General features: G+C 45.8%; 4 protein-coding genes; 2 read left to right on the forward strand and 2 right to left on the reverse strand.

Moving 5' to 3' along the window:
* Window positions 1–14512: 14512 nt before the first annotated feature.
* GSTUM_00010450001 (uncharacterized protein) lies at window positions 14513–17110 on the forward strand. XM_002841298.2 has 10 exons: window positions 14513–14627; window positions 14730–15077; window positions 15145–15639; window positions 15733–15785; window positions 15875–15895; window positions 16042–16065; window positions 16117–16234; window positions 16290–16401; window positions 16477–16686; window positions 16757–17110. Exons 3-10 carry the CDS (start codon window positions 15329–15331, stop codon window positions 16931–16933), a joined length of 1026 nt encoding a protein of 341 aa, XP_002841344.1. The 5' UTR covers window positions 14513–14627; window positions 14730–15077; window positions 15145–15328; the 3' UTR covers window positions 16934–17110.
* Window positions 17111–28102: 10992 nt separating this feature from the next.
* On the reverse strand, window positions 28103–28706 carry GSTUM_00010451001 (uncharacterized protein; the record flags this gene model as incomplete). XM_002841299.2 has 1 exon in its annotated part: window positions 28103–28706. The coding sequence occupies one exon, from the start codon at window positions 28704–28706 to the stop codon at window positions 28440–28442; it is 267 nt and encodes an 88-aa protein (XP_002841345.1). The 3' UTR covers window positions 28103–28439.
* Window positions 28707–28751: 45 nt separating this feature from the next.
* On the reverse strand, window positions 28752–31437 carry GSTUM_00010452001 (uncharacterized protein). XM_002841300.2 has 4 exons: window positions 30875–31437; window positions 30772–30798; window positions 30167–30672; window positions 28752–30106 (listed from the first exon to the last, which is right to left on the reverse strand). Exons 1-4 carry the CDS (start codon window positions 30928–30930, stop codon window positions 29229–29231), a joined length of 1467 nt encoding a protein of 488 aa, XP_002841346.1. The 5' UTR covers window positions 30931–31437; the 3' UTR covers window positions 28752–29228.
* A 2441-nt stretch (window positions 31438–33878) lies between these two features.
* GSTUM_00010453001 (uncharacterized protein) lies at window positions 33879–35713 on the forward strand. XM_052355826.1 has 2 exons: window positions 33879–34153; window positions 34225–35713. The coding sequence occupies exon 2, from the start codon at window positions 34265–34267 to the stop codon at window positions 34553–34555; it is 291 nt and encodes a 96-aa protein (XP_052211791.1). The 5' UTR covers window positions 33879–34153; window positions 34225–34264; the 3' UTR covers window positions 34556–35713.
* Window positions 35714–71782: the final 36069 nt, after the last annotated feature.

Genomic DNA, 71782 nt, shown 5'->3' on the forward strand with positions numbered 1-71782 from the left:
CGAGGATAAACGAGATGTTAGATCAACCACAGAAGAATTAACCTCCTCTTTCCGAAGCCAAATGATAGCAGGATATCGCCATGACCCGATTTACTTCAAAGCCATGGATAGCTCCAGGCATGAAAATCTTGCTCCCTACAACATATCAAACGGAATGGTCTATACCAGCACCCGTTATGGTGAACATTGCCTATACATACCAAAGGGCCACATGTTCAATGGAATGACTATTAGAGAATATGTCATATCCGAGATTCACAACAAAGGACACCACAGTACGGACCGCAACCTCCAATATGCCTCAGAATATGTTTACTGGCCTGAAATACGAAAGGACTTCCATGATTTTGTCAGGCAATGCGAACTCTGTCAGGCAAATAAGGAGCGAACACAACTTTCTGAAGGGAAAGCTCAGACCCTCCAACTACCATGTGAAATATTTGAATCCTATGCCATCGATTTCGCAGGACCATTCAACAAGTGACACCGCCGAATATGACACCATCCTGGTAGCTGTGGATCGATTCTCTGGATACACCTGGTTAATACCAATGAAGATTACCGAATCCTCCAAAGACACCTGGAATAACCTACAACGATACTTGTTTACCCCCCACGGGTACCCCTTATCTATTGTCAGTGATGCTGATCCCCGCTTTACCGCCAGATTCTGGAAGCAAACCTTGACCTCTCTCGGAATAAACCACATCATGGCTGCCCCTGGACATCATGAGACGAATAGCCAAGCAGAGAGAAAGATTCTCGAAGTTAAGACCGGAATTAGGAATATGATCAATGAACGACAAACCAATTGGGAACCAGCTCTTGTTGAGCTCGCTGCATATATCAATGCCGGATTTTCAGATACCTTGGGGATGTCACCATACAAGGCAGTTTTTGGCCGCCAATACCCTCTCCTACCTACAACTCTATTCAAGAACTCCTCAGTCCCTGCCTCTGATGACCATCTAAACCGCCACCAAGCAATTCGGAACGATGCCTTCCAAGCTGTTAAGGCTGCCCGATTCTGAAGCACCACTACTGCCCAGAAACGACGACGCAAACATGTTCCCATCTCACCAGGAGACATGCTCATAGTACACGGTAACATGTTCATTACCAATGTCGGACGCAGCAAGAAACTACAACCCCGATGGCGAGGACCCTTCAAAGTCATATCCTTTGACGAGCATACAGAAAACTACACTGTCCAGATGGATGGACGTATGTACCGCCACAATACTGCAGTCTTTCATGCATCAGCTGTCAAGCGATTCCATCCAAATGACGACTCCAAGTTTCCTGAAAGGACCCACTCTCGACCTGCACCTACCATCATCGACAAGAAGGATGAATGGGAAGTTGAAGAAATCAGAGACCACCGCCTATAGCATGGAAATGATCAGTTCCTAGTCAAATGGAAAGGATATCCGACGAGCGAAAATAGTTGAGAACCACTGGAAGGACTTGAGCACGCTATGGATATGGTGAACGGATGGTGGAAAGACAACATGCCAAACGAATCCCTCCCCCCAACAATCAATTATATCATTATGTGTTGGACACCTACAGTGCCAGAAACTGAGCGATGACACGCAGAACTCGAAGCTAGAGATGGATTTTGGGCACCATACTTTGAGTCGGAGTTCGAAAGCAGCGATGAGGAGAATCAGGCTATGGAGCAGGCTCTCGACAACTTTATCTAGTCGCCAATCACCATCTGAATACCATAACGATGTCAAACTATATGGAACTCAATGTGAGGCAGCAACAACAGATTGTTGGACTGTTGTTGAACCGCGATGTTATCCAACTTGAAGACTACTTCGAAATCCTCTGGATAGACTACTGTCCTGATTGCGACCATGCTTGGGTTGATGTACAGCGCGAATCTGGTATTCGTGACTACTGTGATTTAGACTTCTTCGAGTCTAAGTGTTTCCTTAGAGTTTCCTCTTGTTCCTGGGGTGACACTTATGATGAACAGGAGATGGCAGAGTTTGAAGCCTTTGACTCTTTAGCCGATGTTTTTGATGATTATTAGGTTTGTTTGTTTTAAACAGTTGTTTTGTTTTGGGGAATGTAACCGGTACGGGTACTCGGTTATTGGTTTGGTTTTATGTTTTGTTTTAAGTATCGCTTTGATACTTGTTTTGTTTTAAGTATCGCTTTGATACTTGGTTTGTTTTATGTTTTGTTTTAAGTATCGCTTTGATACTTAAGGAGTTTTACCAAAGAGTATCAGTTGATACCTTTAATTAGTTTCGTTCATGCTAGACATGAACGGATTTGTGTATTTAAAGACCGCCTGTTTCTACGATAGAAAAGGCAGACTTCGACAGACAGTATTTCAATATACTTGGTTGAACGGTTACTTCTTTGTTCCTCAGTACACCCTCGAAGCCTCATTTAGTTCTCAGCTCTCGCCTCCTCTCTGGAAGAGCAGGCTACCTGCCAACTATCGTATCATTACTGATAACGTGATTAGCACCTTGCGAACACGTTACAACATCCACATTAAATTCAATCTTTGGTTTTGTATTTCCAAAAGCAGCCTTGATAGATTGTTGCTGCTTTTGTGCAATAGGGATTAGTTGACCTTCGGGGCCAATTTGATGGTATCGCCGGAGGTGATTGATAGCATTTCTGGTCGAGGATACCGCAAATGTAGTCGGAGTTGAGCGGTTTGTACAGCGGTTACACTGCCATCGAGGCTTTCCATTCACCATAATTGTTTCTCCATTTTCTTTTTCATAGATATGACTTTTCCGAACTTTATACTTGAGTTGTAGGAAGGAATTCATCAATGGTGGGTTTTAAGTTATACTGGCTACTCCACCCAAGCTGCCTTCAAGTTCCTCTGAACCTGCATTAACTTCTTCTAAATGTTTAGTTTATTATTTACAAAAGTAGATGCCTTGATAGCTTGGAAATCAAACAGGTTCTGGAGGACTCAGACAGATAATTGTAATTCAATAGAGAATATACCTGAAGGAAAGCAGCTACCAGTTGTAAGGTCACTGCGGCCAACATTGGAGATGGAATCTTCTGGTTGAGGATCTTGAAAGTCATCGTCAGAGAGGGAGGGGAAGCTGAAATCATTGTCTCCTGTGTTCTCTAGGTCATTTTTGTCTCCTAATGTTGACATTTCATTTATGAGGTTTGCTGGTCGCAAGGTAGATATTGCTGAAGGCCGAGGAAGATAGAAATCTCCTGGATCTACAACTGGTGCCTTTCTTGGATTTAAGTTGCTCATGGTACGGCTTGAGAGACTCAGAACATGAGGAGCTTGTGAAGGATGAAAATGTATGGTTGCTTGGGTGGGAAGGCCTGAGTATGTAAAGAATAGTGGAGGAGACTGATGGTACTGAATTGAAAGTTTTGAAGGAGAAGTTGGGGAAAGAGAAAAAGAAAAAAGGGGAGGGGCCTGGGGGGTGGGGGTAGCAGCCCAGCAAAAAAATAAAAAATAAAAAAAAGGTAAAAAGCCCATGGGCCCCGTGGGCCAAGGCAAAGCCCATGGGCTTTTCAGAACCAAGGCCCATACAGGCCCAGCCCACGGGCCATTAAAAGCCCACGGGCCGGCCCGGCCCATGGCAAGCACTGGTATAGAGTATCTGCACAGCTGATTGCTGAATACTGAGAATGCAGAGGAGCTTTACTGAAAGCGAGAACCAGAGAGAGAATTAGAGATCAAACAAGAGTTGTATTAAGACCGATGTTGTTCTTGTTCAGATGTTGAGAAGAGAGAAGAGAACTGGAAACGAAACAAAAGGAAAGAGTACGAGGAGAACAAGCGAGCTGCTTAACCACCGACATCCGGGTAATCCTCATGACCGAGCTTCCACAAACAATTCATAATATCCAACAGTGCTCTTCCCACAACTCCCACATCGAGTGACACTCAGTGACTACTCGCGTCACCCTCCTATCCGAGGCCTATCTCTAGGTATCGCCTCATTTCCTCTCTTCTTCCCCCCTTCGAACCGACCAAATCCCCCATCTCAATCCTACACCTCCTCATTCATCCTATCCTCCCGCAAAACTCGTTCAACGGGTGCGATCACCGGGTATGATTCGGTTCTGTTGTGTTTTTTTTTTTTTTGTTGTATTGGCAAACCAGCACGATGGTATGAACTGTCACACGCTATCAAGCACTGCTGGAACGTCCTAGTCTTGAACCCCCCCTTTTTTTCCTCCCTTCGTTTCCTTTTCTCGACCATCTTCCTCAACGCGCCGGGCCGGGAAGCGGATCGGACGGGGAAGTGAAGTAGCAATGATAGAAATCTGAAAATCTTATTTGACGTGCAACACTGGGAAGGCGAGATACAGGAGTGTAGGAGGTGTATCTCTGGCAGTACGTTATGTTATATTTACCCCCCCCCCTTTTTTTTTGGACCCGAATTCTGAGATTTAGTTGTCGAAATTTCTGCTGGGAGGATTTATGCAAAAAATTCGCATGCAAAGCGATCCACTTCTGCGCCTTACCCCACTTCCTGGCCCAATACGTTAATCCCCAAAACGATCGCTTTCACTCTTTGCCGTTGGCTTTGCTACCTTTCGCTCGAAACTGCGTAAATCGTACATGCTGCACAATTACTCTCATTTCTATAGTCATCACGCCACTGGGAAGAAAAAAACCTTTGGTCCTATCATTTCCTCCATTTTCAGCATTCTTGATTGGCTGGGTGTTGCGCACTACTTATAACCCGGCTGTTTCTCATGGGCTGTTGGCGCCCTGATGCGTTGAGGGCCACGGGTAGTTTGTCAATGTAGGGGAAGGGAGGGAAGAGTAATGGGGACTAGCATGAGATCAACTTTTTTTTCTTCCTTTTTTTCCTTTTTGAAATCACACAAGTTTCCGCGATCTCTCCATCATCCTATATATCGTACCGTATCTGTGCTAGAGTGTCTGTATAGCATTCATAAATTACAACTGCTCTCATATGGATGAATCGGGGGAGGGTGAGAGAAAAAAACTCCGCCGAGCGCGGACCTCTACCCCATTCACTCGGGGCAAGGTCTAGCTAGAGTCGGATTCAACCACCTTCCTCCCAGTTCCCATAGGGCGTCAGGAGTGGACCATTCTCCTGCCCTACTTGACGGAGAGTCCAATAAATACTCGTTCCTGAGCAACGATTGAACTCCTGGGCTCCCGCTAAGTGCACAGGAGTTAGACATACTAACCACTGCGCCAGCTAGGCATTTCATACAATACTACCATTGGAACAAATACTTATCCTGCTAGTGGTATCGTACCCATGATACCCGTTAACTCGCCCACGCCAGTACCAGTCTCCGCAATGTTATGCTATAAGGTACTGCCAGGTGTGTCGTAAGACACATAACGGCATGCGGGGAACTTGATAGTCTTGATGCGTTGTTTTACTCATCAATAGCACGTGCACATTATCGTGAGAAGGGTGTTCAGAAAGTGTTAAACGGAATCGCAGGGGTAGAGACTGAACGAGCAGATGTAGGATTGAGATTGAAGGGTTTATTGTGCTGAATAAAGATAATTCAGAAAAGGAGAGAGAGTGACGCAAGGAATCACTAAATGTCACTCGAGGTCTGGAGTTTTGTGGGAGCAAAAAGTCAATTTCCAACAGAAAGAGCAACGAAGAATAGTCACGACCGGGTGCTGTTGTGTGTCCGCGAATCCTATTCTTTTCTCCGCCTTTCTCTTCTCTTCATCCGTCTACCTTTTCGTGCCCGCCATGGGATAGATTCTTTATAACCTAAAGCCCAACATACTGCTGGCCCATTAGGAAGCAACAGCATTACCCTTTCCCCGAGCGGGAAAGCGTAAAGTGGCTCAAATTTGCACATTGTCACGAACAGTCCATATCATAGTTTGAACAGTTTTTAATTGGGGTTGTTTACGCCCAAGAGATGTTTATATTACAGGGGTCATTTCCCACTTGCGTACTTTTTTTTTACTTTGCCCACACACCCACATATCAATTCATTCATCCATCTATTCGCACAAGCTGTGAGAAAGTGAATAGTATTGGAGTATCGAATGGTGAATGTTGGATGCGTTGAGCAAAAAAATATTTGTAGTGGTGGGATTGGATACTTCCTTTGCCCGCAGCCATTTGAGTTCTGAAGTTGGCGATGGCTCGCTTTGCACAGGTTCAGTTGTGTATTGTCCCTAGCGCAAAATCTCAAGAGAAAAAATCCTGAGCCCCCACCGACCCTACTTTGTTTAAAATCAATTAAGCACGGTTCAATAGCGAACCGACTTTAGCGAAATCCCCTTATTGCCGTCACTTGGACAAGTCAAGTCCAGGTATGATAGACTCGCCCTCAGGGGAAAAATTCTTTCGCCCCCTCATCGGTAGAATAAGAGACAGCTATCGCGACACCCTTTTGAGCAACAATTCCCCCTTCGTGCTGTACAGTACAAGTATCCCCGGAGAGGCGCCCAACCGGATTAGACATTAGGAGAAATAGTGGGCCACTTCAAGTAGCATAGCGGTGAGTCTGGTTTACTCGAGTACAGTACTCGTACGCAGTTCGGACCGCCGGGCGCTAATACTCGGGTAGGGCGCAGGTGCGTTGAAATGAGAAGTGACAAATTGACAACGATTTCGTCAGGACCAAAACCTCGGATGCTTCAGTCTTCGCCATAAAGAGTTAGGCATGCGTCCTTCCCATCGCGAATTCGGGACAAGGCAAAGGGTAAAAAATTCTTATTTGAACGTACGGGTACTAGCGTCCGACGTTTCTGACTAGATTACTGTACTTGTGCTAGTACAGTACAGTTCTGGTATGCTACACCAATCCCCCTTCCCTTCCTCTCCTAATCCGGAAGCACAGTGAGGGTTACAGCACTGCACTGTACGTGTACTCGTACAGTACTGTACTCGTACCACGGTGCCCGAAAAGAAATAGCCAAGCACGGCCAACCCGCCCCTAATATTCTTCAGCTCGAAACACCGAATCAATAACTCAATCAATCACCGCTAGAGAGCGAGCCGCTGCCTAACCTACCTGACCCACCTAGCCCACTCTGCCTGAAAAACAAAGAGTCTCGTTCATGCCGTGACGGCGGCGCCTAGCCTAAACCATCCAGCAGGGCATTCCTAACCAGTGACCGATAGGAGCTCCGAGGTCCCTTACGCTCACGATATCACGGTGATCATACTCCAATCTCCTGGAAGGATTTGGGCTGCACGCGTGCTCATGTTAGATTGACCCGCAGCGCAGTTACTTGTATCTACCTACTGCGTTACACACAGACTGGCTGGCTGAGGTTTTATTAACCCGGGGGATGAGGTGAGGAGGTTCACAGGTTGTTTGAGGAGGAAGGACCTTACTTGGCTTCTGGTTCGCCGTATGGCGGGATAGGGATGTTTCGCCGGGGAATTTACCTTCCGGCGGGAGGCTGGAAGGTGCGAGGGGGGGGGGTTGAAGGGAAGTTGGAAGTTGGAAATGCGTGTAAAGCAGGGGGGCGCTCACGGTTTTACTCTCGTACTTGTGCAGGTGCATGTTGTACTGTACTTGACTGCGGTGCGGTACTGTACTGGTACAGTACTTGTACTCGAATACTCGGGTATGGCTGGGGGGTTGGTGATTGGGTGGCTGGTTGTTCTAGGTCTCACGGTTACTAGAAGTGTCACCTCGAAAATTTTGTCCTATGATATGATAACCGGCTGGGAACACCAATGAATGCCCTTGGCAATCCGCGAGAATTTCAGAGCACACCGCGGATCCCGCGGGCAAGCAATGAAAGGCACCACACTGAGACTTCCATTATCTTCAGGTATTCGGGAGACCAGATTCCTTGGAAGTAAAAGGGGGACGGAAAATATGGAAGAGGCTCGGTACGAGTACAGTACAGTGGAAGGGAAGGGGTGCAAAGGGAAGAACTGCCTCTTTGATCAACATGATGGAGAATCACTCATTTTTATATTTTTTTATAATAAGAACCTGTGACAGGGGCGGGAAGGAAGGAAAGGTTGAAATATGATATGCTTGTATAATTGATTTCTACTTTTCCCTTCAGGCAATATATCTCTCACCCGTCCTCCGAGGGAGAGAAGTATCATGACAAACGTCGGAGTTTAGAAAACACCTACGGTACTGTACAGTACAACCAAGAAAAGAACCAATAGATAAAATCCTAGAAGCTTGGAAGAGGGCAATAATAAGAATGATAATAATTTCATGCAGCAGAGCAAAACCCGTCTTCCCTCCCCACAAGGCAAGGTGGATGGATGGATAGAAGGAGATTATTGGGGAGTTTCCCGGGCTTACGAGTTTTCCATGCGAGATGTCTTTCGTACGTACACGGGTGTAAGGGTATTTTGCGCGCAGTAGTACAAGGACTCATCTCGGGTCTCAGCCATCCCCTTGGCAATAACACCCCCTTTTTAATATCTGTAGGAGGATACTATAACCACAATGAATACACCTCATCTCACCATATCTCTATCGTGAAGGTGCTGAACTGTGGAAAAAAAAAAGAAAAAAAAATTGAAAATGAAAATGAATCAAACCGGAGTTTGTGAGCAAAACCTACAAGGCATTCAACACCATGAAACTACTCAAGATGAGTGCATCATGGTCATTACAGTTCGTAATGAGGCTGGATGGGGATGGATGAAGATTGGCCAGCACTTAAACATTGACTGAAGAACCTGCCAAAAGGTAAGTATTAGCACTATAAACTTAAGAATAGGAAACTTAATAACTTCAAGATATATCAATGGACAAAAGCAAATGGTACACTCTCAAACAGCCATCATATTGGCCGCTGTTCAATCTTTGATAATGCAGAGAAGTAAAGATTGGAGGCCTTCATCACACATGATGCAAGAACAAGATGACTCAGCTGGAATGAGATATGCTTAGAGATGGGATATGTGTGCAGTCCACAGACTGTTGAAAATGTTATGGAATTGCTAGGCTACCACAGACAAGTACCGCAGCTGAAATTTGCAATTCGTCCTGCAAATAAACCAATACGTGTCGCTTGGTGTAGGAAACGGTTGAACTGGCCCTATGAGGATTGGCTTCGGGTGCTGTAGACTGATAAGTCTACATTTTCCATGGCTGGCTTTAGCAATAGGCCATAGGTAATATGGAAAGCAGATGAGGAATACCATGCCAATTGCATCGATGAAACTTTTGAGTCTGGTCGTCAAATGAAGATAATTTGAGGGGGTTTCTGTGGTATGATGAAGTCAAGGTTAGTCTTTATTCCTTGTAAAGCTAAAGTTGACTCTGCCTTATATGTGAGGACCATTATACATCCTCACCTTGTTCTATTCTAGTATTGTTGTTGTGAGGCCTATGGGTAGGTAACTGTAGTTGAGGATGGTACACCTGACCTCAACCTAATTGAAGCGCTGTGGTTAGATATAGAAAATGAATTGGGGGAAAATTGGGGAAGAATTGGAGATATTGCAACTTTGGAAAGGGCATTGAATACTATTAGGGATGCTATCCCAAATGAGTGTCTGGAGAGCCTAATTAGAGGCATGCCACAGCGGCTTTAGGCTGTTATTGATTCTGAAGAAGGAGTAACACAATATTGAAAATTTTTTTTTTTTGTATTTAGAAATGACATATAAACACCATCATTGATTATCACACATCCTATTCCAATAGTTTTAGTTGCTGTAAAAGTGCCTCATCCATATTCAGAAGTGCTCCCAACTTTTTGCCAACACCAAATTGCACTCACCAGATATCACTCAAACTTCCTTATCTGGTTTAGTCCACATATAAATGCCACATCTCTATTTGGAAGTGCACCCGATCTGTGTCAACCCCCTAGTACAGTACAGTACAAGATAGGGGGGGGGGGTACAGTACTCGACCAGTAAATTATCTATCCCACGAAACGTTCCCGCCTGGCACTAGAGCTAAACAACTGGTGTTTCATTACATCATACTTGTACTATACTATACATAGCACAGTACTAGTATCTAACCACTCCCTTTTTCTATGGTAATATCATACGTGGGCAGTTCGTTTTGGAAATTAATAAATAAGGTCACCGTTTGGCACGCTAGGTGTGATAAATGTTGATTTTTTGTGGCATTTTTTCCCTCCGTAAAGATTAAATTCGAGCTGTGTTTTGCATGCATAATTAGAATTAAAAATTTAATGTCAAATTTTTTTTTTTTTTTTGTTGAGTCTAGGCCATCCTCGCCCATACAGCAACAATACCTGCTATTTTTTCTTTCAAGAGCTTGGGGTCTAATCGCTGTTTCTGACGAAATTTGGTTGTCCAAGTATGATAAATGGGGGAGAGAAAAAAACCGTTCGAGTTTGGCATCACAATCACACCATACAGTACTTGTACTTTTTTTGTTTCTTTAATTATTTTTTGCGCGCTAGCATGTGGATCTACTACGGGGCACGGTTATGGACATCCTATCATTACCAACACGCCGAGACTCGCTGGAGGGAAGAGGACCTAGTCTAGACTCTGGAGCGAGAGCACATCACTCAACAACCTTCGTTTTTTAGAATATTTACAAAGCCAGGGCGCAGATCTCTTACGAAAAACCCTTCACGAAACGGCAAAGTTTCCGGGGGCTGGTCGGTCGATCATATTTCATACCGGTATGCGAAACGGGAACCGCATACGTGTGATTGTATATGGGAACTCGGATACCCGTAATCGGACCCTGCGCTGACCCGGGGGGGCGTCGGGGTTGCCTCTCCTGGTGATTTTGATTAGTTTTTTGGTTGTTTTTTTTTCTCGCCCCCCTTCCCGGTTGGGTAGATATTCCGGGCCATCCGTACTTGTATGATAGCGAGCGCGTGGTCAGTTACTTATCCAGGTTCTCATGGCACGACATGGTCCAGCATCAGGACGTGCCCCCGGGTGCATAGGTCGAGCGGGCACGCATAGGAGTACCGGTACGGCATTTGGACGCAGTAGAAACGTCGATTGATTAAACCCGAAATCGCGCGTGGTGGCTGGGTGGTGGCAAACTCCAGCGAATATCTGAAAGAACCGAGTGAGTACTGTACCGGTACGAGTATGACACTGTACAGTACCCATGACAACGATCCTCTAGAGTTTGTGGGATCCGTGTTAAAATTTCCTCCACCTTATGGGGGTACAGTACAGTACTCGAGTGCGGTGGTCGAGGATGGTCTACGGGTCAGGGAGACTTGAGGTTGAGATTAAGACTGTTCGACGCCACATAGTGGCAGACTCGCCTTTTTCACCACTCTTGTCCTGGGCGCATTCGCCCGATTTCCCGGTTTAATCAAATTAACATGCTGCACTCCACAGAAATGCGGATATTAGTCCGTGGGCTTTTTTTCATCCCCACACTGATCGCACAACTACTTGTATGATATTGGTATGGATAATTGCCAGGCCAAAAGTGCAAAAGTAATCCGAATGTCTTAGGGTAGCTTGGTAGAGTACTCCAGTATGGATCGATGGAACGTGAAACAGGTAGGTGAAATTGCTCGAGTATTGCGTGGGTGCGGGTGAGCTAATCAATCGGTTCCCTCGCGTGATGGGATAAGTTATGCATGCATCGAAGGGGGGGGAAGGCGACCGTGCGATTATCATACTTGATCGCGATATTGTACGAGTAAATGGATGGTGGGGAGGGAGGGAAGGAGGGGAGCTTTTTGTATCGATCTTCAACATGGAGAGACGATGCAAAAGGGGAGAGGAAGAAGACATCGAGGATTTGCCGAGGGCCCGGTAGTGGGCTCTCTCCCCTCTGTGATATGATAAGTTACCGTTGTCGCATTATCGTCTGGCAGTACAGTACGGTAGCCATCACGCGCCAGCGCGTCAAAGGAGCGGCCGAGTTGAAACTTAACGGTTGCGTCAAAATCACACAGCTCTGAAGGGTTCAGTCCTGGCTATAAGGGGTTAGGTAGGATGTGGCCCTTGATTGCGATTCCGAGCTAGAGTAGGGACAAAAATCCTATCTGAACCTACTAGCACCCGATGGTTATGGCCAAATTATGCGGCGCTGATAACTGTACTAGTACGGTACGAGTACTCGTACAGCAGGATGGGGAAAGAACTGTCTAGTACGGGTACGAGTACCGGTATCGCATCATAAACCACCACATCGTATCGTACGTAAAATTTTATCCTCTTGGCTGTGAGATACGGCGGAGCATCAGCATCTGCAGTGGTGCCACAGGTACAACAGTGGGTGGTGCGCTCCGCCCGATGTGGAAAAATGAAATGGAGCAGATACCAAATACCGGGTATGATACTGTACGAGTACCATACCGGTAATCTCCACTGGGGGCACCAAGAAAACCGGGCGGATGACTGACAGTGGGTACAGTGCTCGTCCCTGTGGATGAATTGGCAAAAGCAGGGTAACAGGAAATTGTTTTCCACTGATAGCTGTCAGCACCCGCCGAGTTCCGTCGGACCCCCCCCGGGTTGAGGGCCCCCCGGCTTACCCGAATATCTATCGTTTTTGTGCCATAGCGACATCGCATTATGGGGGTAAGTAGGATGGGAAAAGCAAGAAAGGAAGAAGAAGAAGAAGAAAAAAAGAAGAGGTTTGTTTTTGAAACAGCCTTCCTGTACCGGTTCGGTATATGCTTCCAGAAGCGCGCGTGGCTGTCTGGAACATCTTCGATCTTTGGAGGATGTGAGGGATTACTAGTTATGGTCAGCGGTTGATCGCGGTAACCTTCTTGAATTGATATGACACTTTATGAAACCGTATCATAAGTTACTTATGGATGGATGGAGGGAATTACGGTAGGACACTGTGCTTTAAGGTGGCTGCGGATGCGAACACGGTATCATACCTGGCCCTCGAGGCACAAGTAACGTTGCAGCAGCGGGGGGGGGGGGGAAGTGAGCGCAGTACTCGAGTACCGTACCTTTACCAGTATGAGGGCTGAGATAAGACAGAGGATACCGTTAATAATATTATATCATATTATACCTGTGATACTGGTAATCCGCTCAGGGCAGGGGGCAACCCAGGTAGCACTTGTAAGAGGAAAGTGTCTGCCGTCAGTAATCACCCCGAGATGCTCGTTTTTCATTTTGTTCTTTATGATTGCGCTATGCGAGGGTAGGGCCTTTGGTATTAAGTTAAGGTGTGGAGTGCCGGTATTAAATCATGGACATATGGTACCGGCATTCTACCGGTGCTATGGCTAGCTGCTTGTAAAGTTGCTGCGGAGAGCGCTCCGTGGATCCGAGAACTGAGACCCAGGTCAGCGGAGACCGGTTGCATACGATGGGTGATTGATATGGATGGGGATGGGTCGGCAAAGTGCCGGTGCCGTGAGAACTGGAATAATTGAGAATCTTGAGAGGACGTTGGAGTTGCCTCTCCTAGTAAGGTCTGTCCCAACCAAGTGCTGAAAGGGAAGGTACTGTACTCGGATACTGTACTCTACAAGTACTCGAGCACCGGTATGAGTATGATGCTTTCGTCATGTTTCTCCCCTTAATCCAGAGTGGGAAGTTCTGGACATCATAGCGTGATTCTCAATTACAGTACGTTATTCCAATTTTGGCGGCAAAGCAAGTGGATGAGGATTTGTGACTAGTAGTTATTATGTTCCAACTCAAAAATTTCACAATGCGGCATGTGTCCTATGTCTGCCTGTCCTGCGCCCCGGGCGATCTTGAGCGGAGGGGACCGTAAATTGATAACGAATGAGGGTGCGTGTTGTGCGGGGGAGGAATGCCGCACCGTAAATTTAGGGTAAATGCTGGTATTACCTGCATAGTATCATAGTTACAATACGGTAGTTACACTAAAGGCTCATCAAACTGATAGAGCCTTGTTGGATATGGTTCTCGGAGGCTTGTCGGCGCCATCTCGCTTCTCGAAGGTGATTCGGTTCGCATGGGTGATGGAGGGGATTGCCCTCTACAGTACCTGTCCTCGAGGACGGCCGGACTAGAGGTGGTCCACAGCTTCGACGAGGTCCATCTCTCGGAACAGTTCGAGGGAATGTTGTAGAATTGCTAGATTGTTCCCTTCCACGACGCTGATAATCCCACCCTTCAAGACCCCTCACCCCCCATCCTTCCATTTGTCCCGCAATGTCAGGATTTTGCACTCGTGTGTCCCGTACCACCGCCGCCGCCTTCTCCCAGCCCAGCGCTAGTCCCCCCCTCCCCCCTTCCATGAAGGATGAATCCGGCAGAGGAATTCAGCTGCGGGCTTGAGAAACCTTCAAGTTATGCGAGTTTTTCAAGTTGAAGGGCTTTGGTGTGGTGTGACGCCTTATTTGCATACAAATCCGGCGGATCTAATTGAAATTTGGCTCTCGGTGAAGACCTTTCTAACTCTAGGCCTGAATGCCTCGGTTAAAGAATGGCACCCTTGCTTTTCTGCAGCTGTTTTATACTCCAGTTGACTAAATTTACCCACCTTGGCATCGGTGCCCGGAGCTTTGTACAGTACTAGAGGAGGGGGAAAGAGCGCAAGGGTGGATGTCATTTCCAGCCACACCTGGTTATATTACCCCAGCACCCCCTCCCTCCCCCACATGGAAAACGTGTCTTGCTCTACCATTCCTGGGCGTGCCATGCTTCACCACTACAAGTAGCGCACCCGCCTCTCTAGACCAAACCCACACCAACCAAACTCCCCAAGGATCCGGCCATGTATTGGAAGGAGAGAGGGTGATAATAGAAATGGTACAAGTCCTCGCTCTTCCTTCGTATCTCTGCCTATTGAACTACCGGTACACTTTCTAAAGAAGACCTGCTTGGACACTACTACTAATACTTGGGGAAAAGCTTGTCCTCAACCACCACCATATCCTCCCCCCCCCCTTGGGTAAATCAGGACACCCCCCCATGCCTTCGGGCTACGACGTTTGGCAGAATATATCACGAGTGGTAACTCTGACACTGGCTTGCTAGCTCTTATCTTGTTTTTTGCTTCCTTTCTTCAAACTTGACTTTCCTCCCTTCCTTCTTCGACACAGTGTAGCCCGGGCTCGGCTTCTTTTTTTTTCTTACGCACACATCCACCACTTCCTTTTCCATTCCATTCGGGGCTTGACTGAATATAATTAAATACTTGCGCTTGGAGAGCATTCGATAGACTCTCTATCTGGAAGAGGGAGAACGGGAGCAATGCGAGTGAGCAGCCTCATATTCCGCTGCTGCCATCTGTACCGGATTTCGCAGCTGACGTCTGAGTTCTCAGTATCTGCCGCCTACCTGCCTGATCTTACGATAGACTTAAAGGTGTAAATCTCACCCGCCAAACTCCCAAAAATCTCCCTCCGTGTCCAATTCGACTTGTGAATTGTCACTCTGTATATGGGTGTCGACTGCGGCCTACCGGCATTGGAAGACAGACAACTCTCTTCGAGAGAAAAAGCTACAAGATGCAGGAGCTGGATACGAACACGCTTGTGGCAACATATGTATGCACCATTCTGGCATTGATTCTGATATTCGTGCGGCTTGGGCTTCGATGTCGTCGAAAGGAGGGAATGCGCGTGGACGATGTATGGATGGGCATCTCGTTGGTTCCTCTGATCGTCCGATTGGGGGTTATTCACGTTGTGCTGGCCTATGGAACGAACAATTTCTCTAGGAAGGCACATCCTATTGAGGATATAAGCGAGGTGGAAATAAGGCAGAGATCTATGGGGAGCAAGATGGTTCTTGCTGGGAGGGTATTTTACGCTGGATTGTGGGTTTTTGCTTTCTCTCTGTTTTTGTCGGCCCAAATGTTGAATGAGGAGGACGAGATGGAATGGGATTGATTTGTTGACGGAGAGAGTAGTGTTTGGTGCATGAAGGTTTGTGTGTTGGGTTTCTATGAACGGTTGACCGCGCGTTCGAAGCCGTATGGACTTTTGATCGATATTACATACGTTACTCTTTTCTTGACCTATGTGGCGGTCGTTTTCGTCACGTTTCTTGAGTGCCGGCCGTTCCCAGTGTGAGTCTTAACCTTTTTATGCCATTATTCAAGATCTTGCTAACATCGACACAGATATTGTAGGAAGATACCTAGTTCCTGGAATCCGTTTGAAATTAGCCTCATAATATCGATGACCAAGTGCTAACATAACTCTTTCGACATGCTCAGGGCAGATGATACCCGACCCAGGACGTGAGTCTTTCCTGACCCGATTGTGGGGAATTATGCTGATTGAGTATCCAGGTTGCGTACAGGCAGTTGCGCAGCTAGTGACAATGGGTTCCCTCAATATTTTGACCGATGCAGCCCTTATCCTTATTCCTTTACCCTTGGTCTTTAGAGCTCGTCTCCCGCTCATCAGGTACGGTTCTCTAGAGATATCACCCGGTGATAGAGGAGATACTGACAAACAACAGAAAGATCCAATTGTTCCTCCTCTTCGGCGTTGGTATGTTCGTCGTCAGCATAACAATGATCCGCATGCCCGTGATTATAAACGACAAATCTGCACAAAAAGCTCGGACGCTGGTTCGTGACAGCCCCCCACACCTCCTTCCGGGGCCCTGCCAAGTCGCATATTAACTCACCTTTCACTTAAAACAGTGGGCATCAATAGAGTGCCTAGCAGCCTGCGTAGTCGCCAACGCACCGGTCCTGAACTCGCTCCTCCGACGGAAGGTGAAAAAGCCCAGGTGCGACGAGTACAACATCTCGGCGAATTCGCGGCGACGGAGGATGCCTGTGACAGGCCAGGATAGTGTTGGTTCGCTGACGAGGAATGATGGGAGCGATGGACTTGGTTCTGTTATTGAGGTATCTTGCTCTTTTTAGCTTTAGAGAGAACGGAAAGTGAAATGAGGGCTAATGGCGATAATGCGGGCAGACGCGCACGGAAGTTGTTCAAAAAATAGACATCGATCCGTTGGAATCTAGGGACCGTTCGGGAGTCACACGCTCACCGTGGCGTGGGGATTTCCTAGGAACGCAGATATGGACTGAACAAGATAGGTATGGCTTCCCCGCGTGGCCTCCTCCCGCGGTCGCAAGGGATAGGGTTTGATGCTTTATTACTTCTATCTTACAAGGCATGTTCTGGTTTTTATCTTTTTTTTTTTTTTTTTTTCAACCCATCATAATATTATTTCCTTTTATCATCTCATCCTCGACGCGGCGGGTTTTTGTTTAAATGTGTGCTATGGCTTGGGCTCCTTCTCTTGTTTTGTTGGCTTTTGGTTTCTTTTGTCCGGGGTAAGGGGAGCATGACATTTAGTCTTTGGCGTTTGATCATGGCGTTTTGTTTTTAATTTTTTCCCCCTCCTTCCGTGCTTGATACTTGTGGACGGATTGGTGGCATGGGAGGAAGGGAAAGGGACACATTCGTATGGGGTTGAATTGGAGGGAGGTGTACACTGCCCTCCTGTAGTATCAAAAACCTTCGGGGAGCCCTTCGGCACTGGGAATGGGAAGTTTTGTCAGAAGATGGGAAGGAAATCCAGGGGAGACGTATTGTATTGTGATAATCACCACCGTCACGTCGTTCTTTGCACTGAATAGACGGATAGAGGGCGGGCAGGTGAACGTGGGATGATAATATGGGATTGTACAGTACCATGTGTTTGAGTTAGAAACACATAGTAACCCTATTTGCATAACTGCCTCCTACTTTAGAACAATGCATAACACGCATGCGTACTTGGCGGGAGGCGGTGCAAATAGAGTTTATTACCGGTAAACGGATGAGTAAACAGATAAACAAAAAGCCCAATGAAGAAAACGAGAACACAGTCCCGCACCGGACGGCCACGGTATCCCCCAGAGCGCTGAGAGTCACCCGGAAATTCACCGCCACCCCCCGCTACCATTGGGGCAGAGATAGCCAAGATACTATCATACCTTAGTATCCTCTAGTGATGAGAAGCACTCAACTCTAAGAGATCTTTCACGAATGGTACAAAGATATCGAAATTTACATTCCCTCATGTCTAGAATATATTCTATTGTTGTACAGTACTGTACATTATGTAATTACCAGATTGGGTTATGTACTGTACAGTATCATACCGTAACATTGGAGTATCATACCGTAGCCATATTACTCGCTAGCTCATTCGCCATCCAAGACAATCCAGAATCCCAACCCTGCCACGGCCTCTCTGAAATCACAGCTATGGTACTTGTAATAATAATATTATCATATCTTTTATGTATCCATGTTGTCATACCCGGGAGAGGTGAAGTGTTGGAGCTTTCGGTCTTAGAGGCGCAAGGGTTAGGGTTCCACCTCCAGATTGCGAATGAACTGGCAGGCTCGTACTGTGCCGGGGCTCGAGATCAATTTTTATGATACTGGTAGCTTTTATAATATTTGGGACTAAATTTGAGAAAGGGTAAGTTAGACTTTTTTGATTCCACTGTTAAAACAATCCTTTTACCCCCCAATCTAAAAAGATGAGAAACATCCTGTAAACTATGATACCTTTTCCCAATTGGACTCTGTAACACTGCAGCCCTTGTTTCCAAGGATGGAGAGGCGCGATGATGGGAATGCTAAACTCCCACCCACTCGCTGGGCCGGCGATTATTAACCGGCAAAACCCTACTCCGTGTCTTTCTATCATACTATGATACAGCTCGGCGTTATGCCAATTCACTAGCACCCGTGGGGAGAAAAAATCAAAGCAGCGAAGTGGCCCCTTAGCACGGCGTTACTGCCAGATGTAACCGACAAACACATCTATACTGTTCTAGGGATTGGGTCCCAATTCGTGATCATTGCGGTTGTCCGAGAACGTGTTTGGCGCTATGGGGGATATAAGTTAGTAGTAATCCCCGATCATGCCTCCTTCGCAGCGCTCATATGAGCTGCTGGCGGGAGAGCGACTGGAAACTACGATACGACGAGGAAGTAAACTCACATTTAATACTTAATTTGATCGTCACGGGGTAAGTCGGGATTGTGTCGATCCACTTTGGCAATTTTTAAGAATGCCATATTGTGAGAACCTACTTATCGGATATCGTAGGAGTATTTACTCGAGTAACTCTTGCTGCACCCGCCCTAATGGAAAGTAAGTCGTGGTATCTGACCGTAAACTTGGGCATAATTCCCCGAACGGGTTTCTCGTATCATAAGTCGGGAATATAGTAGTAGTAGTACTTCTGTGTTCTGCACTTATAAATGTGCTGTTTTGTTTTTTCTTTTACCATCGATTATTTTTCCCATGGCTGTTTCACCCAAACACGACTGGGATTTGTTGTCACTGACTAGTGATCGATATCTGGCTTGTGGTTTCTGTTCTCTTGGGGACGTATGATACCTACTCCTATGACATAGTAATAAGCATAGCGCAAGCTGTCGTTCTTAAACAGAAAGAAATCGCCTACTGGCAGAATGGGCAAGCAGTAATTCCCATGCCATCGTTATGTGAAATGCCTAGCTGGGGGGGTATCTAATGCGTCAAGAACTAATTAACCCTTGTGCACTTGGCAGGAGTCCAGGAGTTCAATTTCCGCTTATAAATGAGCCTGTCTCAGTAGAAAACCCACTCTCGGGCAAAGTTGTTGTTAGCAGAAAAGTACATGGCAACCAGAGTGACCCGCAAAAAAATATTTTGATATAGCATTAGTTTTATAATAACACAAACTTTAAACTACTACTATACACTCAAAAAAATTCAATAATTTATTTGAATGCTGTACAAGTTAGTTTGACACTTCCGCTACAATTCTATGAACTTAAACCTTTTAAAACCAACTAAACTACATACTTTTCCTTGCCTTTTTGTTTTTAGACCCAGGTGGACAGCCTCTTCTCTTTAGAATATTAGTTGAACTCTCACCTTCTATACTTGAAACAGCTGCTTTATCATTGTGCTTATCTCCTATGTCTTCTATGGTTCTGGTAATTGGCCCTGAGTGGAATGTATTTACATTACCTGATTGCTTGATTCTTCCAACTTTGACTAACTGAGCTTGTTGAATAATATCATGTGAGGGCTTGGTATATAGCCATGTAGATTGAATATGCTCTGGAGCATAAGAACTGTACTTACTCCATATATTAAACAGCTTCTCAGGCTTCAAACCAATTGGCTCCAGCTCTCTTGGTGCCAGAGTACTCATTTGTTCCAATGTTATTTCTGACTTAGTAAGATCAAATTGCTTCCACTCATCTAGTGGAAGATTCTTTGCCAATATGGTACCTGGGAATTCCTTAAGAAAAAGGAAGTTATGAAAGCCTTGAATTCCTTTTAGTGGCTTGAAGAGTAAATTAAGTGATTCTTCCCAATCAAAGAATACCCCATAATCTGCTCCATCATCAAAGAGATTAACTAGTTTAATTAGATCATTGGAGGTAGAACTTGCCACAGCTGCACTATAATCCCATGGAGTCCAGATATTCTTTCTTGAAGCATTGTACTTAGCTGTTCCAAATCCACGATCCACTGAGTTTCTAGTGTGACCTTTAACTTGAAAGCAGAGTTCTACACTGTCTGTCCACCCCTGTTAGACTAACCAGCAGAGATACGCTGTTATTGTCTTGTTCTTATTTTGGCCTAATTATCTGCCCAAAGATATATATGGGACTTCATCTTACCTCCAGATGTCAAGTAATAGTGAAGGAGAGATACTACCTGATTTGGGCCTTTTGGTTGCTGTGTCTCAGTATATAGTAGATGGGGATGCCGATTATGTTTCTTATTCTCATCGACAATTCTAAATGAATACAACTTAAAAGGTGAAAAGAAGTACCATTGACCAGGCTGTTGAGGGAGCTTTGGTATCTCAATTACCTGCTGGAAGTCAAATGAATAGCAAGCTGTATCCTTTGGATAGCATGTCACTTGTAAGATAGTGGCCTCATAAAAGTCTCTATACTCTTGATATTCCTTACGATGTTGATCAAGTTCCTTTTGAGTTTGTATTAGCTTCTCATTATGTGCAACCTTACCTTGTATTCTGTTAGTTCTCTCGGGAGAGCGGAGCTTTCCTTTTAGAATTGTACAATGATCACAAATGTCTTTAGCAGGGGTTCAGATACACATCTTCTTGAATCTTTTACTTCTCTTCCAATATCAGTCAAAGCTGGCAAGTGATATAGACTGTCTGTTAGGCGGAGACAACTTGATAGACTTCAAGATTGTCTAGGCCAATCGAGATTCAATTTTGTAGACGGAGATTGTCTAGGAAGGCTCAGACTTGGCTCGTTTCGTTTATGACTACTAGGAGCGAAGTAAAGTAGGTAAAGTAGGGTAGAATCGTAAAAACAATATTATATTGTTAAGGTCTCTTCTTCGTTGCTTGATGATGTCTAAAGCTTGGGAGGCACTTCAATATTTATATTCCGTGTCTGAGTGTTCGCAGACTACATCTATTTATCATACAACTATGTACTTCTTCAATCGTATTTTGCAACGTCAAGTTTTCTTCCAAGGTGCGAACACCTGTGGACCCTGAAAACCATCACACCCTCTTCGGTAATTACGATATTTCTTCTTAGGAAGTGTGCTGCCCCCAATAGTAATATCCCGATTAGCGGAGTTTTTAGATTTATGGCCTAGTTCTTAAGTCGAACTGAGTTGGCTCCAATTGTCTTCGCCATTGATAAAATGATGAGTTTTATCCACGGCTATATCTGCAAAGGTGGTTGTCATTACAACCATCGTAGGTCGTCTGACTCCAATCCTTTGTAACTCCATACCCAACCAATAGATTTTCTTTGGATGACTTCCTATTAACTCGCAGGAAGCTATTCCACCAGATTGGTAATTAATCCCTTGGTCGGCAACCCTTGGTTGCTCTCTGGGTAGTAGGTTTCAGTAATCATTGTAGTATTGGGAATCATCCCAAGACTACGACGTGTTCCGAAACCCAGTCACAATACTCCGTGAAGTTCGTTGGCTTCTTTGGTAGTGTCTTTTGGAGTTCTAGACTCTTCTGGTATATGTAATTGTATTGGTCTCTAGTAGAGATCCTTTACTATTTGATACCATCTCTTTGTGCGAAATCGTCCCGTTACTTACGGCCTATGTCAAAGGTGTCATGTCTTTGAAGCCAAGTAACTCTCTGAGTAGTTGATGGAATTACTCCGTTTTACTTCCCAGACCTAGCCGAAGGTCCCCTCTCATATATCCTGCGAACAGGATCCGGTCAGATGGACGACGACGATGTATGTGGTGTTATTCTAACACCTTCAATTTTGTGGTAATATAGTCACAGGATGCAACTGAGATTGATATATATGCTGACGTGCAGGTCCCGTAAGAGAGCTGGAGGGGGGTGTTGGAGACCAGAGATTCCAATTCCAAGTGGAGTTACCCTACTTAGGGTGGTTCCTAGGTATCGGGTTCTGGTATTCCTAACACTGTCCTACTAAACTAGTTTTTTTCAGTTCAGCATGCAGAATAGGTAAAGAATAAAAGGAAGAAAGTAAATATTGATTATCCAGCTCTACTCTGGTAATTATAGTCCCATTCTGTTTATATTGCTTATAGGACCTAGTAGCTACTGGCTTACCATAATCATTTTCAAGTAGCGAAAGGAATGATTCCATTCAATCCTTAGCTTTTTTAGTCAAGCCTCTATTCAAGGGCCGTGTGGTATGCTTATGGATTGAAGGGCATATTGACTTACCTAACTTCAAGTGTCCTAATAATCTACGTACTTGATACTTGCCTAAAATCCAGTACTAGCAAAAAAAAGAACAGCACACTTGACCAATAAAGGGGATTACATACTTATTTCGGTACATACGCTTACTTAAATCTATTTCACCATCTTCTATCTCTAGAAAAGATCTCTTATTATATTTCCTAGTTCCATGTGGCTTTGCAAATGTCATAGTACTAGCCATAAGACAACTTGCTAGCAGCTTACACTGCTTTGTTTCCATAGTACAATTAGTATTTATCTAAGTGAACCATTGCATATAAGAGGCCTGTTTATGACATTCTCTCTTGCAGGAACAAGCCTCATTAATCTTAGAAAGGTGAACTCTATACTTACCTAGTTGCTCTGAGTATGTCTGTTTAATATACTCCTCAATCCTCTTTTGATTGGATTTACTACTCTCATCTCCTAAATCTTTATATTAGTTAGTAATAAATAATACAACTAGGATTAAAGACTTTGTTTTCTGTATAAAATTGCTTTTTATAATTGGATAGTATACATACCAAGTATGCTTTCCATCTCTTCATACTCAGATTCATACTCAATCTCTGTCTCATTTTCCCATGCATATTCCTCACTTGCGATTGAATTACAACTGGAGGCTGACTCATTTGATGATATCAATAGCTCTGACATTATTGTAGCTGTTGTGAAGGGTTGTTGGATCTCTATCATCAAGCTATCATTCACTCAGGTAATTCTGTTATAGAAAGCAAGTAGTATTATGATAATTTGACATGAATTATTATATCTACAAAAGTTAAATTAACTTTGAGTAAATGTTTAATTGATCATTAAGTTAATACTCATAGTAAAACAATACCTTTTATTACATTTTCACTGTAGTTTAACTAATACTACATCCATTATAACATATCACTCATATTATATAAGCACAATCTATTGGTCGCATGTAACAGTAGCATTAGAAATACAATTATTGAAAATATATGCAACCAACATGAAACAGAAATAGTGCAGCAAGGAATAAACTTTTTGTAATAATTCTTTGACTACAAGAATCCCAGAGAGCAAAATTTATTTTACATGGCAAAAAGTGAAAATCTCAAAATTTCAGTTTTTCCTGCATAAAATGTGCTACAGGGGTCATTAGGTGACAAATAATATTTTCTGAGCTACTGAACATATACTCTAGATGTCTAGATAGGTGGCTAGGCTTAAATAAATTATTTGTGGTTGTGGCCCGAGAGTGGGTTTTCTACTGAGACAGGCTCAAATGAGTTGTTATTATTGAACTGTCCGTCACGTAGGGTAGAAAATTGACAAATCCAGCCCTATGGGGGGGGGGCTTAGCCTTCCTCAATAAGGATATAGGGCGAATCGGACCTGCTACGGGGTGGTGGAACCCGACTCTAGACCGCATCCCTAGGGGTGATCACGGTTCGTGATTGGTGGGGTAGGAGGAGGAAAAGACAAAAATTAATAATAACAAAATTTTTCTTCCTTTCCTCCCCCTCTGAGTTGTGCAGGTAGCTGTAATCTCCGGATGCCATTCGCCACTACCGGACTGAAGCCGGGAACTTTGTATGGATACTGCTACCTCAAGTGCCGGGCCCCAGCGCCGCCACGCAAATATGGACTCTCTAGTATAGACACAACGAGAGTAGGCACCTCGAGACCCTCGAAGGAGTGGGAAACGATTTTCTGAGCGTGGGAGGTTTCAGGCGCTCATTTGGTGGTTCTTGGGGACGATACTGGGACAGATTATTTCAAGAATTTTCTACCGGGTGATACTCCATGACCCTCTCCCCACATTCAGCGCAAATTTACTGGATTTCGGTTGGGTATGCTTCCTTACCGAGAAGACAATGCTGTCGAAAACCCCCTTCCCGATGCTGAAAAGTTGTCAGTCAAGTTCGCGGGTAAAAAATATCACGTCTGCTGTGTTATCCTGACCGAGATCTGGAAATTTGAAAATTCGCGCCTATGGAGAGTCGTCTAACGAGGTTCGAAGTTATCGGTGCGGCCGCCCGTGTCCGGGTTACCCTCTTCACAGCAGGGGCAGCATCATGGGTGTCTGTCTTCCCCAAGATCGTGAAATACGATATCCTGGGGAGGAATCCCTGGAGTGGTGACTCGAAAACTCCCGACCGTGACACTGAGTATTGTGTAATGCCAAAGGGAGTGGGGGGGGGGGGTGTAACCCCCCCTCATTCATGATACTTGGGTTTTTTTAGACCCGTTGGGGGTGGTCGACCAGACTATTTTGAGGTTTGGAACCACTATAGATCCAATATTTGCACGCAACCGCCTGTGGAAATGCATTATCCAGTGCATAAGTGGCCACGGCATGGATTACAGCCAGAGCGCGCGTGCAGTACAGTGCAGTACAGTAGAGTTGCAGCTTTCGGGACATGGACATTGGATATTGATTACGTGTTCAAGTCCGCTCTTTCCCCCCAACTAATAGCTATCCCCCACCTGCTTTAACATCCCCACTCAACTTCGCATCTTGCTCTACCACAGCCTCAGTAGCTGCGCTCTCGCCAAACACGGTGCTGCCGCGGGAGCTCAAGTGGCTGTTATCACCTGCCCCGAGATCAAGTTCGTGCGCCGCAGCTTCCCCGATATTCCCCAGGGTCACCGTTCAACGGAGCTGTTCCAGGAGTCGGTGCACATTGTTCCGTCCTATTCTACGGCAGTGATGGCGTATCCAGCCCAGTCTGCTAGCGGGTCTCCGACAATGTTGTCCGAGCAGCTTCCGTAAGCGGCCTGTCCGGCCTGGGCTTTTTCATCAGCAGTTCTCCGAGTGATCGAGCATGATTTCTCTGACTGCGGGGGGTTTTCGGAGCGTGTGTATAAGCTGGCATGGATTAAATGGAACACCAGCGTATACACCGACAGCCCCCGTTTTTAAACGACTATCCTGGCGTGATATATTCTCGTGCGGACCATTGCACCCAACCTGGGAACCAGGATAGAGAAATAGAGAAACAGTTTGAGATGCGGAATCATCAGGATCTAGGTCACGGTTCGAGTGGGATTGTCACTCAGGTAGGAAGAGAGCCTCTACGGTGCTCTATTAGGAAATGTGGTAGCTTAACTAGAAAATAGAACTCGCATTTCAGACCGACGATTGATTTCTCCGCCTGATATAGATGTTTCTGACAGACTATAAAGGTTCTGCAGGATAGGCTGATACCATGCGGCCGCTACTTTATTTCCTACAACTCCCCGTCAAGAAAGAAAACTCCCAGGTGTCTAGCCGGAGAGGGCTTTTTCAATGCTTGGAGTGGTGGCAGCGACACCATGGTACTACTTGGGCTAGGGGGGGAGAAACGAGTTAACTTAGGGATGGAGCTTGAAAAGGATAGAAGAGGAATGCAAGGTCCTAAATCGAAACACCAACACACTAGAGAGAGAGAGAAGAAGCGGCTCCAAGGGAAGCAGAGGAAAGGAGGTTCACACTTTCCAAGCCGCAATAGCTACCGGTACTTGCGAAAATGGGGAAACGTAGTCCCCACGTTCCCACGTCTAGCCTCGATCACCAAACAAAGACATGCTTAGCACTGCCGCTTTGTTAATAGGATCACTGTTTGTCACCCGTTACGAAAAAAACCTACCGCAAAAGGCAATTTGGGCTAACCGTAATATCTGCAAAAGTGGACGGATGAAAGAAGGAAGCCCGCTCCTTCTAAGACATAAAATGCCCTATAACCATCCAAGCCCTTGGATACTTTATACTTTCAAGATTCCACCAAGAGGGAGGGACAATGGCATATATATCGCTAGTACAGCTAGAAACGCCGCTTTCACAATTATTACTCTGGTCAACGTTACAACGATAGAACCAAAAGTGAGAGAGAAAGAAGAAAGCCCTCATTTCCTTCCTTCCCTCATTTATAGGCCCAAACCCCCCCGAAAGAGATGCCACCACCGAGCGCGGCAATCGATCCCACCAGCCACCGAACTCTAAGATACTTCCCGCACTTCACGCCCTACCGATCCTTCAAAAACCTCATATTCCTCTTCTATCTCATCACCAAAATTATATACCCAAACCATGACCTCACCCACTACCCGAATAAACTCGTCGACATATATACCTCGAACCGAACCCTCGACCTCAGCCCCATCCCGTTCGGCACCATCGGCGCATCCATCCTCTTCCCCGAGATTCCCTTGCCGGGATTTCCCAAGGCAACGTGCGAGGGTCAGAAATGCCGGTTCGAACCAACAGCAGCAGACAGGGACCTCACGGAGCAGAGTCACCAGGAACTCTGGCGGAGCGGGAGGGCGGTGATAGCAGGATTAAGAAGGAGGGTAGGAGAAAGGTACAAAGGGAGTGCATTGGGGGGTGTGATCTCCGGTCATGGGAATTTGCTTCTCCCCCTCGACGAAGTCTGGCTCCCCAGTTTCTACTCCCCCCCCGACAAAGTCTGGCTTCTCAGCACTTACTCCTCCTCCGCCAGGATGGATAATAATCAAGGATCAACATGTGAACTAAACCAAGCGGCACACCGGAGATACCGTGCCCGAAACCCCATCCCCCAGGACGGCCGGTGGGCACATTGGCTGTCGGGACACTTAAGCGACGGACTGCACCTCATCCCCTGTCCTTACATGGATTACGCCTTCATAGGAATAATCCTCAGGGACCTGCTCGGGTTCCTGGCTAGCGCAGGGTACACCGTTACGTTCGAGATCGTATCGCTACCTTTCGCGGTCTGTAGACGTTACGTGCCCGCTTACGGAGCATTCTCTCGAGCCTCCGCAATGGCAGGACACTGGATCCCACTCCTACCCCTCCTAGCGAGACTCTGGTCTTTCCTTCTCACAACCTGCGGATTCATCCTTTTTAGCGCCGCCAACGTCCTCATCTCCACACACTCCCTCTTCACAATTCTATTCGGAATCCCACCATTGCTATCCGACGTACCCCTCTCCTGGTTCGGGCGCCATTACAGGCGGCACCCCTCCTCCTCCCAGCTGCCTGTACTCCTCTGCGGCATCCTCTTCTGGTTCGGGATCCTCGCTAGCTGGCGCACCTCAACTCCCATCTTCGGCTTACTATTCTCCGCGCTATTAGCACTCGTCAAGCACACCTACTTCCTCCTACAAGCGACGCGGAGGGTGCGATATTACCGGGGCGCTTACGCGCGTGCTTCGCTAATGCTGGGCCCTTACGTCTCATACCTCGCTCGGCAGGTGCTCGTGGACATTACCGTCCTGCTGATGTCTCTTAGGGTGGGCGATTGGATCAAGGACGTGTTCTGGGGTTCTGTCGTGCCGAATTGGGTCAAGTACTCTCCCACCATCGGGACTCTGGCTTGCTATTTGGGAATTAGGTACGCTCTGAGTGGGAGGTACCCCAGCGGGAGATGGGTATTTAGAGGGTTGGGCAGGAGTGAGGTTGTCAGTGTTACGGCCACGGCTTTGCCAGGGGAGCTATCTGGAGGGCGGTATAGTAGGGATCCGGTTAGGGAGAGCGAGGATATCATTATTTAGATCGGGGGGGAGGTTGTTTGTAATGTTTAAGTTTTCTTTTCTCTTAAAAGGTTGTCCTGCTGCAAATGTCGCGCAAGAACGCGAGTGATTTATGGTGAATAGGGATTGACGTGCCCTATTCTAGTAGTCTAGGCATGATACAAAGTATTTTGCTGCAAATCATAACATACGCCAGTGCCATACCCAGGTGCATACCGCAAGCTTGAATAGCACGTAGTCTACTGTAGTCTCTAGTCCGTCAAGATATAAAAAATAAAAATAAAAATAAAAAATAAACCAATCCCCCATCATCCGATCCATCGCAAACTCCCAGAATATCAATATCATACCCCACCCGTCCCGACACCCCTCCCCTATCCGATACGCATCGCATTTGTATCCCCCCAACCGCCCATCCACCCCCCAAACCCGAATTGAAAAAAAGCTCAAGCACCATAACTCGCTTGCCTGGGTGGGACAAGGCAGGGTATGCATTCCATCCATTCACCCATCAATGTTTGCGAGGCGTGGCAAACGAGTGATACCCGATGCTGTCGGTCTATTTGGTCGATTGGTCGATCAATGAATAGAGCGGATACGCTTTTCTTTTGCCGTGCTGCTCGGTACGATGCGATGGCTAGCTGGCCCGGCCTGATCGACCACGGCAGCATAGCGATTCTTGTGACGTTTGAACGGCAGTCTGCACATGCCATGCCATTTGCGATGCAAAGCGGGAAATAGATGAAGAATGAACACAGCATGATAACAGAATCGATTGTCCCAATCTCTACCCGCACTGCAAAAGGAGGATGGATGAAAAGGTATACACGCTACCCTCACACATCAAAACCTCCGTAAATTTCCACCACCCGACAAGCCCCGTGTAAAAGGAGAGGAAGAGAGAAAAAAGTGTATAACGCAAGCTAAGTACAAAGCCCCCGCCGCGAAAAGTATGAGCGGTGAACAGGTATGCGGAGGAGGGGGGGGGGAATTGGAGAATTTTCTTATGAAATGAAAAAATGAGGGTGAAATGCAAATATAAAATGTGTAATAAAGAAGGTATGAGAACAAGAAAAGAAATAAAAGAAAATAGACGAAAAAGAAAAAGGTTATATGCCCAAACCAACTAAATGAGTAATAGAGAATGAAAACATGACATGAACCCCTTTGCACCCCGCCCACAACTTTGAGTCGTTCAAACAAAGGAAATGCGATAAGGTATAACTTAACTTAGCCTAGCCGTCTATCAATTGCACCCTTCGCGCTGTATCTTTAGTTGCGGGTGGGCTCTTTTCTTCGTCCGTGCTTTCGAATCCAGTATCGGTTCGTTTGACGGGCTCAAATCCCCCCGGAACGGGTGGGGGTCCTGCTCCACTACCCGTAATAGCTGTTGTGGCCCTGCTAACGCCCCATCTTGTATCCGCGCTCTCCTGACTATCCGTCCTAGCGATCCCTGGCGCCCTGAAGGGTTTCAATGGCCCGGGTCTGAGTTCATACGTCTCGGGTTCCTCTCCACCGGAGTGCTCTCCTTGGGGGGAGTATTCATCGTAATCATCCAAGTCGCTTGGTTGTCTCATTGTTCCGATCCTCTGCGCCTCTCGTCTGCGTGCTTGGATTGCTGCCGATTCATCAGAAAATCTACTCCCGGACCCATTTCCACTACCAACTATACCAGGTGCGCCTGCACTTGGTCCCCTTGTCATAGGTGCTGCACTTGGATTATAAACGCCTATTTTTCCACCTTCCTCTTCGTCGGCTACTAGGCCGCCCCTGGATGGGTTATTTTCGTACATTCCGAGTTGCATTTGCTTCCGTTCGGCAGTGTCGGTTCCCCAAGACCGCATGGGATAGGCACGACCCTTCTTCCAGGTTTCGGAAAGAGGAGGAAAGTATTGGCGGTAAGAAACATAGGCCACGAAGAATCCCATCATACCACCAGTGATGACATCGAAAGGGTGATGACGGGCATCCATGATACGACTCACAGCAACAAGACTTGCGGCGAGAAGGGGAATTAGTACGAGCATGGTTTTCCATACCTCACCACGAGTATCAAAGACATGAAGTTTTCCAGCAAGGAAAAGCGAGAGATATCCGAGGCCAGCGAATGCAACTATTGATTGTTAAGAGAGCACCATACGGGTGATAAAAAAAAAAAGACCCAACAACTTACTACTGCTATGGCCAGAAGGCCAACTCTTAAAACCATCCTTCAAGATATGTTTGTCGCCGGTACAAATATCGTACGAGGCAAGACCGTACACCGGAGCATTTTGAGCGCCCTCCTTAGGCTTACACCTAGCAAGCATATCCGGTCTCGGTTTGCCGGTGGTGTTTTTCAATGCGCCGGTCATAACGATGGCGGCGGCAACACTCAATCCCAACCCTAATATTCCACAGTTCATTTCCCACAGCCTATCCGACAAAGTCCATGCTCCGTTGTTACCTAGCAAGCGTCTCCGGCTATTCGGGGGTTTGTGGTGAGAATAAAGGCCGTCGATCAACATGGTCCAGAAGATGATAAAGACCAGTGGAAACAAACATGATAAAACACCGGCCCAAACAGCAGGTATCCGCTCCTTCTCGGCAAATGGGTACTGTAATGATTCGTTATTGAGCGAAAAGTGCTGGTGGTAAGGTTCGGCGAGATCAAGGGCCGAGAAGATTAGAATGAAAACTCTGCTTATCATTAGGCCGTGTCCGTGTGCTAATGTCCCGCCTCTCGGGTGACTCAATCCCAAGCTCCGGAGAAGCGCAAGGCAAGTAGGATGCACTTACATTATGACAACGTAGTCAAAAATATAGCTAAATTTCCGTTTCTCTCGAGTCAGTGACGGGGGAAGAATGGGGACGCGGAGAAGCAAAGTCCGGGGGCACATACGATAGGACCACTCTGTTCGGAAGCTTTCGCTTGGTGAAGATGTCCAAAATCGGCATATTGAAAGCTGCTGAACAGCCCGATACAATGCACCCGGATCCGAGTCTACGATTCCGGGCGAGATGGATGTGGAGGAGGGGATGGGGGGATGTTGTGTTGAAAAGACGTCACCGGCAAGACGTGTTTGTCAAAAAAGTGGAGGGAGATGGTTGGGTGCGCTGGTATGGGCACGATGGAAAAGGATGACGACGACGGGAATGCTGTAAGAGATGACGACTATAGAGTGCGGTTACCAGTAGATGTATACTCGAGCAGTGGTCAAAGAAACGGATTGTATCGTGTGCCTCGTTACCGCAAAGCGTCCTATTATAAAGTGCAGCGTTTCACAGAGCCGCCTGCAGCGCTAGCTTTGAGCAATGAAAGTTGACCGCGGGAATGGAAATAGAATAAGTGAAGAAAACAAACACTAGAGGCGTGGATATATGTTGTGAGTGTTGGGTTGGTTGGAGAGGGAGGGAGCGAAGCGGACCTGAAGCGTATACGATAATTCACGGCTCTGGGAAAGGGAAAAGAAGGAAAAAGAAAAGGAGAAAAAGAAAAAGAAAAAAAAAGAGAAGAGAGAGAAAGGGCAGAGCAGAAAAGCTAGGAGCTTACTCTAGGATATCCCAAGACTTAGTTGGTGGTTGTCAAAACGGTGTGTGTGGGATGATGGACAACTCGAACTGGATGATCTCAACTGTTCGGAGCACGAGCAAGCGAAGGATCATCTGTGCTCCATCTCTCTTTTGAGACTTTATTTCCTTTTCAAGCATGAGTAACGGGGCTTTTCCATCATCCTTAACTCTCAGTCACCTTGGCGTCACCATACAATGCAAGATTATCATCCATTTACACTTCCCATTGAAACAGACAACTGCTCGAGTTATTGTGTGAAAGATCTTGGCACCCCTCCCCCCAAATTTTCGCTGCGAAATTATTTGTACTAGTACTTGTATTGGGCACTCTCAATAAAAACAAAAACACATTGATTTGTTGGTAATCATCCCTATGTGCACGGTGCTGTACTGAATCCTCCTATACTCAAGTATCGTACTAGTGCGATAAGAAATTCCATAGTCTCTGACAGCTTTTCCCTTGGAGGTACTCGTACCATTATTGATAGCTACTAACTTGGAGCTGAGGCGTTTTGACTTCCCACGAGTATTCACATTGTCATAGTTGTGGAATGCTTTATTGAAAAGATGTTTAGTCGTGGAGCCCGGTTCCCACGGTGGCCGAAAATTCCCTCCTCGAGCTTACCCCATTTTACTCCGTTCTATTGGTAGGGAAAGGGGACCAATGGTGCCCGAATCTCACCTTCGGGGTCACGATCGCGAGGCGGGCGGCAAGCTTTGCATCTCGGGGGGAGAAAGGATCCAGTGGAGAGGACGGGGATAGCCAAGACTCCAGGCAAAGGAAGGAAATTTCCTCAATCGTGTCTCGCATTGTTGGGCCCTTGTGTCGCGAATTTACTCGAGCAGGGCTCGAGCAGTCAATCACCTTCACTGCCACCCATTCGCGTCCCGATTCAGGCAGATTTTTTGGACAGGAGAAACGAAAAAAAAAACTTCGGGCTTCGGAGTAAGGTCTGCCGGCGACTCGCCACACACGAGATCCACAATCTGCAACATTATCCCGAACGATGATGTTGACTTTCAACACCGGAGGTCAGGCTATTCATAGAAAAGCGAGCGTCTACTCCAGCAGCAGCCATGGTGGTTGCCAGTCCCGCGCTTTACCCGAAATGACCATCATCCTCACTCCCAAGAAAGCAGAGACGTTCCGCTTGATCAAAGTGTACGAGTAATTACGGAGCTGCCCCCGCCCGCCAAGACAACCGACCTGTGGTGCGGATGCCAAGGGGGGGTTTTTTTTTTTCCCGCACGAATTGTTGAAACCTCGTCTCCACGATTTGTTAATAGTGCTTTTAACAGCTATTGAATAACGGTGCTGTACTACCGTACCGGTAGTCCATATTGTTATTGCTCATGCTGGGTCATGATGCTGACACAGTATAGTACTCGTATCGTAGACTATCGAACTGCACTACCTGCACCGCAGAGATCTCGAGGGAAAAGTTGGGCCCGGACATGAGAGCGATATAAGGGTGCCGCATAATCGCAACGGCTCTCTCTATTGTGCACCGTAGTGCCGCTAATAAACTCATACACGGATCACAGGATCATGGCAAGGGATTCCGCCACCTGGACCAAAGTGAAGAAAACCCTTCTTTTAACCCCACTCGTGCCGTACTACTCGAGTACAGTACCGGTGGACCAAGTGCGGTACCGGCATGACCTGGGAGCCGGGTCTCCAATGATCGATCGTCCTCATGGGTCGAACAGTTGGTCGAGTTCTAGAATCAACCACACCGTGTGCTCTGTCTGGTTGGTGGCGATGGGGCTAAGGGATCAAAGCCACCGGGCTGCGGCGTCCCCAGATGCTCTCAGGAGTTCACATAGTGTGCGCAAAATACCGTTGCGGTGGCGTACCGGTAGGGTACAAGTAGGACCCTTGAAATCTATGATACTCGTACCGGTACTATCATGTCATATCATACCGCGGTCTGGCCATCAGCCCCACAATATGTCGTGTTTGACAGGTTAAGAGAATCATGAATACCGGTTAATGAGATCTAACTCGTCTGGTGGGGCTGATGTTTCACCGTATTGGGAAATCCCTAATCCTTCTCAGGAGACTCTGTCTCTAAATTCGGAGATTGCAGGGCTGCCAAGGATGCTGGATATCAGTGCTCTAGTCATCTCACGAGACCTTGTAGTTACTAGTTAGCCACCTGTGGTGAAAATGGAAAAACCAAAACTGGATTGCTAAGCCTCACCAAGCTAGTTGGGATGACGCGTCGTTGCGGGAGTGGAGAGCTAACTTCACATGGCCATCGTTTGACCTTTGTATGGGATACATCATACTCGTACCTGCACTGTAGACTACTCCTACCCTATGCACCCTACCAGCCCCCTCTTTTGCATCCCTTCAAAGAACGAATCCCTAAGGTTGGACTCATACGGTACTTCCCTGAGGTATCATACCGGTACGAGTAGTCTTCAAGATGTCTATTTATCTCCCCATCGACCTGGTCCCTGTTTCGCAACTCTTAGCCTCCCATTTTTAAGGATGCACCAAATTATGTATCGCGTCACTATGGCAGCCATCGGGCCAAACTGCCTTCACGGAGCCCGGGAATACTAGTACGCGGGGGGCATTGAGGGGAGCTCCGTTTCGTGAGTAAGCGGCAGAATTTCCTTGCGCAGTAGTGCTTACTCCTACTCTACTCGAGTAAATTAATGTTCTTACAGTACGTTTGTGAACACAACTGTTGTTGCGTATGGGCAAAAGATGGGCCGGAACCTCAAGATGGTAAAATTATGCAGTGACTGGCAGTTGTGCTCACGGGCGTCGGGATATCGCGGGTACACAGTGGCTCGGCTGTGTTCGTTTCCAGGACGAGGAGAGGTTTTGCCATTTTGGGCTTGGGCTGTTTGCCCAAGGCGAGTATTGGCTATTTTCGACCCACGGCGACTTTTTTCCTGTCTGAACGTTTCACTCAGTTACGATAGTGCGAGTACCGTACACGAGTATTTGGTGCTTAGCCTCGATGGTGATGCCGTGGTTGCCATGCTGTGCTAAAGCCGAAGCTGGCCCCCTGACTGTGCGGGGCACAGGGCATATCTGACCCTTGCTGCGGTCTCGGAGGGCATTCTCATGGTTTTCCGTTTCGGATCTCTTCTTTCATGTCCATTGTTCCCCCTCTGCTAATTTATCCTTCGTCATCATTAATTGTTTCTTGACCCTTTCCCGTGATAGGGCTGTGTTTTCTTATTCTTGGTAACTGCTGTGTCGTTCCGGCAACTGTTGGATGGGTGGATCAAATTCTCCAAATATACTGTTTCGCTTTTCGAGTTGTGACTTGAGCGTCAAAATTCGAGTCGGGTTTTATCGAGTGATTGGCTGTGACACTTTCCTGGTGGGAGCAGGGTTTGGGAGTAGCGGCGGAGACAGCTGAAAATGCTCCTCTATCATATCGGGCTAAGGTACTGAGTGCCAGTAACTTTTGGGATTCGGGGCGTAGGATGCAAATGCCAATTCTAGGTTCTGGTAACTAAGGGAACTGCCTGTTTTACGCCTTGCATTGGGTAAATGTTCGAAGGTCAAATAACTTTAATGGGGCTGGAACAGGGTTACCGCCTAGGCGTTGTAGGCCTAGGGAGGAGGGGGATGAACGGGTGCTAACCGACTAACTGAATGGCTTGGATGATCCTCTATCGGTTGTATTGGTGTATTTGCGGACTTGGTTTCCCTCCTATAGTGTGCTCAACCGATTCCCGGATATTCTTAGTGGGGAGGGGTACTGTATTCACAACAACTTTCTTTGCTCTGGTGGTCTACTAGTATAAGAGTTTGGCTTGGGGGAGCCCCTGGAAACCCAATTTGCTATTTCAATCGTCGGAAGAGACGCCAGGAATTTCCCAGGTATCGATTTTTATGCACGAAGGACAAACTCCCCGCGACTCCCGAGGGAACATGTCGGAGAATGGCGCAGTTTATGGGATTCAGGTGAGGCATGGGCAAGGAGAAGCAGTGTGAGGATAATTTGAAAACACCTGGAGATGGCCGGAGAGTGTCCTATCCCTTTAAACTTGAACCTCACTCACCATTGGCAGAGAATCTTCATGGTAAGACACAGAGATTTTGAGCAGGTGCAGGAACAGAGAAGCTGGCTCTGGGGCTATTTGGTGTTGTGTTGGTTAGATTTAAGAATTGGCTGGCATTCAGTGTGGTTCCTTTCTGATACTTGGTTTGGTTTAAGATGATACTAAATTTATCACGTTGTTGTACAATACTCGTATACTCGAGCACATTTAGTTACGTACTGCTCGCCCCGATGGCATCTGTACTGGTATCACTAGCCTGTGTGGGGCACATATCTAGTTTCTTTCCAATTTCCTTGCATCCTTCAATGATAACAAAGGAAAGACAAGTTTAACCAAGGCTCATGCTTCCCAAAACCCTCGAAAGTATCCATACAGTCCATGGCACTCTTCCACATTCCTCGAGAGCAATGCCGAGCAGTATCTAGTGAAATCCAGAAACATGATGAGACAATAAGTGGAATGGCCTTCCTTACCTTCTGCCAAACGACCCCTTCAAAACGTCTTGACTCTCGAGAAACGCTCTACGAACTTGAATGAGGTGAATTCAAGAGGGCTGTATTTGCCATTTGGCTCACAGGATATAACTAGCATAGGATAGATGGGACGGTCATCAATACCACAGCCGTTAAACGCCGCCATCGTTACCACTCACTCCAAGACTCTACATTCCATTACTACATTACCATTCCTGAAAAAAACAAGAGATTTACCAACATTATTATATCAAAAGATGGATAATAAGGATACCGTGTGGCCTTCGTCCGTCACCTTGGTGGTCAGCCATCTCGTCGCTCTCTCTTATACATCCATCATCGCTCGCTACTTTGTTGAGGCTCAAACTTATAGTGGATGGGTCTGCTTCTCATGTGTAGTCACTGTCAGCCTTCTAATTGCTGGAAGCTCAGCACACCTTTCGGATATACTTGACCTCATGGGTTATTCACTATGGAAAGAACCCCTCTGGGTGATGGCATGCAATATAGGGGTTTTCTCCTGTGTGCATTCCATTTACCTGATCACCAGGACGGAATCGGGAACCGTTTCGGATACGCCACCTCCTCGCAGTTCATTCCCAGGTCCCGAGGAGCTAGATAGAGGCGAATATACAGAGGATTTACTTCTCAAGCTTGCAGCTAACCAAGCCAGGTTCAGGAACAATAGAAAGAGGGAAGAAGACTATAGGATAAGTGCTGGAGAGTTGCCCCCATTCCGACGTGCTATAGGAGAAGATGTGGAAGACCCCCCAAGCCCGCCAACGGAAGACGAAGATGAAGAAGATGAAGAAGATGACATGTCCAATGAGGATGATCTCAATCCGGATTTTTGGCGCCACTTTGATCCTGATGATCGCTCCACAACGGAATACCCGACCGATGGTGAGTCCCCGGAGGCTTCTCCACGTCCGGACATGCGACCCCGTGTACGCCCTGAAAACTTGTACCGGCGTCCTATGTCCATCCCCAGATTTCCACCTCAGCCTTCGGCACGGATACGACCGGAAACGGCAACACCGACGCCTCCAGCAGAGCCGGAAGGCAGAGTCAGCAGGGCCGGGCGAACCTCTGCCATGGAAAGTCGGTCTTCCGCACCGAGGACTCGCTCAGTATCACCCAATACAGCAAGCAACTACCCCTTCTATACTGAGTATGTGAGAAATAGAGCTTTCTCTCCACAGCTGTCGATTTCACCTCCGCCGGGAGGTTTTCCGGTAAGTAATATGAGTTTCATCTCCGAATCACTTGAGTTATGGATAGACTAACGCGCCCTAATAGCGCAAACGTCGTAGGAGTCCTCCTACTCTTCCTGGAATTGGGAAAATCTTATAAAGTAAGCAGGACGGCCTGTCTAGAGGTCAGGAGGCGAAGAGTGGGGAGAGGGTTTGCGGTATCGGCGGGGAAACTGGTAGCGATAGCGAATATTAATCCTTTAGGTTAGATAGCAGGTGTAATATCGGAAGGATTCCGGCTGTAGAAGTGTGAGAAAAACAGACTGATGAGAGTGGAGGAAATTGTATAATTTGATAGATAGAGTGAGATCCAAATTTTGGGTTGTTCACTAAGGCAGAAGATCGATGTTTAGGTTTTCATATCATTTCTAACTACATGACCAGGTCTTTAATAGGATCTGTTTCCTCCAATATCAAGTCCATGTGGGTGAAAATTTTCACTCCCGAGAAAGGGGGAGAACCATTTTCTCCCGCTAGAAGAAAAGGTTTTACCAGTAAGGGGCAGAGAGTTTCGAATGAATGAATGAATGAAACCAAAGCTTGGAGGTATCCTGATCTCCCAACTTCGCAATAATGAAACAAACAAGGAGACTACCAAGTGTTTTCAAAGATAACTGAGGTGACGGGGACCAAGAATCCAACAAGAAGCTTAAGGTCACAACTTCGGCTTCTTACCGGCAGTAGCAGTGTAGATGCTATCGTCAGCTCTTTTAGAATCTCTGACCCCCTCGTGGCTACACATCTAGTATTATCAAGTGGCCGGGGAGCAAGTAATGCCCCCCCCCCCTCGCTAAGTTTTATTTTCCAATATAGATATCGAATTTCTTTGCTCCTGTGGTTACAATTGTCATAAACAAGTTGGAATTGTCATGGAAGAACAAGACTCTACGACACCATACCTAAGTCATATACAGTACTTGCACCACCACCCTTCATTGAAAGCTGATATTTCCAAGATTATCCACTCTCTCGCCTACCGCGCCGTGTATGCCCACCGAACCTACCTGCCTACGGGACCGCTTGGGCGTCAGACTGAGCTAGCACCGAGACTGTTGAACATTCGCCATGCTATATCCCCCGTGCGCACAGACGATCACTCGTAAGTCATTCTTCTCTAGGCTCTACTCCAAAACGCCTTCCCCCCTTCCCGCGATACCGTGTACGAGTACTCGTAAGCGCTGACCGCCGCCTGGAAAATTCCGTCTGCACTCTACGTGTATTCCTGGAAATAACTGTCACGGGTATTGCGGCTAGCACGGCGCTGCATGTTACAGAACCGGGTAGGGTACTAGCTGGTAGAGTCGCACACCCCGATAACGAAGGCCAAGTGATAGGATCTTTCTTTTCTTTTTCCTTTTCTTTTTTGTTTACGGTGGTGGGGCATGATAGCTCTATCGTCCAAAGTTGATCCGTTGATCCGGGACCGTGGGAAGGGCGGCTGTGAAGGGGTTTAGACTGGAGATTGGGTTGGGGGGGGGGAGTGATAGAAATAACACCTGATCAACTTCTTCCAAATCCAGTCGGGTATTACGGAGTGCCGCTGGCTATGGCGGGCTGAAAAAAACAGTTGGGGGAGGATGTGGTTATGGTGGTAAGGGGGTGGGGACCGCGGAGGTCGGAATCGCCGCGATTTTTTCTACTATGGCTCCTTTTGTACGACTCTCATGAGGGAAATTTCTATCCATTCTCTCACGGTATGGTCGTTGCTTTATAGCTGGACGTATGTGGGCCTGGTTTATTAGCTACTAGTTCGTTGTAGGGGATATGAAAATTTGTGTGGTGTCAGGAATCGAATTCATTAGCTAACATACGGTACCGGTAGTTCGCCAATAGCGGGGGAAGTTGTATTGGGAATTCGAGTTCCGGGACTGTTGTTAATTCGTGATGATTTTTTCTTTCTTTCTTTTTTCACTATAGGGTTCATTATAACGGGGTGCAACTGTAAACTCGGAGATGTATGATACTGGCTACTAATCTATATACAGGTTGTAGTACTATACTGTACAGAGAACACCAAACCTCCCTATTTTGATACCGCCACCAGCTTAAGACTTGATGATCCGTGCACGCTTCTTGCTCTCTCTGTCGGCGCATTCCTAACCACCATTTCACCCCCGATCCCTCAGACAAGCCTCTAAAAATTGTTCCGTCTCCGGAGCCAACCTCCGGTGTCCCTTCCAATCCCTGATAGAATTTCCGTCCACATTCCTCAAGTCGAGATCTAAATTCAATCTTCCAAGCAGTTCCTCGATGACTGCAAAGTACCCGCCCATCGCTGCGAAATGCAAAGGGGTATTCCCGAGCCCATCTTGCAGGTTGACGTCCACCCTGTGACACTCCAACAAAACGGACACGGTCTCCTTGTCGTCCCGGTGGACGGCGAGCTGCAAGGGCGTGCGATCGGACAGGTCGCAAAGGTCTGTCCGGACCCTAGCATCATCGAGCAATAGCCGGAGCACGGTTAGCTTGTTCCTCTGGTAATTGCGCACGGCGAGATGCATCGGGGTGGAGCCATCCAGCGTATGTGGAACGTTCGGATCGACCCGGGGATCGGAAAGGAATAGCTTGACGAGGGCAATGTCGGCGTCTTCGACGGCGCGGTGCAGTGGCGTCCACCCGCCTGTATTTGGCGCGTTGACATGGACTCTCTCGTCGGCGAGGAGCAAGCGCACGCACCCCTCCAACCCACGGAACGTGGCAAAATATAACGGTGTGAAGGAGTTATTGTTCGCGATGTTCGGGTCGACGTCTTTCTCCTTCAGCAAGCGAAGAAGCATCTCCTCGTTCGCCTTGTCCACGGCAAGGTGCAGTGGCGTGTAGGCTTGCCAATCGAGCGCATTCACATCGAATTTTCCGCTGCGAAGCAGCACCTCCGCCACGTCTACGCGCCCGCTTTTGACCGCCATGTGTAGTGCCGTCCCGGGCCAGGACCTGGTCGGGACCGCATCATTGAGGCCACAGTCCAGGAGCGTTTGGACGACGGTTACGCTTTGACGGGAAGATACGGCGTCGTGAAGAATACTCATGTCCGCGGCGATATTTTTCTGGATCCCCATGGATAGGAGCTTTTTGACGGTTGTCCTGTCATTGCGTGAGGCGAAGGCGTAGAGGGCTCTTCTCGCGTATTTCTCTGAATGGGGTCGGAATAGGCTGGGGACCAGAACAGGGGTCAGAAGTGCTGCCAGATGGTGGTTCGTGCGCAGGAGGGAGTTGACGTCTGGGGGGATTAGGAAAGCCGATATTTGCAGGAGGAGCTCGTTCGGGAGGACGAGGAGGGACATAGTCTTTTAAGACGACGTTTTTCGTGCACTTTGCGGTAGGTTGGTGAATAGGGAAGAGGTGAGGTCGGGGCTACTAGTAATCTAAGGTTAGGTCGACAGCGGTATAGTGCCGGGGGGGGGGTGTGAAACCAACCAAGGCACCAACTAAATACGGTAATAACTCCCAAACATTTCCCACCATGACCATAGTATGAAAAGGTGTGGGTGGATAGAATTTCTCACACTCTAATTCTATTATTAAATTTCATTATTTTCACCGAGAGCTAGATTCGCAGAGATTGCAAATGCTGATTTTTAGAAATATATTTTTGCCAAGCCTCACCATTGCGTGGTATTATGTAAGCAAAATAAACTACCCATGAGCACTGACTTCTACAAGTATTCGTACTGTACCGTGGGTTGGTGGTGATAGATGTTGATCAATCGGGCGCACACGGAAGAATGCTGTTGGTCTTGATGAAGTGTTGTTCGTTGTCTGGTTTTTGACTATGGAGAGAAATTTTCTGCTAGTTATACATAAACCCGACAGATGCCGCAAGGCATTGTCTACACACAAATCAGGGCGATGCCCACTTCAATGCCACCTCAAATCAATCCCTAAGAATACTAGACCTAACTTCTTTCTCGCACACCACAACACTGCAATGGGATTACTCCATCAGGTGGCACTATATCAGAGGTACGGCAGGGAGTGTCTGGGTTACGATATCACGATATCCAAAAGGATGGCTAGACAGGTTTGAGGACGGGAAGCATTGCTTGGCACCAACAGTTTCTGATCCAAAAGGACGCTACACTAGTACCATTCAGCACCATGGTATCATAACAGTACTCGGGTAGATAAAAAGTAGATAACAGTAAATTTAGTCTAGTTGTCATCTGGGTGGCAAGTGCCACACCGGCACTGGAAGTAATGCAATTGTAATGGGAAGCGATATTTAGCTTCACACTGCGAAAATCCCTTTTCTAGGGGTTTGGCTTTTGGGTAAGTACGGGGGTAAAATACATGTTATTACTTGTATGGTATTCGCATATAAAAAAGGGGTTTTCTTGTCGGAGGAATGACTAGACCCCGACTGCATGCTTGCCAGGCACTAAAGCCTGTTGTAGCTACCCGCAAGCTCTTTAAGTCTCTAACTCATGGGAATCACGTTAAGCTCTGGTGTAAGTATCATACGGGTTGTTAAACACGATATCGAAAACACTTCCGGTATGATATGACACGGAGAAACAAAAAGACATGAGGGAGGGGAATGGGAAACACTAGTAATATAAACTCTTTCAACTACCAGTATTCCAAGCTTCCCTTGGAGAATGGGGGTCCGACCTGGTGGTATGAGAGATGGGTCCAAGGGACTTGGAAAATTACAAGGCTCTACTGTGTAAATACGGTACGGTGGCATACGGTACCTCGGGCAGGTGGTGACAATTGTTACTTTATTGGAGATCAAGGCTTGGATGGGGTCAACACGGCCGGCTCTAACGGTAATACGGTAATACAGCATGAAGATGCTGTTGGGCGCTCCGCCGACCCCCATTACTGCACCATAGCTGTCTTGAGGGGGGGGAATGAGGGGATAGCAAATACGCCACCGGAACGGACGGATGTCGATTGTGTGACATAGTCTTGCGTGCGGGTTTGGTTAACCGGGACACCCGGCGAGTTGTTTGGAGCGATCTTTTATTATCATAAGAGACAGCATATGACTCAAAATAATGTGCGGTACGTGGGATGCGGTTGGAATGGAAAAAACATTTCGTTCAGGCATGGAAGGGTGACGAGAAACAAACAACGCTCCCCTCAACTAACTAACCCGCCGGGGCTACCGGTATCCCCCTCCAAAAGGATCTGCAGGGTCAGACATCCAAAACCCTATATTCCTTCCCTATACGAGTACAACTCGTCGAACCCTCCATGCTTCGTCGGAGTTATCTCAATTCTTCTCTACATCTCCATACCCCCCATTTTTAAAGCCGTTTTCATGCTTGTTATGGCTTGTCATCGACGACTTTGTCACTATTTCGTTGATACCGGCCGCGGGAGGGGTGAGCGAAATTTTCATGGATCTAGATATTAAATAGACGTAGATAGGCCTACGATCGGGGGACAAGGGGTCGATAGGGAGGGGTTTGTGGCTTGCTTTAAGGACTGGTCTATTATTCTCTGCCGATTGATTTTGTACTAGTACCCGTGCAGGCAAGTACTGTACAGTACCAGTTCCCGAAAATCGGCATTCACAAAATACGTGGAGAAAAGAAAAAGAAAAAGAAAAAAATGCGTGCGGATATAAGCGTCCATTAGAGATCCACAGCACCTGTTTTCGGGTCCTACATGCTTGCTAGCGAGTATGACATTGTGAGTTATGGATAACTAGCTGCTTTTTTCATTGCGCATACCACACAGGACTGGTACCTCATGGCTGCCAATGCAGACCCCTTGTGTCGATTTCGATCGATGAATTGGCTACGATAGCAAACATGGATGATCGAGTTGAATCACGAGGGTATCTCATTGGGTGAATTCTCTGTTGAAAAGGATTCCCATGCTGTCCTCTGCCCCTACTACCCAGACCTGGCTAGGTGTGGTTGTTAATTATCCTCATTATTATTATTTTTAAAAAAGCCCCGTTCCATCGGTATGATACAAAAATCCCTGGTGGATTTTGCGGGTATAAAATTGTTGCATACTGGTAGTAAGTTGATGGAGGATCCGTTAAGCAATTGAAGGATTTAACAAAAAGCATCATACTCGAGTAAGAGTGTTTGGTGCACCATGGTGTTGATATTGAGGTTATCGTAGGTTAGTTTGCCGAGACTTGTTTGAAATAAGAGGTGTTTGGTACGCCCAAATCGGAGCCTGATCACAAAATTGTATGGTAACAACAACTTGGATTCTTGATTCGGACTTGATCCTTTTAAATCGAGCCATGTTATGCCAACCTAGCAAAAAGGCCCTCGGGATCTGGAGGAGGGAGAAAAGAAAAGAAAGTCCTACCAATTACCCACCCCTGTTGTTCAATTATTATATCTTTCAACTTGTTTGCTAGTTAGTGTGTTCCGAGTGAAGGAAAATGGGGGCGAGCACTATGCATCTGAATAATATACTCTAGCACTGGGACGTTGGAATCCCCCTTTTTGGCCATACGAGGGGAAAGCTTATTTAAATTTGGAAGACTTAATAGGCAGAAGATAAATCAAGTACTGGTGTTAGGTAATAGCCGACTCTAAGTTATATCAGTACTAGTTAAGGTTAAAATATCATAGATGGAGATTTTGTTAGATATAGTATGAAATATTACAGGGCATCTAAGTACTCAAAGCAGGTTGTGTCCCATAACTATGATATTCCAAAAAGGAAAATCACTATATAATACTATATATATTACCACTAACCAGCTGTCTATATACTGTTTACAGGATATATAAGAGGGAACCTTTATGTTAGACACATGGAATTACACAGACCCCCTGATAGGATAACTGGACACAGACACTCATTTATTGGAGTTGCCAACATCACCCCTTGGCCTTGTTATGAGGCCTGCAAGTTCTTAGCAAGATTTTGAGGAGTTGCCTCCCATGGCTATAATGTTCGTAGCACCATATATGTCACTACTGTCCATCCAACTGGGGGCTGTTCATAGGATATATAGGAGAGGATCTTTGGGTACTTCTGGGAAGTAGAATAGAAGAAATTGGTAAGAGGTGCATTAAATTACTAGATGTCAAAGTTAAGAATCCTAACTATAGGCTAAAAAAAATGGGACATTTTTATCACAATGATTCCCAATTACTCCTACAGTACCCTAGAGACGATAGAAGATAGAACAGATATCAATACTTATCTGAAAGCAGCTATAAGTTGGTCGATCCTGGAAACAGGATTCCTCCAAAGGTGATTCTCTTGGAGATGAGGTGGACTGAGAGGAAGCTACTCAGACTCAGAAGATCTAATAGGTAGTAGATATAAAGTATTAGTACACTATTGTAACGAGACTCTACTGAGTACTATTACAGTTAGTCAAACCTAAGTACATACTATTATTAAGAGACTACTGCAGTAGGAATGGTGGTAGACAGTAGTCTACCGAGTAGAGGTACTGTTAGTTAGGTATCTCAGTCCGACATGCTATGCCATACTAAGAAGTACATAGGTACAAGTAAAAAGTGGTAGTTATACTACTAGGTATGGTACTCCAAGTAGTTAATTTGGAAGTTATCCTGAATTGCTTGATGGTATCTCCAAGTAGAGTTACCCTACCTTTAAACCAGAGTTACCCTGCCTTGGGCCCTGGGTTACTCTACTATAGAGTCAAGTTACCTGTTAGGCGGAGACAACTTGGTAGACTTCAAGATTGTCTAGGCCAATCGAGATTCGTTTTTGTAGACGGAGATTGTCTAGGAAGGCTCGGACTTGGCTCGTTTCGTTTATGACTACTAGGAGCGAAGTAAAGTAGGTAAAGTAGGGTAGAATCGTAAAAACAATATTATATTATTAAGGTCTCTTCTCCGTTGCTTGATGATGTCTAAAGCTTGGGAGGCACTTCGATATTTATATTCTGCGTCTGAGTGTTCGCGGACTACATCTATTTATCATACAACTATGTACTTCTTTAATCGTAATTCGCAATATCGAGTTTTCTTCCAAGGTGCGAACACCTGTGGACCCTGAAAACCATCACACCCTCTTCGGTAATTACCATATTTCTTCTTAGGAAGCATGCTGTCCCCAATAGTAATATCCCAATTAGCAGAATCTTTTGACTTATGGCCTAGTACTTAAGTCAAACTGAGTTGGCTCCAATTGTCTTCGCCATTGATAAAATGATCAGTCTTATCCACGGCTATATCTGCAAAGGTGGTCGTCATTACAACCATCGTAGGTCATTTGATTCCAACCCTTTGTAACTCCATACCCAACCAATAGATTTTCTTTGGATGACTTCCTATTCACTTGCAGGAAGCCACTCCACTAGACTGGTAATTAATCCCTCGGTCGGCAACCTTTGATTGCTCTCTGGGTAGTAGGTTTCAGTAACCATTGTAGTATTTGAGAATCACCCTATAACTACAACGTATTCCGAAACCCAGTTGCAACACTCCGTGAAGTTCGTTGGCTTCTTTGGTAGTGTCTTTTGGAGTTCTAGACTCTTCTGGTGTATGCAATTGTATCGGTCTCTAGTAGAGATCCTTTACTATTTGATACCATCTCATTGTGCGAAATCGTCCCGTTACTTACGGCCCATACCAAAGGTCTCATACTTTCGAAGCCTAGTAACTCTCTGAGTAGTTGACAGAATTACTCCGTTCCACTTCCCAGGCCTAGCCAAAGGTCCCCTCCCATATATCCTGCGAACAGCATCCGGTCGGACAGATGGCGACAACGTATATGGTGTTATTCTAATACCTTCAATTCTGTGGTAATGTAGTCACAGGACGCAACTGAGATTGATATATGTGATGACGCGGGGGCCCCACAAGGGAGCCGGAGGGGGGTGTTGGAGACCAGAGATTCCGATTCCGAGTGGGGTTACCCTACTTAGGGTGGTTTCTAGGTATCGGGTTCTGGCATTCCTAACATTACCCTATCTTGCAAGTAACTTCTTATGCAGGTCTTTGGAGGAAGTTACTAGATTGTTTGTCACACAAAACTACATAGGGTGTTCGAATTTCAGGTTGTGCAGATCACTCTCGCACAACTTGGTGAGCTCTGAACAAGTTGTAACTTAGAGCTGTAGTGGCTAATACCCCCCACTGGCTGCGGTATAAGTACTTATTATCATATGCTACATTGTGGAAAGTTCCTGTATGTCTAGTAATAGTCTACAAATGGAGACACTCCTGTAACACCATATATACTCATGCCATCTAGTAGATAGGATGTTGTCTACAGGAAATATAAGGGGGCAGAGGAGAACTGGGAGAATAGTCTCAAGATAGTTTGGTGCAAAGCTGACCAGAACTAATGGAGTAATACCACTTTGAAGTTAGAGGTAATATGTGAGGTTATCAGAGGCCTATAGGTGAGGTAACCAAAGTCCATTGTCCTGAAAGTGTAATAGTATTAGAGAATCATTAAAGGCCCTAAGATACTAGTCTGAGGTCATGGTGGGACCTACAATGCCTTATCAGAAGTGTTCGTGATTGTCTGACTAAGGAATCTCACTAAAAATGCCACCTTACCAAATGCCAGCTCACTAATTGTGTGACCGTATGACACCTGCTCCATACTATATTTACACCACAATACCATGATCCTCTATTCGAATAATTTTTTAATTTTAATTTCTTCTGAATTTCCAATGGTTAACCGAGCTGGATATAAATCAAAGTCAAAAAAGTGAAACCTAATGACCACTTGAACTGAAATGACCAATGTGGAAAAAGGTATGATCATCGGATTTTTCCACTACCTCCAGAATATTGCTCTGGTTGCTTAAATTATTAGCCGACCATGGTCAACTATTAAAAGCTTCCTTACTTGCGCATGTGAGCCTCTGTCCTTGGATAATATTGCTCGTCCTGGTCACACACCTAGTCTCAGCCAGCAACAGTATTGCACAATCATTCAGGCTGCCAAATCTAACTAGAAAATGACTAGATCAGATTTCAGGGATAAATATGTACTGGGTGTTTCTCTTTCTACTGGTTAGTACCCATCTGAGCCTGAGTGATAGAACATGATTCTCTAATAAATTTATAGTGGATAGAGTACTCAGAGATGCCAATAGTAAGAAATTGCTAGCCAAGTCAAGACTCAAGCTTAAAGCTCTCCATATAGCTAAGAGACTAAGATGGGCTACAGCTCATAGGAATTGGACAGCTGAGGATTTGAGAGAGTCATCTGGAGTGATGAGTACAGTGTGGAGAATTCTAGGGATTGAAGGCAGCAGTGGATTTTCAGAAAACCTGTAACGTGTTCGCAAGGTGCTAATCACGTTATCGATAATAGATACGATAGTTGGCAGGTGGCCTGCTCTTCCAGAGAGGAGGCGAGAGCTGAGAACTAAAGGAGGCTTCGAGGGTGTACTGGGGAACAAAGAAGTAACCGTTCAACCAAGTATATTGAAATACTGTCTGTCGAAGTCTGCCTTTTCTATCGTAGAAACAGGGGGTCTTTAAATACACAAATCTGTTCATGTCTTAGCATGAACGAAACTAATCAAAGATATCAAGCAATACACTTTGGTAAAACTTCTTAAATATCAAAGCGATACTTAAAACAAAACATAAAATAAAACCAAGTATCAAACGATACTTAAAACAAACCAAGTATCAAAGCGATACTTAAAACAAAACATAAAACAAAACCAAGTATCAAACGATACTTAAAACAAACCAAGTATCAAAGCGATACTTAAAACAAAACATAAAACAAAACCAAGTATCAAATGATACTTAAAACAAACTAAGTATCAAAGCGATACTTAAAACAAAACATAAAACAAAACCAATAACTGAGTACCCGTACCGGTTACATTCCCCAAAACAAAACAACTGTTTAAACAAACAAAACCTAATAATCATCAAAAGCAGATTCCGAGAAACTCATGGCTTCAGTTTCCGCCAAAAACTCTTCATTATAGGTATCACACCAGGGACAAGAAGAAACTCTAAGGAAACACTTAGACTCAAAGAAATCTAAATCACAGTAGTCACGAATACCAGATTCGTGTTGTACATCAACCCAAGCATGATCGCAATCAGGACAGTAGTCAATCCAGAGGATTTCAAAATAGTCTTCAAGTTGGATAGCATCGCGGTTCAACAACAGTCCAACAACCTGTTGTCGCAGCCTCACATTGAGTTCCACATAGTTTGACATCGTTATGGTATTCGGATAGTGATTGGCGACTAGATAAGGTTGTCAAGAGCCTGCTCCATAGCTTGATTCTCCTCATCGCTGCTTTCGAATTCTGACTCAAAGTATGGTGCCCAAAATCCATCTCTAGCTTCGATTTCTGCGTGCCATCGCTCAGTTTCTGGCACAGTAGGTGTCCAACACATGGTGATATAATTGATTGTTGGGGGGAGGGATTCGTTTGGCATGTTGTCTTTCCACCATCCGTTCACCATATCCATAGCGTGCTCAAGTCCTTCCAGTGGTTCCCAACTATTTTCGCTCGCTGGATATCCTTTCCATTTGACTAGGAACTGATCATTTCCATGCCATAGGCGGTGGTCTCTGATTTCTTCAACTTCCCATTCATCCTTCTTGTCCATGATGATAGGTACAGGTCGAGAGTGGGTCCTTCCAGGAAACTTGGAGTCGTCATTTGGATGGAATCGCTTGACAGCTGATGCGTGAAAGACTGCAGTATTGTGGCGGTACATGCGTCCATCCATCTGGACAGTGTAGTTTTCTGTATGCTCGTCAAAGGATATGACTTTGAAGGGTCCTCGCCATCGGGGTTGTAGTTTCTTGCTGCATCCGACATTGGTAATGAACATGTTACCGTGTACCATGAGCATGTCTCCTGGTGAGATGGGAACATGTTTGCGTCGTCGTTTCTGGGCAGTAGTGGTGCTTCGGAAACGGGCAGCCTTAACAGCTTGGAAGGCATCGTTCCGAATTGCTTGGTGGCGGTTTAGATGGTAATCAGAGGGAGGGACTGAGGAGTTCTTGAATAGAGTTGTAGGTAGGAGAGGGTATTGGCGGCCAAAAACTGCCTTGTATGGTGACATCCCCAAGGTATCTGAAAATCCGGCGTTGATATATGCAGTGAGCTCAACAAGGACTGGTTCCCAATTGGTTTGTCGTTCATTGATCATATTTCTAATTCCGGTCTTAACTTCGCGAATCTTTCTCTCTGCTTGGCCATTCGTTTCATGATGTCCAGGGGCAGCCATGATGTGGTTTATTCCGAGAGAGGTCAAGGTTTGCTTCCAGAATCTGGCGGTAAAGCGGGGATCAGCATCACTGACAATAGATAAGGGGTACCCGTGGGGGGTAAACAAGTATCGTTGTAGGTTATTCCAGGTGTCTTTGGAGGAGTCGGTAATCTTCATTGGTATTAACCAGGTGTATCCAGAGAATCGATCCACAGCTACCAGCACGGTGTCATATCTGGCGGACTTGTTGAATGGTCCAGCGAAATCGATGGCATAGGATTCAAATATTTCACATGGTAGTTGGAGGGTCTGAGCTTTCCCTTCAGGAAGTTGTATTCGCTCCTTATTTGCCTGACAGAGTTCGCATTGTCTGATAAAATCACGGAAGTCCTTTCGCATGTTCAGGCCAGTAAACATATTCTAAGGCATATTGGAGGTTGCGATCCGCACTATGGTATCCTTTGTTGTGGATTTCGGTAATAACATATTCTCTAATAGTCATTCCATTGAACATATGGCCTTTTGGTATGTATAAGCAGTGTTCACCATAACTGGTGCTGGTATAGACCATTCCATTTGATATGTTGTAGGGGGCGAGGTCTCCATGCCTGGAGCTATCCATGGCTTTGAAGTAAATCGGGTCATGGCGGTATCCTGCTATCATTTGGCTTCGGAAAGAGGAGGTTAATTCTTCTGTAGTTGATCTAACATCTCGTTTATCCTCGATTAGGGATCCTCTTGTTGGTTCGATAGGAGCTTCCTCTTCCTCAAAGGCTTCGTAGAGTTGACGCCGATGCTCAGGAATAGTAGGGAGTATGACCGAGACAATGGTTTCATTGTTGTATACTCGTAAGGGTCCACCATAAAGTGGTCGTGAATCGGTTATGGGAGGAGAGGATGGCGGGGCTGACTGTGGGGGGTGTAGATAGGATATTGCATCCACGTAGGCTGCTGCTTGTTCGAGTTCTTCAAGACCTTGGTATCGTGTTGGAACAGGATTAAGGGTATGAGGAGGTTGGGTCGATTCATCTTCATTGATCATCTCTTCTGCTCCTTCTATGGTGTCGAAGCTGGTGTCTTTGGAATCGTCAGCAGGCATATAGTACGGTCGCTGGTATCTGTTGCCGAGCTTGATCTCAGTCTGGTGAAAAGGGCAGGTGTCATGATAACAGTGGGACCAGTGGAGTCTGCTTTGTTCAAGTTCGTGAGGAGGTGTGCTGCGGAGCGTGCAATTGTCTTTCTATTCTTCATTAATGTCCTTTCCTCGTTCTGTTCCGGCAGCACTGTACATGGTGTAAGAGAAAGGATTGGAGGGAGCGGCAGAGCCGGCGGTAGCCATTGATGGTTCTTGTTCATAGGAGGTGTCGTCAGGGCTGTCCTCGCTTTGTCTTGTGTGGTCGTGAACAAGGGGAGGATTTGCGAGGTCTTGATTCTCATATAGGCGGGAGAGAGCATCAGCTAAATAGTTCGTTCTTCCAGGGGTATAGATGATTTTTGCATCGTATTTGCTGATCTCGCCTATCCATCTTGTTCTTCTTCTTCCCGGTATCCTTTCTGTTTTAAGATTAGTGAGAGGTTGGTGGTTAGTAACAATAGTGAAGGTATTGCCCATCAGGATGTGGTTGAAAGCGGCGAGAGCATCAATCACAGCAAGGGCTTCCTTGTCTGTTGTTCCATAATTCATCTGTGAGTTAGTGAACTTCCTGCTATGTAATGCCGCTGGCCTTGCCGTTTCATGGGAGGCCCCTTGCCCAACCCATGCTCCAACTCCAACATCCGATGCATCAGTAATCAACCATATCGGTTCTGGTTTACTATAGTCGATAGGTTGGATAACGTTGGCATTTTTAATCAATTCTTTGATGTTGGTAAAGGCTTGGTCATGAGTGTGGGTCCAGACAAATTCTGTATTGCCGGTAAGATCTGTGAGCGGCGCTGTCATAGTGGCATGGTGTGGTAGGAACTGGGCAATATAGTTGACTAGTCCTAGGAATCGCATGAGTTCCTTTTGATTCCGGGGTGTCGACCACTCCGTTAAACAGGCCATTTTTCCTGGGGCTGCATGTATTCCTTCATCATCTATAACATGTCCTAGAATATCGAGTTTGTCGGCAAACAGGATTGATTTGTTTCTGCTAGCGTAGAATTTAGCTTCCCTAAGTTTGGTACAAACCAAACCTATATGGTAGGCGTGTTCTGTTGCGGTGATTCGAGCAGATGAGAATATCATCAATGTAGACCCAAACAAAATGGTGGAGGTATTCGCTTAGGAGGTTTTCCATAATTCGCATAAAGGTGGCGGGTGCATTCATATCACCTTGTAACATAACTCGGCTAATGAAACTTCCAAAGGGTGTTTTGAAACTGTTGTAGCGTTCACTTTCTGGGTCTAACCTTGTTTGGAAGTAGGTATCGCTTAGGTCAATCTTACTACGGAATCTAGCCCGTCCAACTGCATTTAGGATCTGGGTTTGGTTTGGGATAGCGGAGCTGTCCATAACTGTGTTTTCATTCCGTAGTTTGAGATCAACCAAGGGGCGGATTCTCTTGCCATCTGCTTTGGGTTGAACAAACATAGGAGCGGCACCTGGGGCTTCTGCTCGGTAGATGACTCCTCTTCTTTGTTGTTGGTTGATCCAATCGCAAAGTGGGCTTTTGTATGCGTCAGGAATAGAGTAGGTGGGTTGGTTCTTGAGATTGGAGGGGTCTCGGAGGCGGATGTGGTGGTTCACCTCTCTCATAGGTGGTAGTTCTTCGGGCATTTGATCAGGGAAAACATCAGAGTATTCATCCAATAGTTTTTGGGTAGTTGCTTCACAGACTGCGGCTCGGTATTCTCCGCTTGTTGGCTTGCATGAGACTCTGACCTTCTGATCAGGGAAATCGATGGTTGATTCCCCACACCTGATTATAGCTTTGTGGCGGTTTAGGAATGGCATGCCTATTAGGGCATCGTATTTGGCTAAGTTTCCATTCAGCATTTCCTGGGGGGGTAGGACTGCAGAACCAAGCCAAATGGTTGCACTACAGGTTTTATGGCTTGTGGATCGTGATCCTTTTATTGCCATATTAACTGGTATGGGTTGGTTAAGGTCTTGAGTGGGGAGTCCATGGACAGCGACAAAGGCATTACTGATCATATCTCTTCCGATTGCGCCAGTGTCGAATAGGACTCAAGCCTTTTTGCCATTGATTAGGATTGTTCCTTCCAGAGCAGTGTGTGCTTTGAATGTAGCCGGAGGTCGAACACTGTTGCATTCCACATCGATATATCCGATATGGATTTCTTCATATTCACTAGATTGGGCGTTATCGCTTTCAACATTGTTGGCCGATGCCTCTTGCTTAATTGCCTTTCCTTTTCCTTTCTTTGTAGGACAGTTCTTTGCCATGTGTCCTGTTTTTCCACATTCAAAACATTCTCCTTTTTCCCGTCTCGATTCTTTGGAGGATTTTGTTTTCTTCTTGAAAACCCGTGGGGTGTCATCTCCAGAGTTGCTGGAGGCTTTGTGTCGTGGCTGGCTGTTCCTACTAGAGGATGTCTGTGTTTTGTAGGCCTTAGTCTCATGGAGAATGGCGTCCTTTCGTTCTGCTCTTGCAATTATTACTGCAATATCATCACCATCTTCCTCGAGTGGTTCTACTTCTCGCCGGAGGGTAGGGTGCATGGTGTCGTAGAATTGTCGCTTCAGGATGTATTTGGAGATGCTTCCTCTCTCCATTCGGTCCTTATACATTATCAAGTCCGTAGCCACATCAGTGATTCGCTTGACATGCGTTCCGTTAACTTGCTGGAGCTGGTTGAATTTGTTGTATAGGAGGTCGTTGGTTATAGAGGATTGGAATCGTCCTTTCAGGTAATCGAGAACTGTAGATCCTCTTAATCTTACATTCCCGCCGAAATCCTTATAGCATTGGTGGTATGCGTCAGTTGCCTTTCTTTCACAGAATGATCCAATGATAAGTCTGGTTGTAGGGTCTTCCACATCTTTTCCTTGTAAGAGTAGGAAGTGTGAGAGTTCTGTTGCCCATCGTTCAAAGGCTTCAGGTTTGAGGTCTTTCCCTTCGCCTGTGAACTTCGCTGGGAGGTGGAGTTTAAACTTACGGGGTTCAAATGCTGCGGGTGCCTCCTCTTCTTCAGGCCTTGCCCGAGATTTCCCTCCTCCAGAAGGTCCTCCTCCTGTGCTAGCCATATCTGATTTGCTACTAGATTCGGGGTCGTTTGGAGGTTCAAAGGAAGGCTTCTTTGCTGGAGTAGAAGGGAATTCTCCTGGAGGTTGTGTATCTTCCGTGTTTGCAGGATTGCCCGGCTCCTTAGCAGAGCGCCGGGGTTGTTTCTTCCTTGTAAGGTCTTGCCGTGGGATTTGCTTCCCACTCCTGGTCGTCAAAGACTCTATCTTGGGTTTGAGATGAAGCCGAATGTACTGTGATTCTGCCGCTTCTCTCCGCTAGCGTTCTGAGGTGGATATCGATAGGTTGATCAGGCCTAAATCCAAGGACAGGTTCTTAACCACTTGCTGAGGTTAAAAAAATGTAACATGTTCGCAAGGTGCTAATCACGTTATTGATAATAGATACGATAGTTGGCAGGTGGCCTGCTCTTCCAGAGAGGAGGCGAGAGCTGAGAACTAAAGGAGGCTTCGAGGGTGAACTGGGGAACAAAGAAGTAACCGTTCAACCAAGTATTATTGAGAATACTAGTCTGTCGAAGTCTGCCTTTTCTATCGTAGAAACAGGCGGTCTTTAAATACACAAATCTGTTCATGTCTTAGCATGAACGAAACTAATCAAAGGTATCAAGCGATACACTTTGGTAAAACTTCTTAAGTATCAAAGCGATACTTAAAACAAAACATAAAACAAAATCAAGTATCAAACGATACTTAAAACAAACCAAGTATCAAAGCGATACTTAAAACAAAACATAAAACAAACCAAGTATCAAAGCGATACTTAAAACAAAACATAAAACAAAACCAAGTATCAAACGATACTTAAAACAAACCAAGTATCAAAGCGATACTTAAAACAAAACATAAAACAAAACCAATAACCGAGTACCCGTACCGGTTACAAAACCTGGGAAGTAGTGGCTTGCAGACTGTATTTACCCAAAGGAAAAGGATAAGGATATTTCGCTTATAGTATAGGAGTGCTTTTGGGGTAAGAGAAAAGGTCCTTTGGTTCCTATTACCCAAAATATCAACAAAATCAGGTATATTAGACTCTTAAGAAGACCTCTTTTTCCTCTAATTCATCAAATGATTTCCTTTGGTATGCAACTTGAAGATATTTTTTTTCAGCAAGACAATGCTCCTGTTCATAAGGCTTGTAGTGTTATAGAATGGTTTGAAAGAAATTCTATTAAATTGGTGGAACACCCCCCATACTCCCATGATTTAAATCCTATTGAGCATGTATAGACTGAGCTTAAAAAGCGATTACACCAGCAGTATTCAAGGATTAGAGATACCTCAGGAGAAAACGAAGCTGTTAAGAAGAGGCTTGCACAAGTATTACTTTTAGTTTGGGAGACAATTCCTGAGGAGTTTTTTGAAAAGTTGTAAAAATCAATGCCTGATAAAGTAGCTATAGTATTACAAGCAAGGGGAGGTTATACAAAGTATTAGCTAGCCTTATTTATTATTATTTTACTCTAAAATATAAATAGCAGATAATTGATTATTAACCATTGATCATTGAGAGGTAGTAGTTGAGGGTTGATCGTATACTTGCGCGAGTACTATTGAGAACGCCACCCCACGGTCTTATGGCATAACTGGAATTAAATATATCTCAAATTACGAACACCTCTGATGAGGCACTGTACTTCTAGGAGGATTGACTATAAGTAGTACCTATTAGTAGTCAACCTCTGAAAGGGTCTATCAGGGGAGCTATGTAGCTATTAATCAAAATGATATAAAATAGAGTAGAACTGAATAGATGTTCAGGGACTGCAGATGCTTGTAGAAGACTAAGTAAGTGTATATGGGTAGAGAGTTCCATAGTTGGTATTGTATCCACTCAGGCATGGCAGCTCATCACTGACATGTTCATAATATAAAGAGTTTTTACTCCTGCAGTTACATTGTGGATGTAGTGGCTACAACACTTCTGTTAGATGAATGTTGTCAAACTACAGAGTAGTCTAATTTGCTACAGAAGATCTTTGGTCTAATCTGTAGAGGTTAGCTAGACAGCCCAAGGGAGTTGGATACTTACGAGCGCAGAGTAGTAATAGGGAGCAACTGATAGTAGATGAAATCTACTTAAGTATATGCCAGTTCTCATCTATTCTGGCAATCAACTACCTCTTGAGACCAGGACTTAATTGAGTAAAGCTGTTACTTAACAATATTAAGTTTTACTATTTTGTTTCTTCAAACTCTACTGCTAAGACTTTGAAATTTTATTATACTTGTTCCCAGAAGAATTCATCTTATTGAAGTTACAACCTCGGGATCCATCTTCCCAGAAGGAGCGCTCATTATAACTGTTTACTAAGTTTGCATTACGTATAGGTACTGGACATATAAGCTGGCCACTTTGTGAATTTGGAAGAGACTACTAGAATGATAGTAGTTAATTAGATTGAAGTTTCAGAAAAATGTCTATTTGACTCTATAAATTGGAGACAATCGGTTGGAAGATAAAAGTGCAGCCTCTGATAGGGAAGATTTTATTAATAAGAATATGAAGATAGTGTGTAAGAATTTAGGATCAAACAGTATTTGTACTTGTTAAGACCAAAGATCATTGCATACAGATTGGGAAAAGATACTTAGTTATATAGTAATTAGAAGTAGTTGGTAAATACTCAGATATGGAGTATAAATATCAAAGCGCCTCCTGAGTTTTACAGACATTATTAAGTAATAGAGAAAAGATCTTAACAATATATCATTGTTCAACCACTGAATCTTTATTATGATATCTTTACTATTCTCTCAAGTGAGTTCTTAGTAGTTATAAATGAAAAGAACATTACTGAGCCTTTCTAGACAATCTCCATCTATACCAAAGATTTCGGCCTAAGTCTTCTCAATGCATACTACTAGTAGAGTTAGTTTTTACCTAATACTTTGGTAACATCTAGGAAGTAGAATAAAGAAAGTCCATTAGTTATCTATAGAAATAATAAGCTTAAAAGATAAAGTATATAAATTATAAACTGAAAGTAATAACTTAAAGATATAATTGTACTAACTTGTGAGTATAGTAGAAGAATCTGATAAGGAAGAGAACTACAAATGCATCTATCATTAATTAGACCAACAGGTACTCCAACTACGCTATAGCTGGTATGGGTACTCAGTTAAGTGGTTTTGTTTTATGTTTTGTTTCAAGTATTACTTTGATACTTGGTTTGTTTTAAGTATCGTTTGATGCTTGGTTTTGTTTTATGTTTTGTTTTAAGTATCGCTTTGATACTTGGTTTGTTTTAGGTATTGTTTAATACTTGATTTTGTTTTATATTTTGTTTTAAGTATTGCTTTGATACTTAGTTTTGTTTTATGAATTGTTTTAAGTATCGCTTTGATACTTGATTTGTTTTTACTAAAGGGTATTGCTTGATATCTTTGATTAGTTTCATTCATGCTAGACATGAACAAGATTTGTATATTTAAAGACCGCCTATTTCTACGATGGAAAAGGCAGACTTCGACAGACAGTATTTTAATATACTTGGTTGAACGGTTACCTCTTTGTTTCTTTGTACACTCTCGAAGTCTCCTTTAGTTTCCAGCTCTTGCCTCCTCTCTGGTAGAGCAGGCCATCTGTCAACTATCGTACCATTTACCAATAATGTGATTAGCACCTTGCAAACACGTTATACTGTCTCTATTTACAACATAGCTTGGGCCCAAGAGGGCGGCAGATAGTATTAACGTATACATTGGTACAACTCTTATAACCAGTACAGGTACTGGGTTAAGGGTTTTGTTTATATTTTGTTTTAAGTATCACTTTGATACTTGGTTTATTATGAGTATCATTTGATACTTGGTTTTGTTTTATGTTTTGTTTTAAAGTATCGCTTTGATACGTGATTTTGTTTTATCTTTTGTTTTAAGTATCGCTTTAATACTTAAGAGGTTTTACCAAAGTATATTGCTTGATACCTTTGATTAGTTTTGTTCATACTAGAGATGAACAGATATGTGAATTTAAAGACCACCTGATTCTATGATGGAAAAGGCAGACTTTGACAGACAGTATTTCAATATACTTAGTTAAACAGTTACTTCTTTATTTTCTCAGTACACTATTGGAGCCTCCTTTAGTTCTCAGCTCTCACCTCCTCCGATAGAGTAGGCTCCTGCTGAATTATCGTATCTTTCACTGATAAGGTGATTAGCACCTTGTGAATACATTATAACTCTTCTGAATAAGGTTGTGAAAGTATATATTTGAGAAACTCCTTACAAGACTAAGTAAGCAGCGGATAATTTGTTGATTTAGCTTCTTTAGAAGACTTGTTCTGGGCTTGGAACTAAAGTGGTTGAGTTCGCATGCTTGTTTAATGGTACAGTAGACACTCTGCTATGTACACCTAAATTGTTCTGTGACAGCCAATGGACTGGAACCCAAACTTATTGCCTCGAAAATCTGGCCTCTATCATGGAAATTTAGTTCTTTTTCGTTGCTACTGGGGAGTTTGCCAATTTCCACTTATAATAGTACCAAAAGCTTATGAAGGGGTCATTTTTTGGTACTGTGAAAAAACAAGATTTTCAAAAGTCTGCAGGTTGAGCAAGGGTTGTGTAAAAACACTTTGCGTAGTGGATTAGGTGAACTTGGGTGTGGTGTGTGTACAGACTTATTGATCATAACTGTATCTAAGAATCTAACAAGTAGAAATACTGTTTAACTCTGAAATCTTTCACACTACTTCCAAACATAATTAAATATCTTGTCATCAGAGAATGCATTAATATTTTTCAACTGATAGTCCTCAATTTATGGAATTGAATAGACTTTTTTTCTGAAACTTAAGTCTTGTTGACTATCATTCCAGTAGTCTTCTTCTGATTTACAAAGTAGCCAGCTTCTGTGTTAGGCACCTATGTATGGTGCAGGCTTAGTAAACAGTGTGCCAACACTTCCTATATCTATGTCATTGATAGAAACAAAACATAATTAATAACTTGCATTATATACATGTGATAAGTTAAACAAAAAATAAAAAATAAAAAATCCTGTTGCGTTGCACTTGGTTTTCCTAACTATGAGCGGGGTGAAATAAGAGGGGAACCGGCTTTTATCGTTGAGCATGAAATTATCGTTGAGCAGGAGGGCATTCTTCTGGTGTGCCCATGGTTTGTGAGCGTGCGAGCAACAGGGAGTTGTGGCTGGGGAGCCACAACCTTGGCACGAGTAACGGTGATTTTTGTCCACAGCCTCGTAGGGGACTGTAGTCGTAGTACTTGGACCTCCGGTACTATGATAGCCGAATTGAAATCATACACCCCGAAACAATTTACTATACCTCATGAGACATCACTCGTCCCGTCTCGGGCGTCCCCTGCCTTCCTTTGTGGTCCCCCACTGCCCCCTGCCGTTCCCGATCCTGGCTTTCCTCACAGTCACTGGCCAATGCTATAGTGTTTTATTGGAGTAATTGCTTTCATGTCGGTACTAAAGAAAAGCTCCAGATTCGAGTAACGAATATGGTGAATCAAGGTAAAACAAAGGAGATTTTATGAAATAATAACCTACCATTCCTTCAACTCTGTCAATCCCAATATCCCTGATATCGATTCAAAAAATGCAATTAGCCTGGGACATCACTCGTGCTATCCCCGGCTGTCCTCCACTGTCATCCATCGTACCCCACCATCCCCCACTGTCCAACCCTCCTGTCCTGAACTGAAATGTTTCACCCCGTAGGGCCCGCCGTCCGACCCCAAGACGGACGTCATGCACTTTGACCACCCTGGACGCTACAGATAGCCGTCCCCCCGCGGAGCTCAGCCGGACCCCCGGACGGTTAGGAACACTGAAACCAAGTGTAAAGTTAGGCTAAACCAAGGGAATTAACGAGAACGCTAAGGGCTGTTGAACACATACAATCTAGAACGGCGGGGGGGATATGGCGGTTAGGGAGAAACAAGAAATGACCAAGAGGGTGCAGGTCGGCTTACAACCTGAAAAAAGCAAGAAGTCTAGTATCAGCAATTTTCTCGTCTAAGAACCGCATTTGATACTGCTCACTTACCTCCTACAACACACAGCGAGTCAGAGGTCAACGATTTTCTGGTCCCAAAACAGTGGTTGATCCAGCTCACTTACCAGCTACAACACTCGGCGAGCCAGAGGTCAGCAATTTTCTCGTCTGGGAACCGTGATTGATCCTGCTCACTTACATACTACAAAACTCATCGAGTCCGAGGTTAGCAATCTTCTTGTCTCAAAACCAAGGTTGATCCTGTTCGCTTACATTCTACAGGACTCGGGGAGTCAGAGGTCAGCAATCTTCTAGTCACTGCCGACTTGTTTACTTACCCGCTGAGACACTCAGCGGGTCAGAGGTCAGCAATTTTCTCGTCTCAGGACCATGGCTGATTTTGTTTACTTACTCGCTACAACATTCAACGGGCCAGAGGTCAGCAGCCTTCTTGTCCGAGAACGGTGGTTGATGCTGCTCACTTACTACCTTCAACACTCAGCAAGTCAGAGGTTAGAAATCTTCATGTCCCAAAACCGTAGATGATTCTGTTTACTTACCCAATGCCACACTTAGAGGGTCAGGTGTCAGTAATTTTCTTATCTCAGGGTCGTCATTGACCCTGCTCACTTACCATCTACGAGGCTCAAGGAGTTATAGGTTAGCAAGCTTCTAGCCCTAGAGCCGCAGCTAATCGCATCTGCTCACGTTCCGGGACACTTAGTGAAGCCGCGGTCAGTAGCTGTATACTCCAGAAACTAGCGCTGGTCTTGCCCTCTTGCGTGCAATGACATGTCACGACCTTCTGTCAGCAATTCTCCTACACCCTAATTTTACTTTCACCATTTACGTACAAGCTATGCCGACTAGTGGCTCTATAATTAGTCGTCACTTCTATCAACTTCTATCATCTGAGCTCTATACTGAGCCCCCTACCTCCTGTATCCGCCCGCAAATCAGCGAACATTTTACCGTCCTGTAGTAGTGTTGAAGATGCTAACTTACACTCTGCGCTCACACGTCGATCTGGAGTTAGTTACGACGGTAAGAGTCACAAATGCCAGCCAATAAAAAGTTGGGGTCCTTGGAGCAAAGGGTGTACCGCCAGTTTCCTTGACGTGATGAAGAACCCTTAATCAGGAACCCCCTCGCGGTCTGGTGAACAAGGTAGATCTTCGAATCAATAACCAGAACAAAAAGTCCGCACCAATTTTTCACCGACTTGTCTAAGTTAGCCGGAAGATTCCCGAGTGTTGAAGGTTCTAGATGGATGTTGATTGATTGGGATAGATTGTGGAGGTTTCGGAAGTCTAGAGGAGAGTTCAGAGGTTAAATGGATTAATGTGGAGGTTCAGAGATTGACAGGAGATTCTCCAGACATGTCTTTCCTTTGTTATCACGGGAGTGTATGGAGGAAAGGGTAGCATGCTTGGAGAGATAGGATAGGTGTGGTGATTCATGGAATGGTCAGGATACATTGTTTATGCTTTACTTATACACCTGTCTTTACCATTAGTTTAGAAACAAACAAATAAAGTTTTTTTTCCCGTACCTCATGCTCTTGTCCACATCCTGCGACAGTTCCTACATTGTCCTTTAGTTTTTCTCTCTATCGCTGCGCGAGTCAATCATTGACTGCTGTACCCACACATAGGACCGAGGTCCTTGACTGACTTGTGTTCCCTCTTGATTTTGAATGCTGCGTTCATTTCTCGGGGTGTGAGCAGCCTGACAGCCGCTGCCGCAACATTGAGGAATTTTCGGGCTTTGTCTGGGTGTCTGCTTTTGTTAAGAATTTTGGTGTACAGTACAATTCTGCTATATCGCGCGGCGCAGTGGAAACGATATTAGTAAATTCCTCCACCAAATCGTCCTCACTATCCTCAAAGAAATGTCCGATCGGCCGAAGATTTGAGGAGAATTCGCAAATGTTCTAGCTCCTTAGCTTGTCCCCAGTATGACTCTAGGTTCTTGATTCCCTCATCTATGGTGCGATCGACATCAGTTGTTATAGAGTTGTCTTCGTCCTCCCCTTTCAGCCAGATCATCGTTGCGGATAGGCCAGGCTCTCTCTCGATTTTGTGATACGGGCTACCTGTAACTAGGAATTTCAAAGGTATGTCGGGAGTCTGTGAGCGGGGGAGACTGGCGACACGACCGATAAGCTGATCTAGGGTCCTTTCCTCGCACTCGTCCAGGGCGTCTACAACACATATTTCCTCGCCACACCGTCCCTCGGTCACCGCCTTAACCAAAATATTCCACAAAGCTTGACCTCCCGGGTAAACTCCTTGCCTTTAGCGTTAAACTCCTCCTTTGCGAATTCAATGAGGTCTGTTCTCCTCTTGAAAATTTGGTGTTGTATGGCACAAAGAGCAAACGTTGTGCTCTTCCGTTCCTCGCTGTCATCTTTGGAGAAGAAGTAGCTTAACATCCGTCCGGCTCTCCAAATGTTTCACGAGGAACGAAGCGATGACGGACTTCCCGCAGCCTGGGTCTGCCGATAGCCAGAGAACGCCAGATGCGTTTATTTCCAATCACTCCTTATACTCTGGATGTTCCGCAACTCACATGCAAATTACTTCTACTGGTTTATGAACCCGATCCCTGTGTTCCTCGTATTTGGGCGTGTATAGGCATTGCACAAATCCATGCCCCGTGATGGCAACAATAGTTGTGGATGATGTTACCCGAGCCGATGGTGTTATTAGAACCTGTGTTGCCTTGGTTATTGCTGTTGCTGCAGTACGAGAGCCATAGCTACCGACATTAATGATTGTAAGCGCAAATACAAGTACTGTATATAGAACAGATGTTCCTAAACCATGCTATTAAGATGGGAGAAGATACCGTTGGTGTGAGAGGAGTCCCTCAGAATGGGCGCTCAACTGTTGATTGGCTATGTGATCGGTAGGCGCTTGAGAAAGAAGGTAAATTATGCTGTGTGGACGTAGGAATTGAATGTATTCGTTGGTACAGTACAGTAATCGTCAATATAAGTTAATTTCCAAAGGGGGGAAGAATGTAAGGAATTGAAAAGCCGGGGGGGCTTGAGACTGCCCTTCTCTCCAGAGCGCAAAGGGGTGTGCTTGGAACTCGTCGGTACTCGTGGAGCTTCCCCGCACCCCCGGTGCTAAATCACTAGGGACCTACAGTACTCGAGTACCACGAGTGACCAGTTATCTAATATGATAGGCGGATACAGAAACAGCCAATTGATATGTTTACCTGCCCTCTAACATCCGAGCACCCATGCTTGCGGGACGCAAGAGTTATGTCTTGCTTTGTGTTACAGGACACGCATTATCTACTAGAGTACAGTACTTTCAACAGCAAGTTTTAGTGAGGAGGCAAATTTGAGGAGTGACTCGGCACCTCTTCTTCGAGAGTATGGTTATGGGCAGCACCTCATCACTAAGGGATATCCTGTTACCGGTAGATTACCAGTTATCATGGTTAGGTCAGTGCTTAGACTCGGGGCGTGGTTCTACTCGTATGTTGGGCGGACGCGAGCCTCACTGGTCATTTGGAACTCGTTGCCACACAGTTGCATCATTCACATGGATGTCAATGTTATTTGGTGAGCATTCCAAATGAGTGGTGGCTTCCGATATGCGCCCAACAACACTTGATCTCATTTTTTTCTTCTAGGAGAGGTACAAGTACAAGTACAGTACTTGTATCTTGGCCAATTTGACAAGCTTCTCTTCCGCTATTTTCCTGACCCTGCTTTTCACCTTCCTGTTTGGGAAGGTGGTGGCAGTTGTCAACACCACGCTCTACCACCTCACGATTCCCTCTCCAGTGCTGAACTTTGGAAGCTTCATAAGCCTGGACACCAAACCTCGTCATGAGGCTAAACGAAATTTTCACCCCCTCTGGTGTTGGACTTTGGGTCCCTCTGCCAGATTGTGGTTCCTGTCCTCCCCCTACCTCCATGGTGGCCACCTCGGCTAAGCTGTATGAGGTTGCGACTACTTCTCTGCCCCTCTGGGTTCTTTTACTCGGTCGGGTTTACTACTTTACCAATGTCTGAGTTACTCAGCAATGTGTGGTTGGTATTGCGCTACCTCCAGTCATGCCCCCATCCGACCAGCCATAAGTGATCACTCCACTGGGGGCCAGCACGTCCAGGTCAGTTGCCTTCATCACATGAAGCAAATGCATCATGGTTCTTCCCTATATTCCCAGCTGCTAGCCATGGCTGGACCAGTTGAAAAATAGGGAATGTGGTTTATCAAGGTGGTTTCCTTTGTTGGGTTCCTTTTGTGTTTCTTTTCTCAAGAGAATACAGTGTGGGTTTTCTTGTTGGCTCCTGCCGGTCCTGTTTTGTGCTTTTTTTGTTTTGTGCAGAAGGAGCTTTCTGTTAGACGGAAGTGTTTCTTAGCTGCTCACCGCATGTTTCCCCTATGGCAATGACTTCACAACCCTAACCCTCTTGGTATCAACTACTCCAACGCCTCTATGTTTGACTACTGGTTAGTCCTACACATCAAACGCCATATGTGACAACATCTGCGACGATACCTACGACGACTCCATGTTAGGAGGCTACCCCTATCATATGGAAATACCGACTATCCTCGGTCAGAACATACCCTCGGTCAAGTTCACTTACCCTCGGCCGAAGCGGCACAAATGGGCAATAGTGAGACTGAACGTGATGGAGAACACGGCATACGCTGGAAGTATGTGGAAGCAGATTAGTATGATCTAGGGAAGGATAAAAGGCAGCTTGTTTTTCCTTGATAGTTGTTTTCGTTCATTATCCAATCTGTCTCTCTTTCCTCCGTTACTCGCATTTGGATCATATCAGTCTTTCCCATTTCTTATTACCTATTGTTGTTCTTTGCGAGAATACTTCTCCAGTTCAGATATTGAAATTCATCTTTACATCTTTGCCCTGCTTAAGTCAACATTGTCCAAATCGCTGCCGCAATCCTTTGTTGTTTAAAACTTTCATGGGGGCAGATGTGCGGTTGGTCCCATACCAGAGGGACTTGGGCTGGCTTGTTTTCCCCTAGGCCTGTGGAGGGGGTTTTTGACCAGCATGTCTAAGGACTAAATCGGGGGTGTGGGGCGGTTATTGCAGAGGTGCCCTTGTATCTAGGATCCATGCTTTAGCCGGACTGTGCTCTTATAGTGGGGGTTTGCACCTTTAAGCAAATAGATTCTACGATTTAACAAAAAAAAAAAATCTTGGCCAATTTGACAAATACCGGGGTGCTCAACGCATCAACCCCCCTGACTCAAATTTACCCAAGAACCGGCACCGGTACTGTCAATTGTGGCTTTTCCTTTTCCCTCCTTTTACGATATTCACCCGCAAGTCTGGCGAACCCTCGCCCCGTTCTCTTCCTAGACACACCGGTTTCGCGATGCCAGAACCCTCGATCGGCCTAACGGCCCAGAGGCGGGTGTGCACACGATATGATAGTTTCACTTGCCTTTTGCTCCCCATACTACAGTCGAGAAATTTCTGGTGAACTACCGGTACCGCAGACACTTCTGGTCCCCAATTTCTGAATTGCCGCATCCTATCATACCAGCACTGTACAGTACTTGTTAAATTATAAATTACAGCGACACAGCTCATCATGACTTGTGCATTTTACCCCCAAAACGACACTATTCCTCACTTCTTAATATTTGTACAGTAACCCGCCCCTCCCCCCGACTGCCACAAGCACGTAATAATATTCATTCACTGGGGGCGGCATGCTGACATCCTGCGTGTTTTCACCAAATCATGCAGTTTCTGTCGGGGCCCCTCAAGTTCCTACCGGCTACAACTAAAACCCACGGTTACTCTGTCCGAACTACCCACACTGCGCCAGCACCCGCTTAATTGGCAAAATAAAACCCAAACTTTGAACCCTTTGGTCTCTTCACTGTCGATTCATGTATTTTATAAAAGCTCATCCGAGGGCTGACATGGAAAGCATGCTGGAGCGGTTAACTACCATAACTTATTTGAGAGCCCTCAGTTGAGACAAAGCAAAAGGAATATTCACAGCGCCTTACCAGCAGAGCCAAGGCGACTACAACGTCCTAGCGCATCTCTCTCATATTTGAGCTTTTAGGGTACTCCAATATCATCATTAACTTTGGTTATCATAGTATTTTTGCATGCACCTTTGATTAAGTTGGCTCAGTCCCGTAGTAGAGCATCCGTTCCTATGTACAGTGGGTGCGTATATAGGTACGTTTTTGTCCGCACCCTTATCATCATTTGTGGAATCTTTGTCCTCTGTTTTACTTTTTGTTTAGGTTGTCGGTACTATCATTTTATCCCTTTGTTCTTTTTTTTCTTTTTTCGGTGGTTGTTGAACAATGGGTTGTGAGTTGAACAATAGGTTATGTGTGCCAGAACACCAGGTGCCGCTGTTTCTTCTTTGAGTTTTAGATGCAGCGTTGTGTTTACGGGATGCAGTACGGTACCAGTAGTGTTGGTGGATCTTGGGCTGTTGGGGGGTATGATTCTGCTGACTAAAAAAGATACAAGGCATGTATGGCGAGAGTCGTCAACGCTTTGGTCCTTCTCTCCAATAGTAAATGCCCCTTCTATTGCTGCAAAATTACCTGCAGGTATTATATCCACTCTCCATCATCCTGCTTTGGGTTGCTTGGAACCTAGTTGCCGAGTGCGCAGTGATCGAGGGAGCGAGAATTTTGACGGATCTTGTGGGGTCCTACAAAGACAAAGAGGCTATGAACCTTATTCTTGAAGTCTTTGCGTAGTTCTTTCTGAGCCTGTCTCACTATTTGAGAGTGTGCCATGGGCTTAAGTGAGGGATCCTGGGAGGTTTTTCTATTTTGTTTTTGAATCTTGGACGGTTGATTATACTGGCTTTTCCAAAACTAATTTAAATATGTTTTTAGTATCTCGGTAGGCAAGTGGGCGTTATCCTAGATCATAGTCATACTTCGCAGCTGGGGAAATCACCTTCCTATCAAAGAGCATTAATTTGCGGCACTCCTGCTACTCACGGGTTGGGGAACTTCCCGAACATCATCTCCCTTTCCCTTTATCACTCGGCATCTGTCTGCATTATTTATTCAATCTAGCTGCTCAGCATGAACGAAGCAAGGCTCTATATCGACCTGGCGGCGAAAGCCTACAGGAGTGGCGCTTTCAATTTGGATACTTTGAAGACAATCGCCCTTTCAGATTTCGGCGATGGCCTGGGGAGGTATGCTTGGATGGTTATCAAACCGGTCGCGGCGCAGCTTCTGCTGAACGAACTTTTCACGCATTACATCACTCCATTCTTCCTGCTCTCTTGGGATATCTGGGCGAATGATGCGCAGTATCCCTTACGCACGTTGTACTGGCTCAAATTGTGGGTTCCTATCACCATTAACAAGATTGTGCTGTACCCTTCCGTGTCAATTGCCGTGATCCCGCTACTCATGGCCGTTTTCACGCTCTCCTATCTTCGTATTATTCAGAATAGCAGGGTCCACCCTCTTGAGCTCTGGTTTTGGCGGACCCGCGGGGATGAGTTTGACTGGAGATTGCAGCATCGGCTAGCACAGGTGCTAGAAGAGAGGCAGATTCGGCGGAGGGAGGAGAAATATCGTGATATCCCAATGACTCCCCTTCTAACAGACGAGGAGTACCTAGACGTTGCAACGGTGGTGGACGGTATCAGGGACCGGAAAGACACAACGGTCCAAGCGCAGCTCGATAGCTACAGGGAATACAGCATGGAGAACGCCACATTCCCTACAATACCGATTCTGGATAGGTACTATCGCGCTGGCTGGGATACCTCGATCTACATGCTCCGGGAGTTCGATTCGAACTATCAGTTTTGTAGACCAGTGAGGTGGCATACAGACATACGTACTGGGGTTATTGATTGCTTTAACGGGTACAAAACGAGAGCTTCTGGGGACCTCATGGCGAATCACCAAGACTTGGTTGTCGGGTCGATATCGGTTATGAGACCTGTTGATATCAGACCCCGCACTAAAATTGATTAAAGGCGCCTTTAACCCACCTCAGGTTCTATTCCACGACTTATATGAGGGGCGGCTTGCATATTCAGCGCCGAAAGTGGCGTGAGGGTATTGCGATTCACGTCGAGTACCTGCGCTTCCCGCCGGAGTTCGAGAGGGGCACAGTGAGGAAGCTCGATGTTGATGTCGAGGAAAGGGATGAACGGGAGACCCAAAGTACCGGAGACGGGAAACAGAGTGTTTACGTTCAGAGTGACCGGGAGTTGATTAATATTTTGACTATTACTGGTGATTTTTGCCTTGGCTATGCTCGCTAGCCCGTTTACTAATGTTTTTATGTTCGAAAATAGTTGATAGATATTGTGCGGCTACTTTTCATGTTGCTCACATGCTGAGGACATCCAATTCAGAAAGTTTCGATGGGGTATTTTTATCCTCATTCCCGGGCACCAAATTTTCCCGCTGCCAAATTTGACATTGTTGACCTGGAGTCCGGTGATGTAGTTCCTCCGGTTTTTCAGATTCCTCATGAATCCAATTCGGACAAAGATTTGGCTAGACCTACCTCGAGGAATCGCCGCGCTAGACGCCACAATGGAACATTGTTACCGAGGGAGCCGCGGACCGGACGGATCCTATCCTCGGCGGCGCCCATTCAGAGAGTTTCCAGACTCACTCTTGCGGTACCCTAGCTTCAAAGACGTTGGTCCGACAGACCATTTCTATGTCGATAGACCAGACGAGCTCAATTTCCCGCGCGGCCCAAGAGACTGTCCACTGGGGCTTCACGCAAATATTGTTGACTATGCTAATCGGTCATGCCCTTGCTTTTCTGGGAACTTTGATTTTAGGGATCTGCTTGATACGATTCTCAGATCTTATCATTTCATTCCCTATCCCGAATATATGGGGACGGGGAGAGATGAGGAAGGGCTGCCAACCGGATTTACCATTCCAGATTGCTGGGCTGAGCAAAGAGTCTCTTTTGGCTACGAGGATTTTATATCGTGGATGGTTGCCGGCGACCAGCATCTGCCTATATTACATTCCTTGAGAACTGGAGGGGTGAGGAGGCCGATTATGCCCGCGCTAGGCAATCTGAGCGAAGCGGAAGCTAATAGAGCGAGAGAAACCTATGAGATGCGATTGGAAGTGTATCGGAACGATCAACGAAACTGGGCTAGGACTCTAAGGAATTCAGCCGGTTTTGAGGAAGACGACAGAGCTCTTGGATATATCATTGGAACCGGTGTTGGTATCGCTTTAGCTTATAGACTACTTCTCACTTGTGAGATTCCGAGAATGTAGGTAAAGTAATCCACTCATCCAGAAATTGAGCTTGGGTTAGGATAAATAATGAGTGCAAGCAGCACGGCGGAGAGACTAAGCCACTATGGATACATGGAAAATATAGAAGTCCACCCATGGGCCACCGAGACCGCTCTTTTCAGACCGCATCCGGAAATAGGTGTCTTGAGCTCGGAGGGAAATGTTCTTGGCACCTACCAGTTGGAGCTAGCTTTCGCCCAAGCCTCCAACAGGAGGAATCCCGAGCCACCTTCTGCCGTATTCGACGGGCTAATTGTGGACTCGGAAAGGTACAAGTTCTTCCCGACCCATCAACTTCTCCCGGCAACCTTGGAAAGGGAAATAAGGCGGTCTTTCGCTGAAATGGGAATGGAGTATCCCGGCTGGGTTCGCCCCCCGCCATCCTCAGGAGAAGACGAAGAACCCGGAATAGAGGATCTCCGGGAGTCACTCGGTCCAAGAATAATTAGAAATAGGCTAAGGAGTAATGGGAACTTTTATCAGGAGATTTCAGTGTCAAATTACGCAGTGAGCAGTCTAATTAAGCATTCGTTTGACCAGAGGGGTGGTCTCGGTCTCGCGGATGAGGCGTTAGATAATCCGAGGCAGAACATATTGGTGTATGCTCGGTTCTTGCTGCTAATTCAGGCGCACTATGACGGTATGGATACGGAGTTGAGGGAGGGAATTGACGGTTCGGTGGCTGAGATTTTGGGAGGCACTTGGTATATTTCCCTTCCTCCTGAGGAACAAGAAAGAATGCAGAAGCTACAGGATTGGTATAGGGAGGATGGTGAGGCCGCCAGGGACGCGACCCGCAGGCTCCGGGAGAGCGTTTGCACCGAGACACTCATTATCATGCTAATGCAGGAGGTGTCGAAGTTTGAGGCTCTCGACGGTCGTAGGAGAGCGGCGCTCAACTTGGAAGTTATGCGAGAAAACTACGCGGCGTATACGAATGAGTCGATATACCAGACCCCGGAGGCAATGAGAGTCATTGATAGATTACAGCTGGATGGGGTGGTTCAATACGAGGAACCGTTCTGGTATAAAAGGTTACAAGTCAAGATTGGACCGTTGTTGGCCCAAGGCGAGATTCTGGCGTCTCTTGGAGTTGAGCGACAATGCGGTTTCAGAAACATGGACGAGATTGTCCACCAGCTTGTTGGGGAAGTTGAGAAATTCACTAAACTAAACGAGCTCCAAAACGAACTATCTCGGCTGCTTGTGAACGTCTGTGAAGACGCGGGTATACCTATAGACTACACCGGCCCCCGAAGGGATACCGCAAAGCACATAATATCCAACGCACTCAACGCCGTCTTTCGCCCTCTTGGCGCTGCGCCGGGGGTTATCTTACGAGCCACCGTACGAGCCACTTCGTTTGTGGGAAACTACATTCGACGTCCCCCGAGTTTGGAAACCCCACCGCTTCCACCTGCCCGACTGGAACGGATTGAAGACGACTTCCCCGACGTAGTAGAGCCCCCGCCAGCTGCGACCTGGCAACTCCCCACCTGGTGCACCTACCTCCTCAATGACCTAACGCTCTACAGCCAAATCCACCAAACACCCCCACCCTCAAATCCACGTAGGATGGACGAACTAAGGGCACTCATCTCCCTGTTAATATCGAACCAACTCATAACCCCAAACGACCTGATCCAGTACACTAAATGGTGGAGCAGGAGAGTACGGTTCCAAGCGGTCCGCATGGCCGACGAACACGTTGAACTATTCCGCCTTCCGGACTTAGACTTGATACACCCGGCTTTGAGGGGTGCATATCATTATCCTGGCGATGAATACGGAATGGACCTAGACTCTCTGGACTTGATTCGTAGGGAGAATGTCACGGCGAGAGGAGCGGAGTTACAGAGGGCTTTGGACCAGGAGAATGCTGATGATGGTGTTCGTGACAGCGAGAGGAGGAGAAGGGCAAGAAATATTGCCTGGCGGGGGTGGAGTTTAGATGTTAGTGATTATTTTAGGTTTGCACCAGCGAGGAGGTGGAGGGATGAATACTGATAGGAGGGGGGGGGCTTGTCACTGTATTTTTTTATTTTTTTTTGCGATTTCTGTGATATTTTGGATACTGAATCGTTCGAATCCTGTTCGTTTATTCCGGTGTTTCCGTCATTTGATCCAAACTACGAATCAGACTCCTGTTATCATACCTGCTGGCAGTGTCTGCCGATTATTAATAACTACATAACCCATCACTCGCAACCTGTAAAATTTGGTCCCTATCCCGCTCCCCATTTTTTCTTTCCCCATACGTGCGCAGCAATTCCGTATCACAACAACTCACGCTCCATGATCCAGGCCTGCTCAAGGGTTGTCATTTCTCCCAGCAAGCACTTTGCCTCCCGCCGTACACTTTTTTTCTGCACCCCTTCCCGCTTTCACCTTCCGGTGGGCACCCATTCCCCCAACTTCACCAGTGAGAGTTCAAGTTCAACATTATGCCTTTGTTGCTGTAATGGAGATCGATTAGCCCTTCGGACTGAGATCAATCGCTTCGACGGCACATTTGTGTGCTTTCCACCAAGACACAACATGTGTCCGTCCGGACGAGTCATTAATAGAGGACTTATTGTTGGTCCCGCGATGGGGTAAATGTGGGTGAGACAATTGCAGGTCGCTTTTGGGAGTGAGGGGTGGTGAGTGAGTAGTACAGCATAAGATCGGAACAATTGTTCCGTTCCTAGGCTGAATGAATATACGAATGAAGGGGGGGGGGAGGCATTTTGCGCTTACATGTTCGGGGGAGTGCAATTTGCACTTTTGAGGTTTGCTCAAGTGACCATATAATACCGGTAGTGCGAAGAACGCGGTGAGTTGGGGGGCTTTTCGTCCGAAATACTCGTACCGTCGTTAAGAATCATGACTCGGTGAGTCTTATGAACACTACTCGAG

The sequence above is a fragment of the Tuber melanosporum genome (assembly GCF_000151645.1).
Source record: "Tuber melanosporum whole genome shotgun sequence assembly, scaffold_7, strain Mel28".
NCBI classification, from domain to species: domain Eukaryota; kingdom Fungi; phylum Ascomycota; class Pezizomycetes; order Pezizales; family Tuberaceae; genus Tuber; species Tuber melanosporum.

Excerpts from the sequence above, each read along its gene's own strand:
- GSTUM_00010453001 (XM_052355826.1), top strand. The coding sequence starts at position 34,265 with ATGGGCCGGAACCTCAAGATGGTAAAATTATGCAGTGACTGGCAGTTG.
- GSTUM_00010452001 (XM_002841300.2), bottom strand. The coding sequence starts at position 30,930 with ATGCCGATTTTGGACATCTTCACCAAGCGAAAGCTTCCGAACAGAGTG. Across the intron at positions 30,799-30,874 it reads CCGAACAGAGTGGTCCTATC|CTATATTTTTGACTACGTTG; the intron begins GTATGTGCCCCC and ends ACGGAAATTTAG. Across the intron at positions 30,107-30,166 it reads GCCTTCTGGCCATAGCAGTA|TTGCATTCGCTGGCCTCGGA; the intron begins GTAAGTTGTTGG and ends AACAATCAATAG.
- GSTUM_00010450001 (XM_002841298.2), top strand. The coding sequence starts at position 15,329 with ATGCAGGAGCTGGATACGAACACGCTTGTGGCAACATATGTATGCACC. Across the intron at positions 15,786-15,874 it reads CTATGAACGGTTGACCGCGC|TGCCGGCCGTTCCCAGTGTG; the intron begins GTTCGAAGCCGT and ends ACGTTTCTTGAG. Across the intron at positions 16,066-16,116 it reads GATGATACCCGACCCAGGAC|GTTGCGTACAGGCAGTTGCG; the intron begins GTGAGTCTTTCC and ends TTGAGTATCCAG.